Below are 72,089 nucleotides of genomic sequence, written 5' to 3' on the forward strand. Positions count from 1 at the left end.
TCCCTCATACTACACAATTAGGCAGAGTTCAAAGCAGAAATGCCAGAGTTCCAACATAGTAAGTTTTAAACACAGTAGCAAGCCATTTTGACTTAGTAACAGGAAATGCTACCAAATTATTTTATTTTATTTTATGAAGAGAAGAAAGGGACATTGTTTTTGGCATAGATGTGAAGGTTACGAGGAGGAGTCTAGTCGTTGAGTGGCAAATGACCAGTCATTGGCTGGCAATTCTCCAGGTTCAACTATTTGCCAGAAAGGATAAGTACTGATTGATTTGTGGTGTTATGCAAACTATATACTTGTAAATGTATCTACATTTATAGTATTCTTTTTTTTGGAAAAAATGTTTTTTATTTTTTAAAATAAACTACATACAATATGTTTTTTGAACAAAATATCAGCCAGGTACATGATCAAATCCAATTCAGTTTTTCCCCACCCTCTTGTATATTTTATTAATATATTTCCCTTCCCCCCCCTTTTTAATTTCACTATTTGCATATCTCTAATATAAAAAAAATTTCTAGTCTAACCCTCTGTCCTGAATTTAACTTTTTGATCAAGTCTATCCCCTCCTTTTTTCCCCCCCTTTCTTATCTCTTCAATCTACTGTATATTAGAACCCTAAATTCCCATTTACTAATTTCTTCCTTTTCAGTCTTTATAACATCAATATTTATAATCTAATTACATTTCAAGAAACATTTTTAAAATCGTTAATCATATAAAAAGAAAAACAAAAACAACAAAGAAGAAAAAATGATACAGGCTAACATTATTTGAAAAAAATCTCTTATGCATTAACTCTCATCTCTTTGATATTTCAATCTTGATCTATATTAATTCCCTTTCTGTTTTTCTTTAAAGTTCCTTGCTTTACAAACAATGTATCTTATGTTTCTATCAATTCTGCCCATTTCCATAACATCAATATCAATCATTTCTTTATCGATGAAAGTTTTAAGTTTATTCTTAGTTTTATAAAAAAAAGTAAAAAGGAGCAAACATTTCTCTTATTTCAAAAAGTTTCATTCTTACACTTGGAAGTTTTAATCTTAATCTATTTCAATTCCATTTTTATTTTCCGTTAAAATTCCATGCTTTCTTAATTTATCCTATTTTTCTATTAATTCTCCTTTTTTCCTCTTCCTCCCTTTTTTCTCTCTCTCTATTAACCTCTGAGTAATCCTTTAAGATTTATTTTTTAACATCATAAATTCTTTATTCACTATCAATTCTAAAACAGCTCTTGTTTTTTCTGAATCTTATTTTCCATCCATTCTTATAATTATTTCTTGTATTCCTTGCTTAAAAATAATTTGTGTGTTTTTCTTGTTTCCAATTGTTCTCTGCTTTGTTTTTTGAAGTTGTAGCTTGTTCTTGTGAAGGTCAAACAGCTTGTTGATAGAGACCTCCCTTAGAATTCTCACAAGTCTTATCACGCCATAAAAGGTTTTCAACAATGACCAAAGTGTTTGTAATTCCTCTTCCGCCTTTAGTTGTTTCTTTGCAGTCCACAAATCCAATCCACAATTAACAAAAGTATCCTTGGTTTGTTTCAATTTTTTTTTTACTTTTTACAATTAGTCCAATTAATCCCATTTAAAATCCATATCTTTAATTTTAAAGTTTGCTTAATTCCAATCCATAGAAGAAAAAGGAAGTCGGAGATATTCTATCAGTCAAATTTTAAATCCTCGTTTTTCCAGCTTTAGTTAAAGGTTCCATTTTTCCCTTTTTATTTGAGGGATCTAGACTTCAATTTCAAAAGTCAGATTTTTGTCAGGTCTTTGGGTATTGCTTCCGTTTCTTTTACTCTATTGTGGTAACAGTCCTTATCAATTTAGCTGCTATTCCAGCGTTTTAAAAAATTGTTGCAGATACCAGTTTTAAGGTACCTAATCGTGAGTTGGTGTTCACTCAACCCGTTTCAATATTTTGTCCAATTCACCGCTTCAACACTCCAGCACAATCTTATTTGGCCGTCTCGACTTCGGCAGCTTGACATGGCTGCAGTCCTCATCGTTGGGTCGAAGGGACATTTACAGTATTCTGTTGTCAAGTAAATTTGAAAATAATTGGAATAACTCAGATCAATTGCTGTCTCTTTAAATTAGATTCAGAGCGGTAGAGACAGAACAGAACAGAGATAGAATGACTAATCAATTAGATTTCTATAATCATTCATTGGGGTATTATAGTCCCATATCAACAGTCTATTTTAATTCATGTTCTTATAGGACTGAGATGGTTTATATTTATCCCATCTCAAAGTGGGAAAATCTCAAGAGTAGGATCAAAAGTTATGTAACTTCAGGGTTTCCAAATTTTATTTTATTTTTAATATTAATATTTAATATTGATGTTTGCATATTTCCAAGTTTGCAATAAATTTGTCTAATCAGAAGATATAAAGATATAAAATATTTGCATTCTAGAAGTGACTCAAACCATGGTCTTCCAAACTCATTGTCAGTTACAGCAATCCTGAAATCTATTTTACAAATGGTAAAATGTTACTTAAATTTCTATACATTGCAGGAGCAGGTCAAAATAAGTAGCTGAGTATTCTGATATATTAAAGGCCAGTTGTCATCATGTTACTGTGAGTTCCTCTTTCAGAAATTAGTATACAGGTTATTTATTCAAAGCCTTTATTGTCATTGCACATCATGTATACAACGAAATTGGTTAAGATAGTTCTCAACTTATAAACGCAACTGGGACCAGAATTTCTATTGTTAACCAAGGTGGTTGTTAAATAAGATGTGCCCAATTTTACCACTTTTTTGCCACAGTTAACTGAATCATGGTATTAGTAAGTGAATCCAACTTCCCTCACTGACTTTGCTTATAGGAAGCTAGCTGGGGAAGTTGCAAATGATAATCCCATGACCCAGGACACCCAAACTTGGGATAAATGCATGCTAGTTGCCAAGCACCCACATTTTGATCATGTGACGGTGAAGTATTGTAAGTATTTTTTCAGTGCCATTGAAACTTTGAACAATTGCTAAACGAATGGTTGTAAGTTGAGGACTATTTGTATGGTTACTAAATCTAGATACTCCATTTCCCATTACTATACATCACTGATTATCCCAGTTTCTTTCTTTGTCTTACATATATCCACCCTCCATGATAAATCTTTAAATATTAATTTAAATCTTTTCTTTCTTTACAAACGACAAAAGCATGGGGCCAGTGCTAGGATAAACTTTTTCTTCATGTAGCTAGGATATACAGTTCGTTCCCTTCTGCATTCAGGAAATCTCAACAGTTTATCTTTGACTACAAGGTTGCTTCTTTAAGGCACAGCTGCAAAGACCAGATAGAACATGATAATTTCAGCCAATATCAATCTTCTATTCCCACAATTTCATTCCCCTTCCTGCCCACTTTTTACTAAGACGCTCATTTGATTATCTTTTCAAGTTCTATCTCTTCAGTTGTGATGATTATTTGCAATAGCTAGAATGTTGCCCCTATGTAATACTATGAGCCTTCCATACCTCTTGACAAAATAATTTCCAGCTTTTTTTCTTCATAAAACTGTATTTACATGTTGGTTAACATCCTGTGGTTAATTCTGTATTCATGGTCAAACGTTTCACTGATACGTTTTTCCAGTTCTGTTTCAATTTTGATTACTTTTTAAGAAGTGGGTTCTTCAGCTGCCAGAATTCCCCATTCAGGCTGGCTAGAGAATTCTGAGAATCAAAGTTTACATATCTTAAAATTGCTGAGATTGAGAAACCTGTTTCAGAGCCTAAGTATCTTATTTTATAGACAAAAAATAATACTGTCTGTACTGCCTCTGCTGGTATTCATGTTTCAGCTGAAACATATCTATAACTGGGATTCCTCAAGGTCATCAAAGGCTCCACAACTATTCATCTGCAGATGAAGTTTGAAGGGATAATTGTAGGTTGCAAAAGAGAGCTAATTTGCTGTAATGATTAAAGCATTAGTCTAATGGTCAGAATGGTCAAAAATGGTCAGAATGGTCAAAAACTTGGCAACTTCAAATCTCAACCAGCAAATGCTCTGTCTTACACATTGGAAAAAAGAATCCAAACACTAAATACAAACTCAGTGGACATTACCTTACAGATGACCCCCACCCTGTCAAAGACCTTGGAGTTTTCATATCCAATGATCTAAGTGCCAAAGCCCACTGCAACTACATCGCAAAAAAGGCTTTAAGAGTTGTAAACCTAATCTTACGTAGCTTCTTCTCCAGAAACACTACACTACTTACCAGAGCTTATAAAACATTTGCTAGACCAATTCTTGAATACAGCTCAACTGTCTGGAACCCATACCACATTTCAGACATCAATACAATTGAATGTGTCCAAAAATATTTTACAAGAAGAGTTCTCCACTCCTCTGAATACAACAAAATGCCACCACTTGAAATCTTGGGTTTAGAAAATTTAGAACTCCGCCGCTTTCAACAGGACCTGTGTTTAACTCATAGAATCATCTATTGCAATGTCCTTCCTATTAAAGACTATTCCAGCTTCAATCATAACAATACAAGAGCAAACAATAGATTTAAACTTAATGTTAACCGCTTCAATCTTGATTCCAGAAAATATGACTTCTGTAACAGAGTTGTTAATGCTTGGAACACACTACCTGACTCTGTGGTCTCTTCTCAAAATCCCCAAAGCTTTAACCAAAAACTGTCTACTATTGACCTCACCCCATTCCTAAGAGGTCCGTAAGGGGCGTGCATAAGAGCACAAATGTGCCTACCGTTCCTGTCCTATTGTTTTCTTTCATTATATCCAATTAATGTAGTTATTGCATACTTATGCTTATATATATATGCTTATATATTATATAATTACTTTCATGCTTATGTATATATATACTGTTGTGACAAAATAAATAACTAAAAATAAAAATAAATAAAAACCAGGACAATTTGAGCTCCAGCCTTGCCTTTGTCACACAGCAGCCAGCTAGGTGACTTTGGGCTAGTTATTCTCTTCTCAGCTTTAGGAATTGACAAATCACTGCTGAAAATATTGCCAAGGATACTATAAGGACTCAGCTAATCAGTCACCAAGAATCAAGCCTGTCTCAAATCCCTGCTCTGCCCTTCACAAAAGGTAAAATAAAGAATCTACACAGGGACACTTGTTACAAAAATCAAAATACTGGCCATGACTGTGTGGTTGAAACGTGGCTCCCTTTAATTTTGCATGCAAGTGTTAAAACAAGTGGGGCTTCAATCACATCTTGCTTCCCCTCCCCCCCATTAGCCCATCTCCAACAATTCCCTTATTTTTTTGCATATCACTGGTGCAAAAGACAAGACTGGACATCCACATTAAACCGCTATTAGTGTGAAAAATTAGTATGTGTTTTTGAGCCTTCTGGACTGAGGAACAAGGGTTTCTTTTCTCACATTACAGGTATTAACTGGAATAGCTGTGCTTTAAAAAGTCAGTCTTCCTTTTGCATACACTGCAGCTTTAATATCCACTAATAATATTTATTTTAGATTTTTACCATCACTTATATGTTTTTTTCTCTTCCTCTCTACCATCAGTTAGAGTGATACACCACAACCAACTAGAACAGTTTCGATCTGGTTTAGCATCATCTATATCAGTGTTTCTCAACCCTAACAATTTTAAGATGTGTGGATTTCAATTGCTAGCATTCCCCAGCCAGAATACTGAAGTCCACATATCTGACAAGGTAGAGAAACTCTTATCTATACAGGTCGTACTCAACTTATGACCACAATTGACCCCAAAATTTAAGTTGCTAAGTGAGACAGTTTTGCTCCATTTTATTACCTTTCTTGCTAGTGAATCACTATTGTTAATTTAGTAACACAGTTGTTAAGTGAATCAGACTTTCCTGTTGACTTTGCTTGTCAGAAGTTGGAAAAGAGGAATCACATGAGCTCAGGACACTGCAATTCTCATAAATATAAGTCAGTTGCAAAGCATTTGATCACGTGACCATGGGGATGCTGCAATGGCTGTTTGAAAAACGAGCACAAGTCACTTTTTTCAGATTGTTAGCTTCGAACAGTCACTAAATGAACTGTTGTTAAATTGAGGATTACCTGTATGGTTATAAACTATAAACTATTCCTTAGGATTAGGTATGAATGCAACCATTTTAATTTCAGTAAACACTTGTTTAATGCAAAGCATGGCCTGGCAGAACATACAAATACAGCTGTCTCTGCTCAGAACAATCCTTTATTACTAGTAGGGATTATAACTGTATTACTTGCATGTGATGTAAAACTATTTAACACTACCAACAATGCTGCTAACTTTCAAAAAGACCTTGACTTTGTGTCGGAATGGTAAAAAAAATTGGCAACTCCAAATCTCAACCAACAAATACTCTGTCTTACACATTGGCAAAAAGAATCAGAACACAAAATACAAACTGAGAGGACATGACTTTGTAGATGACCCTCACTCTGTCAAGGTCCTTGGAGTACTCATATCAAATGATCTAAGTGCCAAAGCCCACTGTAACAACATTGCCAAAAAGGCATTACGGGTTGTAAACCTTTTCCGGTAATATTACACTACTAACCAGAGCATACAAAACATTTGCTAGACCAGTTCTTGAATACATCTCATCTATCTGGAACCTGCACTGCATATTGGACATTAATACCATTGAACGTGTCCAGAAATATTTCACAATATTTCACAATCCTTCATTCCTCCGCTCGCAACAAAATACCTTATGCCACCAGACTTGAAATTTTGGGCTTAGAAAATTTAGAACTATGCCGCCTTTGGTATGACCTAAGCATAGCTTATAAAATCATCTGCTACAATGTCCTACCAGCCAATGAATGCTTCAGCTTCAACCAAAACAATACAAGAGCACACAATAGATACAAACTTAAGGTAAACTGCACCAAACTCGATTGCAGAAAATATGACTTCAGCAAGAGTGGTCAATGCCTGGAATGTACTACCTGACTCTGTAGTTTCATCCCAAAACTCCCAAAACTTTAACCTTAGACTGGCTACTGTTGACCTCACCCCATTCCTAAGAGGTCTGTAAGGGGCGTGCATAAGAGTACCAGCGTGCCTACAGTCCCTGTCCTAATGTTCCCTTTAATTGTATTTTTTTTATTTACATTTATATCCCGCCCTTCTCCGAAGACTCAGAGCGGCTTACATTGTGTAAGGCAATAGTCTCATCCTATTTGTATATTTATATACAAAGTCAACTTATTGCCCCCGCAACAATCTAGGTCCTCATTTTATCTACCTTATAAAGGATGGAAGGCTGAGTCAACCTTGGGCCTGGTGGGACTTGAGCCTGCAGTAATTGCAAGCAGCTGTGTTTAATAACAGGCTGTCTTACAGCCTGAGCCACCCACGGCCCACGGCCCATAGCCCACGGTATTCATTTTATGTATTCAATTCATGCTTATACTTATTATATATTATCTAATACATACTTGACAAATAAAATAAAAATCTATTGTCAGTTTTGGAAGAATTTTTTTCTTCTTCTTAACTGCCACATATTTTAGCTGGGGAAATTGGGAGCGGGTTGTTGTTGGAGTGATAGAAAGTTAGTCATAACAACATTCCATATTCAAGGACATCCTGCGTCTGATGGAGGCTGCCTGAAGATTGTATCCAATGTGATGAACGTATGGGTGTGTGAACTGTCAGCTGGGTGTGGAAAACATGGGAGCTTTCAGTTTCAGGCTTTCCCAGCTGTGTCAACATGACATCTGTAATAAATTGGAACTTTGAGGAACCTCAAGCCTCAGAGCTTTATTTCGTTGGGGGTGTTCCTTGGAACCCTGACATTGATAACATCTATTCCATCAGTTTATAAGAGAAACTGAAGGTGCTCTAAATGCTACCTTCAGCTGTTAACAGAAAAGACTGAGTGTCTAACAGCACCTCAAAAGAAACAATGAAATTACAGCAATTGAAGTCCAGTACAAATACTGTAGGTGTATTAAATACTGCAGGCAGTTAAATAATTAGCAATGCAAGTGCATCGCCTAAGTGTGAAAGAAGTTCTCACTTTTCTAAAGAAAAAGAGTGTGGGGCTATGTTCAATACTCATGGAAATATGGGATTGTAGTTTATACATGTGTTCACATGACATTCCAAGCTACCAATTAGTGTCTATGGTTATCATAAGGCTTTCTGTACTGAGAAGAACACAAAAAATAAATAAACATTTGACATATCAACATAACAGCTTTGTGTTTCCAAAGACAAGTTGAAAATAAGCTAGCTAAGCGTAAAAATAACTCCAAATATATAATAGGACAAAGTAAAAGACAGGATGTACAGCAGGCTAGGAGTAAGAAAGAGGAAATAGTGAGCAAAACATGGCTTAGGAAATCAAATCAGGCCTCTGTGGCTCAGGCTGCTAATGCAGTCCGTTATTAACAGCAGCTGCCTGCAATTACTGCAGGTTCTAGTCCCACCAGGCCCAAGGTTGACTCAGCCTTCCATCCTTTATAAGGTAGGTAAAATGAGGACCAAGATTGTTGGGGGCAATAAGTTGACTTTGTATATAAATATACAAATAGAATGAAGACTATTACCCTGAGTCTTCGGAGAAGGGCGGGATATAAATGCAAATAAAATAAAATAAAAATAAAAAATAAAAAAAACAAATCAACACTGATCTATGAACATGAATATGTATTTCATGCTTTTCGCTGATATATATGAAAAGTTTGAGAAGTGAAACTATAATTATGCTAAGATGGCAAATGAATGTACAAATTTGTGAGGTAAAGTGTTTATGGTTTTTATCTACAAAACCCCTCAATATCTGGGGGATGATATATACAGGCTGTAAGGGAAAGCCCCATCTCCTTTCCCCGCTATGTGATTAAATCTCCACATCAATGTGTTGAATTGTATTAAACACTCCAGGCAGGAACGCAGTCTTGGGCTGAGGCAACAGTGCAAACTCAGAAAATTGGATCAATCAAATATAGGTAATCCTCGATTTACAACTACAACGGAACCTAAAATTTCTCTTACTAAGTGAAGTAGTTATTTGAGGGAATTTTATCCCATTTTACCACCTTTTTTTTGCCACAGTTATTAATCATGATGTTGGTAAATGAAACTAGCTTCCCACCCTGATTTTGCTTAAAAGAAGATAGCTAGGGGAAGGCCGTCAATGGTGATCACATGACTGCAGGACACCACAATCTTTGTATATATTATGCCAAGTGCCAAGCATCCAAATTCTGATCATGTGACCAGGCGGATGGTGCAACAGTCATAAGTGTGAAAAACAGTCCTAAATCACTTTTTTCAGTGTCATTGTAACTTTGGTCATTAAAGAAATGATTGTAAGTTGAGGGCTATCGGTAAACAGGCAAGTTAATCACAGACATATGAAAACTCAAAATTCAGATAATCCTCAATTTACAACCATTTGTTTAATAACCATTTGAATATGCCCAGGCACTGAAAATAAAGTGATTTATCACTTGACAGGAGGAGGAGCCCTGTGATCACATGATCACAATTCAGACTTGGTGACTGGCATACAATTAGGAAGGTTGCAAGATCCGAGACAGCCATTTGCAAATTTCCAGGCAGCTTCTGACAAAGTCAATGGGGGAAACGAGTTGTTTGCTTAATGATTGGCAAAATAGATTGTAAAATTGGGCCCTGTGACATGACTCATTTAGCAGCCACAACACTTAGGGACAGAAATTGGAACTGTGGTTGAAGGGGTGGAGTCAAGGATAGGCGGGCCAAAATGGTGACTGAGAATAGGAATGTAAGTGAAATCTTCTACCGTGTTCCCCAACTTACTTTGAAAATAAGTCCTAGCATGATTTTTTGGGTTGGGCCTAATATATGCCCTACTCACAAAATAAGCCCTAGTGAAGAGGATATGGGTAGCCAGCACAGGAGGCAGCCCTTCCATTTCCCGGTCAAACGCTGTTTGAAAGGGTTTCCTCTCTGCCATTTCTCTTCTCTGCTCCACCCTCTGCACCTGGGCTTGTCGGACATCGTCCGCCCCAAACCAAGTGGCAGGGAGGCTTTGGGACAGCGCCCTTCTAATGCCTGCCGACCTGGCAAAGGCAAAGCTGAAGCAGGCAGGGACTGTATAGGGCTACTCCAATGGCATCCCCAGCCCTGCCCTGCTCAGGAGCGGGCCATAGACAAGGTGTGAGTACAGGTTGAGTTTGGTATTTCACCTTCCTGCCTTTTGTGAACTTTTGGTTGCATGCAACAAAAGCAACAGAAGCAGCAAAAGTCTTTCTTTTCTTTTTTTGGCACATTTTTTTATTTTTATTTTTCATAAACATGTTTAAGTGTACAATCTCTTATCCATCATTAAACATTGATCATTCATTTAACTTTCATTTTTATTTTATTTTTCTCAAGCAGCAGCAGGGTAGAGATGGGGGGCGGAGCCAATGCAGGCCTCATCGTAGCAGCCGCCTAAGCAATACTCGAGCTCCACATCTCGCGGAGCGCAAGCCATGCTCTCTGCCTGCTCTGTAGGCACAAGTGAGCTGCGGAACAGAGGGGCCCCTCAGCTGCAAGGTTGCCTGGCGCTTTGGGCAGGACTGGGGCTAGCAAGAGTGCGCTGGAAATATCTTCTCGCAGCCGGAAAGACAGAACTCCCAGCCCTCATTTGATCAGCTGATCTGCGGGCCACAGTTAAGGGCACAGCAGCCATGAGGGGACCGCGCTTGCTGCCTCCTGCACCTCAAAAAAAAAAATCTCTTCGAAAATAAGCCCAAGTATTTATTTTCAAGCCTAAAAGAAAATAAAACCGGGTCTTATTTTTGGGGAAACACGGTAATAAGTTTTATCTAACTTAATATTTGAAGCCTTTTGCTATAGAACATTTCCAGGTTCTAATTTACTCACACTAAAGCTTGGTTGCTACAGGAAAAATATAAATAATTTCGAAGGCGAGCTCAAAAGTAGTCTAATTTACACTAAAATACAAAACTGGCTTATTGCTGTAACTCCTTCTGCTGCCATCTAGTGGCCAACTGCTAAAGCTGTAAATGTTTCAAATCCCATTTCTACAGCTATAATATATAGTTCTCAATTTATTACTACAATTGAGATCAGAATTTTTGTTGTTAAGCAAGTTGGTTATTAAATGAATCATTCCTAATTTATGATCTTTTTGCCAGTTAAGGAGTCACTGCAGTCATTAAGTGAATAATTCAGTCTTTAAAATTAATCCAGCTTTCCCTATTGACTTTGCTTGCAAGAAGTGGGCTGGGACAGTCATAAATGGCAATCATATTACCCTAGGACACTGCAAATACATGCCAGATGCCAAACAACCAAAGTCTGATTACATGACTGTAGGGATATTGAGGCTGTTGTAAGTGTGAGGTAGTGATGAAATCTGAACCGGTTTATTACCGGTTTAGTGGCTGGGCATGCGCTCAGGTAAAAAAGGTAAAAAAAAGAGAGGCTCAGACGATCGCGTGCCTCAGCTGTGATTATCAGAACCTTTCTTAACCTTTTAAAAGCATTTTTTACTACTTATTCAGATGAATAGGTAGTAAAAATGCTTTTAAAAGGTTAAAAAAAGGTTCCGATGATCGCAAGGCTCAGCTATGATTGTCAGAGGTTTTTTTTTCCTTTTAAAAGCATTTTTTACAACCTATTCCTACCATTTGGAGAGAAAAAGTGAGTGAGCCAGAAAGAAGGGGCAAGAGGGCAAGTGGGCGACTGGGCACTTGGGTGGGCATGGGCAGGGGATGGGGACAGGGATTTTTGCTACCGGTTCTCCAAACCACCTACCATCGCTACCGGATCGGTCGATCTGGTTCGAAATGGGAGCATTTCACCCCTGGCATAAGGTCTGGTTGTACTGCATCTGTTGTAAGTGTGAGGTTTGTCAGATCGCTTTTGCAGCGTTATTATAACTTTAAATCAATGGTTGTAAGTTGAGGACTACCTGTATTGCCTCTCTCTATTACAGCCTACTCTTGTGTTTGCACATTCTTTCATTAACCTAGTCCACTGGATTTGCACAGTGCATGAAACTATAAACTAGCCTTGCTTATCTGGGTTTTCATCATGTTCCTGTCCTATAAAGTACCAATTGCAGAGTCTAGTATGTTCTATAAACTCAGCCAATAGCATTGACGTTACCTAGTTTGAATAATGAAACATCTTTGAAGAAATAACCAAGCTCAGAGACTACTAATGACCCATCAAACTCAGCCAATCCCTGCAGTAAAGGCTGCAGTTTTATTAACAGTGATTATTGGGAAGAACAAATTGAGATTCCCATGATTTTCACGATCATATTTGGGCTACAATTTTTTGAATATCACTAGACAAGACCATTGCAGAGTTCTGTAATAGTTTTCTATAGTCCTTTGTTGCCTCTGCGTTGGTATTCAGCCCAATTATTTTTGTAATCTAGGTTTGGTTACCTAAACTACCTCACATAAAAGGATGGCAAGACCTGTATACTAAGGGGCAAATATGGGTGACTTAACATGTGATTCTGGCCTATAAATATAGCCTTGGAAAGCTTAAGGTATGAATATTCAGAGAGCACCATAAGTTGCCACAAACTTTTAAATAATCAGTGCAAATTTCTTGTGCACTCCTGGTTTGGAGGGAGAGTTCAGAGTATGGTCACTAAAGCAGTACAGCTTTATTTCCTATTGTGTATATTTATATCAGTATTTATAGAGAACACCAATTTGTTCTTACAGCCAATACTAACTGGTCAAGTTTTTTTATCACACTATCCCTGTGCTTTTGAAATCATTCCCCATGCGATTTCAAACGTTTTCACGGGAGATGGGCAACCACATTCACAAACTGAGCAGAAACATGCCTTAATTAAGCAAACTCAAATGGTGCCCAAAGGAATTCAGCCTTAAATCACTGCTTATAACCCACAAAAACTGGTTTCACAAATAAAGCAAAACCGAAAAATTTGTGGGTGACTCAGTTTAACTCAAAATGCGAACCTGGCTAGCAAACTCTCAACTCCTCCTCCAAAAGGGCAATGGGAAATTTCGGGATACAAAACTTCGGACAACTCTCGGATAGCAACGAAGCGATCTTTTTTTGCTGTCAGCCATTCGGATTTTTGTACCACGTGGCGTTGTTTCGAATTCTCCGCGCGTTCCAGGCTTTTGTTTCCCCATCTCAACGTTCTGATTGTGGTTCTAACATTTCCAGGTGACTAAGAACCGCCCATCCCCGCCAAACTCTGTTCAGGGAGGAGGCGGAACCTAGTCACGTGTTCCTGCCTTTGTGATCACATGACGAAGCGAGAGGCTAAGGCTCGGGCGCGTTTTTTTTCTTTTTGCTACGGCTTCTAAAACTCTCTTTTCTTTTCTTTTGTTTTTCTAGCTTCCTCCGACCCCCTTCAGAAGAAAGGGCTTAACTTAGGTAAGGATTGAAAAGTGGTCGTTTCTTTAACTCAGTGTACTCATATTGACTCTGGAATAAATTCACGTGTCTCTCTCTCTTCCTCCCTCCGTCCCCATTTCTCTGCCACTTCTAAGTCTAGTTGGTGGGAAGCCGGCTTAGTAACCAGTAATTAGACAAATTCAGGGGGAGCCTGAGTAGGGAAAAGCGTATGTCTTCGAATGAAGTTTGTTTGTCGGAAAAGGTGCTACCAGGGTGGGGTTTTTTTTTAAACTTGAAAATAAGTATTTTGTGGAGGTCCGTATCTAAAGCCTGATATTATAAGAGTTAGTTGGATGAAATAGTTAAGGCACCAATCTAGAAAGCGGGAGACCGGGAGTTTTGTGCCAGTCACTCACTCTCAGTCCCAAGACGCAGGCAATGGCCATTTTTCTAGTCCAGGCCGTCGCTTGGGGTCAAAAACTGATTTGTATTGGCATCACAGCTCGATTATAAAGACCCCTTCCGTAAAAAGATCCTGCGTGAGGACTATTATCAAGGTTTCTGTTGATTTTTATCAGCTAGCATTAGCTCAAATCCTGAGTTTATTGCTTTTTTGCCGGTTAAGCAATCCACGCATCTCGAGAGGCTTGTATTATGAACGCGGGGGAAACGTGTATGTGCTTGGGTTTTGTTCAGAAGTAAAAAAACCGACTATGGTTTGTTGACTTTTTCCAGAAAGTTTTGAGGGTGCCTGGTTCTCGTTTTCAGCTTTATTTGAGAAGTCTCCATTTGCAATTCTGAAGACTTTTCTTCCCTTCCTCTGACAGTGTAAACTGATAAGAGGAGAGCCTGCAGCGATCCCTTCTGTTTTTACTTCCTACACATTAAAGGAAGAGTTCTTGCAACTCTTAATTTGTATGGCATTATATAATGATACTGCCTTTGTCCAGGATGGCTTGTAGTGAATGTTTTGGGCTGCATTCATATGCTAAACCAACATGTGCTTTATTTAATGCCTCCGTAAACCCACTCAGTGTGGGTTTCAGTACATTGCTTAGGAGTGTTTTCGATAAACCATAATTTAAGACATGGCTTAATATGGACTTTAAGTTCTGTTTTGAAATAAGCGTCAGTTAGGAGCTCTAGTTCTATACTACAAGGATAAACAGTCAATAATTTGTCAATAATTGATATGTTATATTGCTAATGACAGTTTTCCTTCCAAGATGATACAGGGTCATGGAACAGTATATCTGGAACTGTAGCTTACCCATAATTGCTATATAAACTTGACCAGAAATAAATTCTAATGACTTCTAAAATCCAAAGTTTGAATAGGGGAGAACAGGCTGTAGTTTGAACCTTGCCAAAACTGAGTAGTTATGGGTTTTGGGTCCTCCAGATTTGGTATTGGAGGGTTTCTGTCTTTGGTTCTGAATGGGGAGATACTATCTTATTCAGACTTATTGTGCATTCTGGACTCATAGTGGCTGCTCAGTTGCATGGATGAGTTGCACCCATTCCTGGACTATAAAGGCCTGCTCATGGCTACTTGTGCTTTACTATCACTTAATGGGACTACAGGTAGTTCTTAATTAAAACTGTTTAGCAACCATTCAAAATTGCATTGAAAAAAGATTGATTTACACCTTATACTTCTGGTCCTTCTTATTAGAACTATCACAGCATCCTCACAATCACATGAGCAACGTTTGGGTGCTCTATATACAATGGTTCAGAATCTCTGGTGTTATATGATCACTATTTGCAACTGTCCTAGCTGGTTTCCAACAAGGAGAGTTAATGGGGCAAACTGGATTTGCTTACTGACTGTATGATTCTCTTAATAGCTGTAATGACTTGCTGAACAACATGAAAAAAACTTGTAAAATTGGGCACAATTCACTTAATTGTCCTGTTTAGCAAAAGAAATTCTGATCAATGTCTATGGAGATTTTCAGTCATTCAGATTGTAATTATCCCAAAGGTGCTTTTTCAAATGACAGCTGGACTTTTTTTTGTTTTCCTTGAAGACATTTCCCTTTTCATCCAAAAAGCTTCTTCAGTTCTGACCGAATGATGGAAAATAGATTTATATTCCTTTTAGTCACCTATTTGTTGGCACTCTTTCTGAGAGTCATCGAGGACATTTGGACATTTATCTATACCCTTAGGGTCACCTGAATAGTGCAAATGAGTGTGAAAGTTCCTTTTTTACTCAGTACAATTTAAGGGAAGTTCCAAGAAGGTTCCACACCTTTGAATGGCTGCTCTTGAAAACTATATGGAAAATTCAGTTAGTCCAGAATGCAATGGCACAGGTTATTTCGGGTGCATCACACACTGTGTGTAACACTGCTACTGTACAAGCTACACGGGCTTCTCTGATAGGCTTCTAGTTACAATTCAAGGTGCTGGTTATCACCTTCAAAGCCTTAAGTGGCACAGAACTGGGTTAATCGAGGGACCCCTTTCTCTATCTTTCTTAGGGAAGGCTTGCTACATATTAATTTTTTTTAAAATTTTGTCATTTTATGGGACCTACAAAGTGCCATTTCTGTGGTTGCCCTTGTTTTGTGGAATGCTCTACAGGCCCCAACCGAATGTTGTGTTTGTTAAGCAAAGTCATTTTTTGCCAACAACTGGCATTTGCTTCTAATTTTCAGCAAAAATTTTGTAAATTGTAGCTCCAAAACTGTGGAATTATAGAAACAGCGTAAGTGTGACTGGCAGGTGCTGGTGACTATTGGAATTTCAAGACTGAGTCACAAATATATTTTGGGGAGGCCCATTGTAACTTTGAATGGTTACTAAGCGACTAGCCAAGAACTACCTGTATATTTTTTCCCCACTTTTATTATTGTTGATAAATAATTCAAGGCAGCAAACATATTTAATACTTTCTTCTTCCTGTTTTTCCCACAACTCTGAAGTAAGTCGGGCTGAAAACATGGTTGGCTCAAAGGCTTTCATGCCTAAGGTAGCACTAGAATTCATAGTTTCTTGGTTTCTAGCTTGGTGCCTTAACTACTAGACAAAGCTGGCCGTAAATTATTTTCTAAATCATTCTCCACACCCTAGCACCGTGATGACGAACCTATGGCATGCGTGCCGAAAGTGGCATGCAGAGCCATTTCTCTGGGCATGCGGAACTGTGGCCTGTTGTTCTTCTGGGTTCTGTTGCGATGGCCAGCATTTCGAAAACCAGAAGAGCAGCTGCCCATTGCACATGCATGCTCCAGGAAGAGGATCTTCCTGTTTCCACCGTGTACATGAACACTGGCCAATTGGTCTGGTTTCTGGCATGCATGCATGTGCGAAGATTAGCAACAGGCACGCGTGCCAAAACATGCAGAGAGTGGATCCCGGAGTGGATCCTAAGGGAGCAGAGCAAAGTAAGCCAGGGCTGCCCTCCCTCCCTGCCCACATGGGCTTCTTGTGCAGTTCCAGGTGGTCCGGAGCACTGGTGGACCAGCAGCCAGTGAGGGCAGGGTGGTGGTGGTGGGCTGCCTGTGCAGATGACCCATGACCTGGACTCCTCCCCACTGGAAGCCGTTCATTCCCCAGACGGCAGCCTTGCTCTTGGTCCCACCACCTCAGCCAGCACTATGCGCCAGCCAGGGAAGCTCAGAACATGCAGGCTTGCTTGAGCTCCTCCTCGCTGTGAGCCGCAGGCTGAGCAGGTGTGGCTGCCTGTGGCTCCTTCCCTGGTGTATGGCCAGAGAGCCTGGCTTGGATGGCAGCACAGCAGCTGGAGTTGAGTGCGGATTGGGCCCGTCACCAAGCCCTTGCCATGCCCAATGCCATCCAAAAACACTGTTGCCACAATCTCCACTTCCTGGAGATCTCTGCTGCCTCCATGATTACAAAAACGGGGCTGGCAGAAGAAAAACGAGCATCACGGTTTCTGGCAGTGCGCAGGAGGTGTAAGGCAAGGTGGCTAGCCACTCTTGCCTGCCCCTTCTCCAGAGGACCCAGGCGGAGGGCGGTTGGCTTTTTCTCCTGGCCTAGGAGGCGCCAATATGCAGGCTCAGTTATCAGCAAGTAACGAGCAGAGGCTGCTGGTTGAAGCGAGGGGAACTACAATTCTGGCCTGCCGCGGCTGCGAGTGCCAAGGCATAGTTAGAATTGGAAGAAAAGGCTGCATGGCTATGGTGGAGAGAACCGGAGCAACACCTGACAGCTTGGATGAGAAGGTGTGAAAGAGGCGGCAGCTGCTCTCACCCGTAACTGAGCCCACCACACCATTTTGTGGGTTCAATTACCGACGAGTAGCCGCCGCTTCACGTGGTTGCAAGGTGATGCACCACTTCAAGGCCAGTTTGGACAGGGACCTGAGAGCTGTGTGAGGACGGCTCGCCCGAAAGAACTATGGCAGAGCCTTGCAGTTTTATCTGCTGCCTTGCCTCTGGGTAAGGCCCCTCCTTCTCCTTCCCACTTCCCCTTCCAGCAGTGTACTGTTTTTCCAAACACCCAGACCAGGCTGGGCAGCAATTCCCAGGGAGGCACTTGATCGAGGAGGCTCAGGCTGTATCCTGCGGCTTGCATAAACTGCTCTCTCCCCTTTCAAAATAGCCACCCAGCACTTCCCTCGGGCACCCAGGGCCAGCTCTTCTTCTGAAAAGTGTGTGTTGTGGGGGGGGGGTAGAGGCAAGTGCCCCAGCGGAGACGGGCTTTGGTTGTTCGTTCTGCTGCAACCCCAAACCCTTGCCTGGACTTCTCCCTGCTGGGTGCTGGGCTTCCCTGGAGAAGGCAGAGAAGGCAGTAGAAAGCTAGGACTTGATGGGGGTGGGGAAAGTGTAGAGATCAGAGACGGCAGGAAAAAGCTAGGACTTGATGGGAGGGAAGTGTGGAGATCTTAGAAAGCACAGAAAGCAGGAGAAAACTTTCCTCCCTGGAAATACAAATTGCAGAGCCAGGTCTCCTCCTCCTCCTCCGCAGACTCACTTTCTCTTTCCTCCTGACTAGATCTGCCACGTGAAATTTGGGGAGAGGATTGCAGCCCTGCTACCCGAAAACGCTTGCTGAGATCGTGGCAAAGTGTTTTTGGGTGGCAGCGCCTTGCCTTAAACCCCCTGCACAGTGCCCGCTTCACCAACTGAGTCCTGACCTCTGCGCTTCCCTGGGCCGCTTCTGGAATCAGCTCCGACCGAGGCAGCAAAGGCGCAGGGCGCTTGCCGGAAAGCCTGGCACCCAGCGGGGAGGAGTCCAGGCAAGAATTTGGGGTTGCAGCAGAACGAACAACTAAAGCCCGTGACTGCCAGTTCACCTGCCTCTATCCCCCAACACACGCTTCTCAGAAGAGGAGCTGCTTGCTGGCCCTGGGCGCCTGAGGGAAGTGCTGGATGGCTATTTTGAAAGGGAAGAGAGTGGTTTATGCAAGCCGCAGGATACAGCCTGAGCCTCCTCGATCGAGTGCCTCCCTGGGAATTGCTGCCCAGCCTGGCCTGGGTGTTTGGAAAAACAGAACACTGTTGGAAGGGGAAGTGGAGAGGAGGAGGGGCCTTACCCAGTGGCAAGGCAGCAGATAAAAGCTGCAAGGCTCTGCCATAGTTCTTTCGGGCGAGCCGTCCTCACGTGGCTTTCAGGTCCCTGTCCAAACTGGCCTCGAAGCGGCGCGTCACCTTGCACCCACGAGCGAGGCAGTGGCTGCTCTTGTCAGTAAGTACCCGCAAGTTGGCGTAGTGGGCTCAGTTACCGGTGAGAGCAGCTACCGCCTCTCTCACACCTTCTCATCCAAGCTGTTGCTCCAGTTCTTTCCGCCATAGCCACCCAGCCTTTTCTTCCAAATCTAGCCATGCCTTGGCACTCGCAGTCATGGCAGGCCAGAATTGTAGTTCCCTTCGCTCCAACCAGCAGCCTCTACTCGCATCAGAAACCAGAAGCCGGGCAGGAGAAGGACAAGGATGGGCGCAAGGTGACACGCTGCTTTTAACCCAGTCCGGCTGGCGTGTGGATGAGCAGGCAGCCCTCAGGGCCGAGAGTGCTGCCGCTGGCTGGGAACAGCTGTCATGCCAGGGAACAGGCTGGTTGTCTTCCATTATGAGGCATACCGGCCCTCTTGGAAAAAGTGGGGTGCGCACATGTGCAGTGCAGGGCGCATGTGCACGGGGAGTGTGATGGGTGATCATGCACACATGCGCAAATAGGGACACCCATTGCATTATGGGTGCTGGCACGCGAGAGCGCTCACGCACTCGGACTTTTGGCATGCAACACCCAAAAGATTCGCCATCACTGCCCTAGCATGTTTCCATTTCAGAATAATAGATTGTGGTTATATATTGTGTTTTGCCCAAATTTGTTGGAATAAAACAACTCAGGTCACATGTTCCACTAAGCCAGGGGTGTCCAAACTTGGCCCCTTGAAGGGTGGTGGACTTCAACTCCCAGAATTCCCCAACCAGCATGAGCTATAAATAAGAACAAGTTGCTAGCTGGGGAATTCTGGGACTTGAAGTCCACCACTCTTCAAGGGGCCAAGTTTGGACATCCCTGCACTAAGCCATAATTAAACAAGTTACATCTTGTTATGATCACTAAACAGTGAGAAACCTGGCTGATGGCATCTAATCTACTACTATTTTTACTCTTTCTAGATTTTTTTCTAGCCCTTCAGAGGTAGCTGAGTTTTATTGGTTTGTTTCTTTATTCCTCTGTTGGTTGGGAACGCCCAACCAATTTACCCTGCTATGATATTCTTAGAGGAGGTTTGGTTGGTGAGAGTGCATTCATTTGTTTTTAGGATCAGGTCTGATAAGTCTCCAGATGATATAAAATGTTGTTGTTGTTGACATGTTTATTTGGATTTAGGTACTGATGGACATGGAGCGGAAGGATCCCGACATCTTAAAATACAATATATTGCAAGTGCTGGTCCGCTACCCAAATGGTGTCAAATTTGGGGACTTTATTGGTGCTTTTTATAAAACTCATAGTTTTCATCCTCAATTCTCTCGTTACGGGTATAGTTCACTCAGAGATTTGTTGGGTAATATGAAGGAAACCGTAGTTGTAGACTGCAGCCAATCATTTGAACCAGTAATGAAGCTAATAGATGGTTTAAATCTTGATGGCCTGCTGGAGGAAATCGAACTAAATGGACCAGACATTTTTGAAGGGGAAGCTTCAAGATTGAAGGAGAAAGAAGGAAGACCAAGAAGAGAAGATAAAGCAGCAGCAGGTAGATGCATTACCTAATGTGGAAAATGGCAGCCCAGTACAGCCAGAACTGTAGCAGTTACCTCATGTATTTGACATTATATCTGGCTATCTAAAACTTCCTTTTTTTATTTGCTTTATTTGTGTTCTGCCCATTCTTAAAGAGTCTTCTTCCACCGTAGGTATAGGTGCCCCCTCACCCCTCAATGACTGGTTCAAATTACAACAGACTCTAAAAGCTATTTATAACCCAGTTTCAAAATTATGAAAGGCTGCAGTAGCCCTGCATTTATTCACCCTTGCAAGTAACTACAAAGATGTTGCAGTGGCCCTTTACCTATCAGCTCCACTCATCCCTATGCATGATCCTACAGCTGAACCCTGCTTCTCACCCAGCCGCCTAAGGGATTCTAAAGCCGGTAGAAAAAAACTACTGACACACAGAGGACTGTTATAGGTTGTCCCACACAGGAACTTACAGGACTTAGTCTACTCTTCGATTAGCTCCAGGGCCCAGCAGCATCTAAATTGCCTTTCTGCTTTTTGGCATCCTGGCCAATGCGATCATAGTTTTCCTACAGAGGCCATCTCATGTGAACCACATTCTAGGCTCTGTTTGTTTGTGGAACCTCCTTAAAAAGCAGAGTCCTCTAGAGAATCATGAGAATAATACTGCCAACATAGGGGTGAAATGCTCTCGGTTCACACCGGATCGCCTGATTAGATAGCGATGGCAGCTGCTGGTTCGGAGGACCGGTAGCAAAAATCTCTGGTCCCGCCCCCCTGCTTCTGCTGAGCCACACCATCAGCAGAGGTGTTTTTTTTTTTTTACTTTTAAAAGTTTTTCTTCAGCCGAAACATGCCTTTAAAAGTAAAAAAAAACCCTCTGATGATTGCGGGGCTGAGCAGAGATCATCAAAACCCTTTAAAGGTTTTTTTAAAAAAACTCTTTTCAGCCGAAGGGGGGGGAACCCCCCCCTCCCCGAGATTTTAAAAGCCTCCTCTGGCAATTCCAGAGGAATTTCCTGATCCTCACAGGCTTTTAAATTCACTTTTTAACAGCCCCACTTACAAGAGCCCCCACCCATGCCCAGCCAATTCCCCCTCCTCACTTACCTATAATTACTGCTCTTTCCAGCTGGCAACGCCATGCTTTCTTCAGCTACTGAAGAAAAAAAAAAAGCTTGCTTTGACTTCCTGCTTTGCTGGCTGAGGAACTCTGGGATTTGAAGTCCAAAATAAATAAAATAAAATAAAATAAATAAATTAAATTAAATTAAATTAAATTAAATTATAAATAAATAAATAAATAAATAAATAAAATAAAATATTTGTGCAGCTTTCTGAGATTTGGTGTGTTTCTGTAGTGTTTCACTCTACACAAACATACAAAATCTCAGAAAGCTGTATGTGGCATTTTGTGTGTGTGTGTGTGAGAGAGAGAGAGAGAGTTGTGTGCGTATAAAGTGCGAAAGTTGGTTTTTGAGTTTTTTGTGGCTGTGAGAAGTGCAGCTGCTTTTACATTGTGTGTGAGTCAGTTGTGTTGTGTGTGTATAAAGTGTGAAAGTTGGTTTTTGATATCTCTTGTTTTTTATACTTTGTTTATTATTTTTATTATTGTTATTGGCCACGCCCTCCCAGTCATCTGACCAAGCCATGCCCACAGAACCGGTAGGGAAAATTTTTAGATTTCACCCCTGTGCCAACAGAATAGTAAGTGGTTGCCATGAGGCAGCCTCTGTAGGAAAGCTTAATCTCACATTGACCTGGTGACTCTGCAAAAAAAGGAAAGTTATGTTTTATTTTATTTGGAAAATTTATATTGCCTCCTCGCACAGAGCAACTCAAGGCGGCTTACAGGAAATATAAGCAATATAAAGGAAATAATAAAATAATAAAATTTTCTCCCAACATAATAAAATAACTGGCTGGTAAAATAACTGGCTCCCACCGTGGTGACAACACAACACACACATTTAATGTGCTCTATCCCACTCTGGGTTTCCCAGGCCTGCTGGCAGAACTACTTATTCAGGGCCTTCCAAATGAATGTTAGAGTGGGAGCCAGTCTAATTTCCAGAGGGAGGAACCCACCATGGAGAAGGCCCTTCTGGGTCCCACTAGATGTATCTCCTTAGGGGATGGGATCCGCAGCATTCTTTGTCTCCCCATTCTAGTGGTCAGGTAGATGTGACCGTCAAGATATGGTCCCTCATAACTGGTCCCAATCCATGAAGAGTTTTAAAGGTGACAACTAGCACCTTCGATTAGTGCTGCTGGCCCTGAGCTGGCTAAGGAATAGGCTGAACCCTGCAAGTCTCTGGGTCACTTTAAATTCTTTTGCATGACTGAGTGGCTGGGTAGGAGACCTTGGCCTGTATGCTGTAACAACCCTGTACATGCTGATAGCTTCTGTTGCCCTTTATCCCTGAGGCACCCAGTGCTCTGCTTAATAACTCAAGTGGTCATTTAACATCCTCATCAAGAAGAGGAGGAGAGATGTTTGTTAAGCGAGGTAATTGTAGTGTCACTTAACAACCATAATTTGCAACTATAATGGGTAAGCTCTATTATGGTTGTAACTCAAGGCCTAGCTTATTGCAAGTTGGATAGGATTTAAATTTTTTTGGTCTTATGACTTAATAGCACTGGAATTTAATTGAAGCAATCACAAGTAGCCCAGTGCTCCATTCATTTATCATATTTTCTGGACTATAAAATGCTCCGAAGTATATGACGCACCTAGCATTTAGGGAGGAAAACAAGGGGGAAAAAATCTGCCTTTGCCTCCCAGCAATTTACCTCCTTGTAGCAAATAGCAAACAGCCTGGTCAGCTTCAGCACAGCCTGATTTAGCACAAGTAGCTGATTGGCGGTTGGATCTACCTCCTGAAATACCACCTATCAGCTGTTCCAGGCTGTGGGGATTGCTGTTGCTGCCATCACCGCCCATCACTGCTGCCACCTATCGCCATCTCCGCATGCCCATTTTGACCTCCACACACCCCGTTTTCAGCCTCTGCGTGCCCCGTTTTTGGCCCATTCCAGGCGGTGGGGATTGCTGCCACTGCCGCCTATCCCCACCCTCTGGAATGGGCCAAAAATGGGATGTGCGGAGGCCAAAAATCGGGCACGTGGAGGTGGTGATAGGCAGCAGCAGTGATGGGCGGCGACGGTGGCGATCCCTGCAATGTGGAACATCTGATAAGGGGTGGTGGGTGGGCAGGGCTTCAGCAACATTCGCTGCATAAGATGCACAGACATTTCCACCCACTTTTTTGGGGGTGAGGAAGTGCTGCATAAATAACTAAAAATACAGTATTCACTGGGCATATTGATTGCCTGATCTTTGCATGTCAGATAACACATTGAAATGAATGACTGGATGCGAAGTTTCATAAGAGTGTATCTTCACCTTTTATCTAGTCTTTTGCAATTCCCTTACATCTAATCATCTAAATGAAATACTTGTCCATCCAAAGGTAATTCAGGTTACAAAATTACATTTATTTGAACCCATGTAACTGATGGAAATTATGGAATGCAGAATGCTAGCATACGTTTCAGCTCTTTTAGATGATAAGAGCTACTTTTTCAAATTACAAATATAATAGATCACCAAGAAATATTTTTAGGTTTTCACCTCAGTACATTATTCCAGTTTACATTCTAATTAATATATATTTGATAATGATTTTTGTGATTTAAATTTAAGTTAGTTGCAGATCGACATAGAACCACAGGGAGGAGACAGGTTTAGACTAAGATAATTTATAATATGATTCTAAAATGCTACATTGAGATGTGGATTGTTTTTTGATCACTGATTTGCATTATTTGGTAGATCTGGCTGAAGTCTTAGCAGCAGTTACCAATCTCCTACTAGATTATGGGTCGGGTTTGCGGTTTGAGAAAATGCAGGCACTCTTGCTTTCTACAATTGGAATTGATCTACAGACTTTCAGCATCACCAAAGGATATAAAGATGTCCTAACTTTTTTGGGTGACCATATACCTAATCTAATCATCAGACGTCGAGGGATCAGATATGTTGTCCAGCTTGCTAAAGGTATAGCCATAAAAATCACAATTTTATTTTAATAAATAATATAAATATAAAGTTTGATTCCATATGTAATGTAATAATAATTAGAAATGGCTCTGTACATTGTATAGAAAGGTTAAACTCTACTGGATCAGATAAAAACTCTTTATTAAATTTGCCATCATTTTCCACACATCATCCAAACAGATGCTTCCCAAAAAAACTGCATGGTTTCTTTAAAACTTGTCTCTGTTTCCTTGAAATTAGAAACAAATTCCCAGAACTTTTTCTTAAAAGGATTTTAGCCCAGTTGTGATCTTGTGGAATTGGCTAATTTAAATCAGATCGTTTATTTATCTCAGGTCATCCCAACATGAGCAACTTAAAAAAGAATGCATGATATCCATTATATCTCAGAGTTTCTGCCATATAGTAGTTGTTGTTGTTATTATTATTATTATTATTTATCAAATTTTTATACTGCCCTTCTCCCGAAGTTCAAGTAGGTTCGGACTCAGCAAAACTGAAACCAGAACATTTTAGTTTTCCAGATTATGGGAGAAGAAAAAGTCTAGAGGGTTTTCATGGGGTGAGTAGGGCAAGGCTAGGATGCATTATCTTTCTTCCTTTCCATGACTTGTGCGCTATTTATCTGCTAATCTTCTCAGTGTATTTCTTTCCCTACAACACTTTTAACAATTGCCTGTATTCTTGGTTCAGGCGTGGTACATACCAAACCAGTCAGCTTACCTCTCTAATCATCCCAGCACCTTTTTTTGTCTGCATCTTCATAAGCCATCACTGATATCCTCAATTACAGAACAGTCTACCTTCCTATTGCTTTCTTTTCCTTCTTTCTCTTTAATTACTGCCTGCCCTTACTGTCACTCTCTTTGGTATTTTGCCACTTCTTTGCCCCCACTCCTGGGCCCCCACCCCTGGGCAACAACAAACTCTTTCTAGAACTCAAATGTTTGGATTGGATACAGACCACCTGAAAGTTCTATGCTCAGAACTATTTGTGCATGGAGCGGGTTGTATGTCCTTGGGGAACATTCTGGTAGTGGTGGTGGGGAATTTGGAATTAATATATTTGGAAACGCCATATTGGAAAACACCGATCTTACTATTGCTTTAGTTATCTACCATGACTGATGGAGTTGCCATAGCAGGGAATACTTACCAGAAGCCATGAAAGTTCTAATACAGGAGAGCATTGATGATACCTAATTCAGTTGTTTTCTTGCAGATCTTCCATTACCCAAGGTCAAAAAGCATTAAGAACCCCTCATGTCAGTTCTCAATGGCCAACTGAGATTACCTTCCAGGAAACATAAGACCAGCATGGCCTTGGTGTAGTTGATTTTTCTCTAATCTTATAAACGTATCACAAATAGATGGGAATGGAATACTTTCACAATTTCAGGTTGATTGTGAATTTCTTCTTTCTCTTATACAAATTTCTGCAGGAGAGACAAGGATAAAAATCACCCTTGCCCTTAAAACAAGGAGAGGTTTTGAGGAATTTACGAATATACTCTATCTGTGTATGTTGATGAAATTAGTTCCTACCCAACAGTTGATTCTCTAGGCATTCCTTCAAAACCTTTTCTAATCCACTTTCAAGAAAAATAGCACCTCTTTTGACATCAGAAGCTGCCTTTGGCCTTTTGATTATTGAGCAAAATGCCATCTCCTTAAAAATGTACTGAATAAAGCCAGGAACAAAATTTCATTTGACTTCATGAATTGTCATCAATTTTAAGTATAGCTAATGTGGCTGTTTTCAAGTTTCCACACTGAATTATTTCATTATTCTGTCACTTGAAATTACAATTAGCAACGTTTGGAGATTTCTAGGAGCTGCTAGGTTTACTCCTGAAGTATTGATTCATTTATAGCAAGACTATTACTAATTACATAACATGGGGATTGAAGTCATTATCTTCATTTGCAGATTTAACAGTTGTATCAGTGCCAATTTGTAACATCTTGAAATTATATCCTGATGGCTTGAAGTTGTCGAAGTTAAAAGAGGCAGTGAAGGAGAAATGTGGATATGACCTGGAAGTATTTTGCCATCAGGTTGGCTTTAGCAACATAATTTCCTGCCTCCAGGAGATTCCTGAGCTGGTGGTAGATAGGAATAAAATCAGGAATTGTAAGATTCTACTTAAGTCAGGTAAGAAATGTAATGGATGGACAAACAAATGTTTGGATAAATGAATATGGAGTGGCTTTGTGGCATTTAAAAGAGCATGCTTATGCTGAGCAAGATAGCACTAAAATAAAGAAGGGATGTGAACTACCAATAAAGTGAAATTTAGCTCATATATATGTATTTCAACAGTCCTGCATGCCTAATATCACTTTCTGAAGTATAGAAGCAAGGGAGCCAAGAGGTTCTTCTGAAGATATGGTCCCTGCACTGTAGAAGTTCTTGATCCAGTAATGTTTGTAAGGCATAGCATTCAACTGATCATGACAAAATCAAATTTACTTGGACCTCTTGTAATTTATTATAGGGAAGCTATAATATTAGAATGATGTGTGGAGGAATATGAGCGAATTCATTGTGGTGGATAAAGATGCTAGGCTAGGAATGGGTAAGCCAAATTCTGGCCCTCATGTAGAAATCCAGCTGGGTGACTGATCAGTCAGTCATTCACTCTTGGCTCAAGGGAGAAGGCAAAGGGAAACCACTTTTGAAATCTTCCTTCATATCATGGTGAGCATGAAGTATAGCTAAGGATAAAAATCACCCTTGCCCTTAAAACAAGGAGAGGTTTTGAGGAATTTACGAATATACTCTATCTGTGTATGTTGATGAAATTAGTTCCTACCCAACAGTTGATTCTCTAGGCATTCCTTCAAAACCTTTTCTAATCCACTTTCAAGAAAAATAGCACCTCTTTTGACATCAGAAGCTGCCTTTGGCCTTTTGATTATTGAGCAAAATGCCATCTCCTTAAAAATGTACTGAATAAAGCCAGGAACAAAATTTCATTTGACTTCATGAATTGTCATCAATTTTAAGTATAGCTAATGTGGCTGTTTTCAAGTTTCCACACTGAATTATTTCATTATTCTGTCACTTGAAATTACAATTAGCAACGTTTGGAGATTTCTAGGAGCTGCTAGGTTTACTCCTGAAGTATTGATTCATTTATAGCAAGACTATTACTAATTACATAACATGGGGATTGAAGTCATTATCTTCATTTGCAGATTTAACAGTTGTATCAGTGCCAATTTGTAACATCTTGAAATTATATCCTGATGGCTTGAAGTTGTCGAAGTTAAAAGAGGCAGTGAAGGAGAAATGTGGATATGACCTGGAAGTATTTTGCCATCAGGTTGGCTTTAGCAACATAATTTCCTGCCTCCAGGAGATTCCTGAGCTGGTGGTAGATAGGAATAAAATCAGGAATTGTAAGATTCTACTTAAGTCAGGTAAGAAATGTAATGGATGGACAAACAAATGTTTGGATAAATGAATATGGAGTGGCTTTGTGGCATTTAAAAGAGCATGCTTATGCTGAGCAAGATAGCACTAAAATAAAGAAGGGATGTGAACTACCAATAAAGTGAAATTTAGCTCATATATATGTATTTCAACAGTCCTGCATGCCTAATATCACTTTCTGAAGTTCAGACTAAGATTGGTGGTGATAATATGCTTCCAGGATTTGGGTCTTCAAATGGGTGGAATGATCATGGAAGATGACACCTATTTCTAGGTAGTCCTCAGTTAATGGACTGCTCATTCAATAATAACATTGAAAGAATAGTATTTACAAATAATCTGTGAATTTATGAAATTATTGCAATCTTCTCAGAAATATGCCCAAATTTCCAACTGTTGCAGAATCCGTGATCATTTGATCTTAATTTGTGATTTTCCTATAGGATTCCCACAAGCCAGTCAATGGGAAGCCTGCAGGGAGTGGGATGTCTTGGTAACATGAGGTCTGTCAGTTTTGGAAGGCAATTTTGTTTTTTGCTTCTGAACTGCCACATATTTTAGCTGGGGAAGTTGGGAGGGGGTTGTTGTTGGAGCGGTAGAAAGTTAGTTATAACAACATTCCATATTCAAGGACGGCCTGATGGAGGTTGCCTGGAGATTGTATCCAATGTGATGAACATGTGGGTGTGGGGCAGGTCTGTAAACTGTCAACTGGGTATGGAAAACCTGGAAGTTTCAGTTTCGGGTTTTCCCAGCTGTGTCAACATGACATCTCTAATAAATTGGAACTTTGAGGAATCTCAAGCCTCAGAGCTTTATTTCGTTGGGGGTGTTCCTTGGAACCCTGACAAGGTCCTTGCTTAACAAATCTTCGTGGACCTTGCTTAGTGATGGTAACTGGGGGCTGATGGAACTGCCATGTCATAAAATGGGCAAAACTCACTTATCAGCTGACTTGTTTAGCAATAAAAATTTATAGAGAAATCAAAACATAAGCCCAGTATATAATTGGGTGTAATGAGCAAATTGAAGGGTTTTTTTCTTCTTTTCGAGTTTGAGGAAACTCAACAATTTACAAACAATAAGAGTCATAATTTTATACAGAAAGTCTTTACTGAGGCCATGAGAACAACTGGGAAATGCAACTTCAGAGAACTAACCAAGCACCTTTAAGTTCACCTGGACACACTATGATGTCACAATGGAAAATACAGTAGTGGCAAGAGACATATTAAGCAAATCCAGCCAGTGTGAGAGGAGACATAAGTAAAGCTTATAACTTCATTACTATCAGTTTCTAAAATATAGAAGCAAGGGAGCCAAGAGGTTCTTCTGAAGATATGGTCCCTGCACTGTAGAAGTTCTTGATCCAGTAATGTTTGTAAGGCATAGCATTCAACTGATCATGACAAAATCAAATTTGCTCGGACCTCTTGTAATTTATTATAGGGAAGCTATAATATTAGAATGATGTGTGGAGGAATATGAGCGAATTCATTGTGGTGGATAAAGATGCTAGGCTAGGAATGGGTAAGCCAAATTCTGGCCCTCATGTAGAAATCCAGCTGGGTGACTGATCAGTCAGTCATTCACTCTTGGCTCAAGGGAGAAGGCAAAGGGAAACCACTTTTGAAATCTTCCTTCATATCATGGTGAGCATGAAGTATAGCTAAATCTCCCTGAAAAAAATAAACTGATGATCCACATTCTGTGACTGTGTCCCTGTTATGGTGCATAAGTCGATCAGTTTTCCAGTGTAGTTGAGAATCTGCACTTGGAGGACTTTTTTTTTTTTGCTAGATTTGTTATTTTGACTTCTGAGTGTTCTCACGTTTTCCATTTATGTTTCTAATATTCCAGCTTCCTTCAACTGCTCTTCATCCCAAACCAGCCATTCTCCCTCTTTCGATTCAAAAAAGTCTGCCTGCAAATCAAAAAATGTAAACCAAGATGTATCTGAAAATAAGCCTGGTAGGTTTGATCTGATTCACTTAACAACTGCCATTTTTGTGAATATGGCCCTTGGGTATTGCTTTGGTTTGATGTATTAGTTTGTTCTCCATGGCTTTTCTGAACTTTTATTTCGGTCTATATATTTTTAGCAATACTGAACAAAATTATGGTATCACTCACTACCCTTTTAAGAAAGTATAAGATGGGCCTGAGAGTTAAGAAATTGAAATACTTCTTGCTGGCAAAAGAACTTTAGAAGTTTAGCATTGCCCAGGGCAACAAAGACACATTGGAATTTTTGGAGCAAAAGATGCCTAAATTAAAGTTGAACTACCAAACTAACAGGCTTAATTAGTTATCCCCTGGATAGATCCATCACTCCTGGTGCTGGTTACTGGCATCCATAATATGGGGAGTGAATCTTGCATGTACAACTCATGAAGAATATTTGGATTTGGATTGGGCTACAAAAAGAAAAACGTTTGGTCTAGAAAATATGCTGGGCTACAGCCTAAGATGTAATCCTCTTTTTACGTATCACTTTTTCTGAGTCACATGGAGCAAATAGGTAAAGTTATATGTGTTAATTTGAGTTGTTACAAGATAAAAGCCAGTATAAATCTGCGCGATCCGGTAGCGGTCATGGCTGGTAGTTTGGTGATCCAGTAGCGATGGTGAAGCAAAACTCCACCCACCCGCCCAGGTATCGTTACTTCCTGCTTTTAAAAGACTAAAAAAAAAAGACTTTGATGATCACACACCACAGCTATGATCATCAGAGTCTCTTTTTTTAACCATTTAAAAGCATTTTTTACAACCTATTGCCGGAATAGAATAAGCTGAAGATCACAGCTGTGGTGCGCAATTGTCGGAGCCTTTTTTTAATGAGGGTGGGGAAGTCCGTTTTTGACAGAGAGAGAGAGAGAAAGAGAGAAAGAGAGAGAGAGGATGGATGGAGGGAGGCAGGGAAGGAAGAAAGGAGGAGAGGAAGGAATACAAACCTGGCACTAGACGCAGCTTCAGAGGATAATCCAGGGAAGGGACCTGGAGGTCATCTAATCTAACCCTACTCCAGGACATTGTTAATGAGTTTTTGTCTTTTGATCCCCCAGTCACATGGCTACATAGCCACACCCACCCAGTCACATGACCCCCACCACCACCAAGCCATGCTCACCAAGCCACATTCACGGAACAGGTAGCAAAAAAATTTATATTTCACCGCCGCATCATACCACTCAGTTATGTCATCACAGTTTGGCTTCTGTCAACTGTCTCACATTTGTGATGGTTGCAGCATCCTGGAGTCACATAATCATGATTCCTGGCTGGCTTCTGACAAGCAAAGCCAATAAAAAAAGCTGGATGGGCTTAACGACTGTCTGATTCACTTAACAACTGCTCAACGACCATAGTAAAAACTATCGTAAATTGCATCTGGTCACATAATGTCTCGCTTAACAAATCACATTGGTTCGTGAATTCTGGTCCTATTTGTCATAAATTGAGGATTATCTGTAAAACCCAATGAATAATCTTTTCCCTGCTTCCCGCATTCTTTCTTCTCTATTTGTTATATAAGAAAACTAGACTAGAATTTCATAGATGCAAAAAAGAGTATGTGGGGTACAGTACTTTCTTACTGTGTTTCCCCGAAAATAAGACCCTGTCTTATATTTTTTTGAACCCTGAAATAAGTGCTTGGCCTTATTTTCAGGGATGACGTATTATTTTGGGGCAGGTGGAACAAGATAGGGTTCCTCTTGACATCTTACCTGATTTCCAGCTCTGTCTCCCTAACCCTAACCAGAGGAAATGACGGGGACCAGCTGCACATGCATCTAAATATTTTCGGGGGGAAGTTATTTTAGTGCATGCACTCAAAAGTCTGATTGAACTTATTATCCCAATGTCTTATTTTAGGGGAAACAGGGTAGAAAATGGGAGAGTTTCCTGAACGTTGAAAATAAAGAGTTGGGGAAAATGTGTATAAAATTGTGGTCATATTGTCAATATTCCAGAAAACCCCCTCCTGCAGAAAAGACTCCGAAGCAAACATCTTTCAAAGTTCTTTTACTCACATAGATAAACTGGCACAACTAGATGAACTCTGAATCTGGGAATCCAGGTTTATCCTCAGTAAGACAAACTCCAAAATCACACACACCCCTTGACCTCTCTGCCGATCACATGCTCCAATCGCCAACCGTCCCATCTTGAGACATCACTCTGGCCACTCCTCCAGATGCAGTCTTGGCCTGACCTTGACTGGCCAGAAGAATGTTATTATGTGTAATGGCCCCTTCTACCAAATCCCCCCTCTTTTTTTCCCCACACATGGGAAAGTGGCAGCATGGAAGCCTTTGGCCTAGTATGGCTTCCAAAGCTGACACATATGACACCACAATATGGATTTTATGGGTTTAGAATTCACTGAAAAATTAGTAGGAATGTTATTAAATTTCCATAATGATTGGAAAATGGGGCACGATGGTGCTGAACTTGTCAGCTGGAAACCTTGACTGCCTGGGTTCGAGACCTATGCATAATGTGACAGGACGAGTTCCCGTTATTTGCTGCCGCTCCTGCCAACCTAGCAGTTTGAAACCATGCAAATGTGAGAGGATAAATAGATTCAATGGGAAGGCAACAGTGTTCTGTGCCCAACTATGAAAGTGTCTTCATACAACTACTGGCTCCCTTGGCTAAGAAATAGAAATTAGCACTTCCCCCTAGAGTCAGACATGACTGGATGGGAAAACCTTTACCTTTTTTAATGATTGGAAATTTTTGCCATTGGTGGTTTACAGATATCTAGAGAGAAGAATAATTGAAAAGGGTGGAGAAAGCGGTCTTCCATATTATCCAAACTGTGAAGATGGAGTAAGATTTCAGTTGTTGAACTGAGTAAATAGTCCAACACCTTATTCATCTCATCCTATCTACCAACTACTGTGGTTGAGAACCTGTAATTGGAAGGGGGGTGGGTTTGTGCCACATTTGTTACTCTGACTTCTGAATGTTCTCACATTTCCCCCTTGCATTTCTATTGTTCCAGCTTCCCTTAGCTGCTCTTCATACCAATCCAACGATTCTTTGTCTTCTGATTCAGATCAACCTATCTGCACATCAAAGAGTTCAAACCAACTTGAAACTGAAAAGAGGCAAAAGCTTGGTAAGTTTGTTTGATTCTGAAATTTTGGGAACAATGGGAACCAGGTTTAGAGGGTCAGGAAATGTTAAGCCAAGTGGTATATTTCTATGAAAACAGATTGTTAAAACCGTTAGGTATCAAGCCCTCTTACAATCAAATAGATCCTTCATCTTTTTCTGCACCTGCTATAGTTGTTACTGCATATGATAACTCTCAGTTCAGTACGTGCATGTTCTTTCTTAAAACGAGTATGATTTACTTAAAAGTTTGTGTAGAACTCCAGGTTTACAGGGCAGAATAGGCTTATGTAACATCTGTTTTTCTCCAGGTATCCTAAGGTGTGTTGGAATTAGAATTTCAGAATTCTTTGCTAGCATATTTCAGAGAGGTTTCTAAAGTTGGAATCCCAAAACATATATAGAAGGCACCAATTTGAATTTTACTGGATTATACCACCCCTTACTATCCTTTTCCAAATCACCATCTTTAGCCAAATCAAAAGCTGTTACCACCATCAGCCATGGTTTAATTTCTTTACTACAGTAGAACCCATGGATATGAGTATTCCATACCATAGACATCTCCTGTTGCTGGTCTATGGCAGTTCTGTCCCATTCTAGAGCCTACATATTGCCATTTTGGTTTGCAGCAATGGTGAGTTGCTCCCGGTTCGTTCCAATTCTTGCAAACTGGTAATAAAAGCGGCGGTAGGCTCCGCCACCTGCCCAAATGTCATCCCAGACAATCTGCACATGCGCTTGTTGCAAACCGGTAGTAAAGGTGACTGAAACCCACCCCTGGTGTGCAGTTCTTGATGCACGACCCTTCAGGAACGTTCCATTCAGAAAAAAATTATAGTGACATTTTGAAGTTCTTCTCAGCCCAGGGTTTTTTTCCCCCCTGTACCTACATCAATGATGCAATGTTGCTGATCACATTTTTTCTATATTGTTTGGATGTGAACATTCCATGATAATTCAGTTTATGATGAAATCATGAAGGTAGGATACCTCTGCAACTCTTCTTGAAAATGGAAAGATCGAATTTGATTCCAACATCCTTCATCAATCTACTATCCAATTATTTATTAATCTAAAATTATAATATTAATATTGATAATCCAAGATAGAATCCACAATAGGAATGAAACCCTACTTGAAGGTACCAGCATGGGAATAAATAGATTAAAAGTGTTCTTAAGAAAGCTTAGAAATTAGACTATAAGTGCTTTGTATCCTTTTCTGGAAACTTGTAAAATTAAAGGATTGATATATTTAAAAAATAACTTTTGAACATCTTAGATGTTCAAAGACAAATTAGAAAATTTATAAATCATGAAATCTTTGTAAAAGAATTTGCCTTTTTCTTACTGCTTATTCCTCCGAAATGTACAACATTCTACCCAGGTACAAACAGTGTTAAAACAAATCACGATAAACCATAGAATAAATAAGCCGTTCTGAATAAATAAGTGATGTTGCTTTTCTTTAGTTCTCTCTTTGTAGAAGTAGAGATAGAAAAACAGTATTCATTCCCTTTCAAGCACTGAGGCATTGGCTAGGGTTAATTTGTGTTTATATGGGCTGTTTTAACTATTGTCTTCAAAGATGCCTGATTAAACTAGCTCACATATCATATTATGCCTTATTATGCTGAAGCTAAAACCAAGCAAATCACACTGTGGCTTAATATATAGTATGTACATCTAATCAGAAGCCTGGTAAGTTGGCTTCAACTTAAGAGTTGTTGATTTGAATCTAATTTGCTTTGATATTCTTGGCCATGATACCTTCCTTTGCACTTTTCAGAAAAGTATTTTGTGGCCTTTAGTTGAATCAGTGTTAAAATTCAGCACAAGCAAACACATGCATATAATTATTAAGATGGGATTCATAGTTATTTTTGTTATGTGTAAATAGCCATTGTAGTAGTCTTGAATTGTTGGATTTCTTAACTTGTTTTCATGGTTTTCTGTGTATACATTTTCTCTCTTTTTCAACAGTATTAAGCAATGTCATGGCATCAGTCACTGCCCTCTTAAGCAGGTATATGTCAGGCCTGAGAGTTCAGAAATTGCAAGAGTTGTTGCTGACAGAAGAAGGGATTGATCTTGACAAGTTCAGCTTTGCCTTGGGACACAAAGACTCATTGGAATTTTTGGAGCAAAAGATGCCTCAATTGATTTTGAGCTACAGAGCGAACAGGCTTAAAAGTGTTGTCATTGAACCTCACTCAGGTAATGTCTAGCCTAAATAGATCCATCACTCCTAGGAGATGGTTATTGGTATCTAGAATGTGTGTTTGGGGTGTGCGTGAGTCTTACATGTACAACACACTTATGAGTATTTGGATTTGGAATGGGCTACAAAAAGAAAAAAAATTGATCTAGTAAAGATGCTTGGCTGCAATCTAACCTGTAATCTTCCTTTAAGTATGGAAATTGGCCAGTCACTTCTCTGACTCCAAACTACCTCTAAGTTATAGAGCAAATAAGTAACGTGTCAACATGAGTTATAAAAAATAAAACAAGGTATAAAGCTGTAAATGGTCCTCAATTTACAACCGTTCTTTTAATCACAATTTAACGTTCAACTCTTGCTGAAAACTTACAACTAATCCTTGAAGTTACAACCATCATGCCACCTCCTCGGTTGTGTGATCGTAATTTAGGCACAACTGCCTTGCATTTGTGATTGTTGCAGCATCCTGCAGTCACATAATGATGATTTACAACCTTCCCAGCTGGCTTCTGTCAAACTAAGCCAATGAAGGAAGCTGTGGATGTGCTTAACCGTCATCTGATTACCATAATTTGTTTAACACCTGCCATGATTCGCTTAAGAATTACGGAAAAAATTATTGCAAATTTGGGTCTGGTCACATAATGTCTCATTTAACAAGCATATCGCTTCGGGACTGAATTCTGGTTCTGATTGTGGTTGTAAATTGAAATTGTAAAATCCAAGAAATAATCTCTTCCCTGCTTCCCACTTTTCCCCTTCTCCATCCATTGGTAAAAGAAAGCTATTAGTTTTCTAACACATCAAAATGTTATAGCTACAGTGACCGGACAAGTCATCTGCGAAGGGAATTGCCTGCATTTTATCAATCTTGTTAGCAACTGTGCATTGGAGAAAGTTGCACAAATTTGGAAAAGGCCCATAATTTAGGGCTGACTTTTTGTTACAGAGAATTTTATATGGAAAAAGTAGGGTCATAGTGTCTCCTTAGAAAATGGAAGACTTTCATGAACATTGTATAGAAAAATAAATCCTTGGGAAATATGCAATTGGACACCAGAGCGTGGATCTTCTGAGCACTGGGATTCACTGAATTATTTAGAATGTGTTATTACATTCCCATAACGATTGGAAAATGGGGCTTGATGGCTCAGCCATTAAACATGCTGAGGTTATAGCTGGAAAGCTGATAACCCGGGTTTAAGACCTGATTGTCATGTGACTGCATGAGCTCCAGTTATTTGCTCCTAGCAGTTTGAAACCATGTAAATGCCAGTGAGATAGATACCACATAGGTGGGAAGGTAACTTTGTATTGTGTGCCTCGGTGTATTGCCATGCTGGCCACATGACTACGGAAGTATCTTTGTATAAATGAGGGCTCCCTCGCCTAAGAAACAGTGATGAGCATCGCCCCTAAAGTCAGACATGACTAGACTGGGAAAACCTTTACCTGTTTAATGATTGGAAATTCTGCCATTGATGGTACACATTATCTGGAGGAAATAATGATTGAGAAAGATGGAGGAAGTGGTTTCTGTCTTACTCAGATTGTGAAGATTGAGAAGGATGGAGGAAGTGGTTTCCGTCTTACTCAGATTGTGAAGATGGAGTGAGGTTTCTGTTGTTAAAATGAGTAAATGGCCCAACATATTATCCTTCTCATCATATCTGCCAACCATCCCCTGTATTTCCATCCCCTTGTATTGTTACATCTCTGCACTGGATGTAAATAAGTTTTGGAAAATATTGCCACTGGTGTGTGCTTGTACTTTAACAGCTATCTACAACCTTTCTGTGTGAAAGTGCATACTTGGATTCTATTCTGCTAATGAGAGTTAGCCTGTAATTGTTAGCATGTTTATTTTTCATATTGCTCTTTAAAAAAAGACAAGCTTTTAGATCTATACAACAATAAAGGTCAGTATTTGATTGCTTCAATTTCTCCTCCAATACATTCCGATGTTAACTTTACTTGTTCATTAAATGCTCCAGTTCCTCTTCTGGAACCCACAGGAACAGCTGACCCATTAAACTCTGGGTTCCAGATAAACTTTTAAATTGCTTCCTCTGTATTATAAGTAAGGTAGAGATAGTTTTCAGCAAGACCTGTGCTAGCCTCTAATTGTTAGCATGTTTATTTTTTATATTGTTTTTTTAATTAAACTTTGAGATCTTTACAATAATAAAGATCATTACCTGATTGGTTCAATTTCTCCTCTCCCAATGTGTTATGATGTTATCTTTGTCCTTTCTTTGTTAGATCTGCCAGTTCCTTTTCTGAAATCCATAGAACCAGCTGACCCACTAAACTCTGCATCAGGTAAACCTTTAATCTGATTCTCCATATGATATAAGGAAGGTAGAAATGGTTTTCAGCAAGGAAGCCAGGTGGAAAGAACCTTTTTTGAACCAGCTTGGAATTTTGAGAATCTGCCATGAAAACTGTCCTAGCAGTTGTTGTTTTTATTGAAAAAGTTCTACAAAAACAAATGAATTTCCCCTCCCTCCAAAACCATCCTCCCCCCCCCCCAGACTTCCCGGAGCAAACACAAGTATAGTTCAATAAACAAATATTCATACATTAAATTTTTGAAGTATAACACCATTATAATCCTTCTCTTTCGCATATCCTGACTTCCTCCATTACAATCAAGAATTACATCCTTCATTCAAAGGCAATCTGATATCTCTTAATCTGGTATCTGTTTTGAATATAGTCAATCCAGTTCTTCCATTCATTTAAATATTTTTCTTGAGTACTGTCTTTCAAGAAGGCTGAGATTTTGGCCATCTCAGCCAAATTGGAGACTTTTAATATCCATTCTTCTATTGTAGGTAATTCTTTTTTTCTCCCAGTACTGTCCAATCAGTAGTCTTGCTGCTGTTATTAAGTTCAAAATCAATTTAGTATCAGTTACTGTACAATCCTTCATAATCCCTAACAAAAAAAATTGTGTTTGGAACTTAATCTTCTTCTTCAAAACATTCTGCATAATCCACCAAATTCTTATCCAGAAAGACTTAATTTTTTTACAAGTCCACCATACATGAAAATATGTAGCATCATCACAGTTACATCTCCAACATTTCGCTTGCATATCTGGATACATACATGATAATTTCTTAGGATCTAAATGCCATCTATAAAACATCTTATAAAAATTTTCCCTTAAGTTCTGGGCTTGCATAAATTTAACATTTCTAACCTAAATTTTTCCCATGTTTCCAACATTATTGGTTCCTGAATATTCTGTGCCCATTTTATCATACAATCCTTTATTAAATCTCTTTCAGAATCTATTTCTACCAACACATTATACAATCTCTTTATATGCCCCTGAGTTTGATTTCTAATTTGTTTTACCAAATTTTCTTCATTTTGAAAAATACCAATTTTCTGATCTTTCCATCTAGCCTTTAACTGTCCATATTGAAACCAAGTATAGTTCCTCCCTTCTTTTAATGTATTCAAAGATTTAAGTTGTAAATTTCCCCTCTCATTATATAAAAGATCGTTGTAGGTAATCATTTCTTGTTTCTGTTCTATATTTATATTCTCTACTGCGTGTCGAGGACTCGCCCATATAGGAATTTTATAATTTAACTTATAATAATATTTTTTCCAGACACGCAAAAGAGCAATTCTCAACACATGATTCTTAAAAGCTTTATCTACTTTCTTATCATACAATAAATATGCATGCCAACCATATAATAAATCATAACCTTCTATATTCAAAATCCTTTCCTCCGTTAAATTAAACCAATCACTTATTACAGAGAGAACAACTGCTTCATAATACAGTTTTAAATTAGGCATTTTTTACCATGTATCTTGCATTATTTTCATTTTAACTCTCGCTTTTTTCCCTTCCCATATAAATTTATTAATTCCAATCTGCCATTCTTCCAAATTTTTATCTTTCTTAATTATTGGTATCATCTGAAACAAAAACAAGAATTTAGGCAAAATATTCATTTTTATAGCTGCTATTCTAACTGCCCTAGCAGTTTTGTCCATTGAAAAGTGATCCATGGAGAAGGGCAAACTGGTGAGATGGTTCTCTATTCTCTTCCCACTTAGCACGGTCTTGATAATTCCCAGTCTAATTTATTGGTTTTGTTGCTTCTGCAGCTTACAAAGTACTGAGTGCAGCTGCGCCCAATTTTTTATTTCCTAAGAAAGTTTGTGAATGATTTTTAATAATGAAATGTTTTGAAATAATTACTTTCATTAAGAAAGACAACATTGCATTTGGCGATTTGCAGCATATAAGGTTCCAGAGTATTTTTCCTCCTAATATTTATTTATTTATTTATTTATTTATTATATTTGTATACCGCCCTTCTCCCGAAGGACTCAGGGCGGTTCACAGACAAAAAACAACAGAAAACATATAATAGATTAAAAACAGCTAAAGAATAGATAGTTGAATTCAATTGATGCTCTAACTTTTGAATACAAATTTAAAACCTCATTTAAACCCCTTTTTTAAAAATCCCAATTTAAAAAACTACATTCAGGCTAGTCCTGCTCTTCGAAACAGCAACGTCTTCAGCTCGCGGCGGAAGGACTTGAGATCGGGGAGTTGACGAAGCCCCAGAGGGAGCTCGTTCCAGAGGGTAGGGGCCCCCACAGAGAAGGCCCTCCCCCTAGAGGTCGCCAGCCGACATTGTTTAGCTGACGGTATCCGGAGGAGTCCCTCTCTGTGAGAGCGCACTGGTCGGTGAGAGGCTAATGGTGGCAGTAGGCGGTCCCGTAAATATCCTGGCCCTAGGCCATGGAGCGTTTTAAAGGTGATGACAAGTACCTTAAAGTGATATAGCCAAATAAAGAGAAGATAGGGCTCTGCATACTTATCCCTAATTAATCTCTTTGGAATTAGTATTGATAGCCAAATTCAACCAATTTTTCAAGGCAATTTACAAAATCATATTACCGTAGCTTGAGAATCTGCCTAAAGTCTGCAGGGTTTTCTGGGGGCTGCGAGATAATGTTACTTTTTCTGAGTCTTTGGAGGTAACTCATAATGGAATATTAATTCTAGTAGAAGGGAGCCATTTAGTGTAGCAGTTAAAGGCAAAAGAGTAGGATTATGGTTCTTTTTACCACCTTTAGGCATGAAAGCCAGCTATGTGGCCCGGTCACTTTCTCTCAATCCTAGAAACCGAGTTTTGAACCAAACGACAGTGTGGGCTTTTCCATATAGTCAACCAGGAATCAGGAGTGCTCAAAGAATCATAACAACAGACCTAGAGGGCATTCGGTATCCTGCCCCTGGAATGTTAAAACACTTGTGGCCTTTTGAGATATTGTTGGAGTATAGTCTCCATCACTCGCTGTTGCTTTAAATACAATAATGTATTTACTGCATAACTCACTGATCTATGTTATATCAATTGTAAAATTTAATAGTTTGATATTTTGAGAAAACATACACTAGTTATAGCATTATTCAGGTTTGTACAAGAATGTTTTTTTAGCTTACTTATTAATAAGATCACTGGTCAAAGTGTAAAAGTGATTGTTTGCTCATTAACAATAAGAGGGCATACTGTCATTGTGTAATATTTGTATTTGTTCAGCAAGAAAAACAGTTTTTTCTTATGGACATTGGAAGGGTGAGGGATCAATCTGACTTTTGCACAGCTGACTTTTTTAGGGCAAAAATTTACAAAGAAGCAAGCAGTGAAGAAATAGAATATATATACTCTGATACACGCATGCACACTATATATATAGTGTGTGTGTGTACACACACACACACACACACACACACACACACACACACACATACTGAATATATATACACTCTCAGACATTCTGAGGTCCCCAGATTTGTTCATAGAACCATATATGTAGTTGGGTATCATGAGCATACTGAAGATATTTTCTTCTTTTTGTGTGAGTAAAGTCAACAAATTACAAACAATAAGAGTCATAATTTTGTACATAAAGTCTTTACTGAAGTGAGCTGTGAAGTACAACTTCAGAGAGCTAATCCAAGCACTTAAATTCACCTGGACTCACTATGATGTCACAGTAGAAAAGACAGTAATGGCAAGTGACATATTAAGCAAATTCAGCCAGTTTGAGAGGAGGCATAATTAAAGCTTATAACTTCATTACTACCAGTTTCTGACATATAGAAGCAAGGGAGCCAAGAAGTTCTGAAGATATGGTCCCTACACTGTAGAAGCTCTTGATCCAGTAATGTTTGTAAGGCATAGCATTCAACTGATCATGAGAAAATCAAATTTACTCGAACCTCTTGTAATTTATTATAGGGAAGCTATAATATTAGAATGATGTGTGGAGGAATATGAGCGAATTCATTGTGGTGGATAAAGATGCTAGGCTAGGAATAGGTAAGCCAAATTCTGGCCCTCATGTAGAAATCCAGCTGGGTGACTGATCAGTCAATCATTCACTCTTGGCTCAAGGGAGAAGGCAAAGGGAAACCACTTTTGAAATCTTCCTTCATATCATGGTGAGCATGAAGTATAGCTAAATCTCCCTGAAAAAAATAAACTGATGATCCACATTCTGTGACTGTGTCCCTGTTATTGTCGTGTCCCAACAGTTATAGTGCATAAGTCGATCAGTTTTCCAGTGTAGTTGAGAATCTGCACTTGGAGGGTTGTTGTTTTTTTTGCCAGATTTGTTACTTTGACTTTTAAGTGTTCTCACATTTTCCATTTATGTTTCTAATATTCCAGCTCCTTCCAGCTGTTCTTCACACCATTCCGGCTATACATCCTCTCCTGACTCATGTCAGTCTAGCAGCACAACAAAGCATTCAAACCAACATGAATCTGAAAAGGAGCCTGGTAAGTTTCTATCTGGTTCTGAAATTTTAGGAACAATGGGAACCAGGCTTAGAAAAATCAGGAATTCTGTCAAAACAGACCCTTAATACCATTATGAGAAGTCCTCTTACAATCAAATAGATCATCTTTTTCTGCAGCTGCTATAATTGTTACTGCATATGGTAACTCAGTTCAGTCATGTGCATATTCCTTCTTATAATACGATTTTCCTTAAAAGAAAGTTTGTGTAGAACTTCATGCTTATACGGTAGAATAGGCTCATATAAATAATCTTCTGTTTTTTCTCCACGTAGAATAGAACAGCTTATTTTATTCTGGTATCTTAAAATGAGTTGGAAGTAAAAATTTCAGAATTCTTTGCTAGCATATTTCAGAGAGCTTTCTGGGAATTGTAGTCCCAAAACATACTGTATCTAGAAGCCACGAATTTGAATTTTGCTGAATCATACAAGCAGCTATCACCATCTTCAACTGTATCACCCTTTTAAGCCAAATCAGCAACCATTACCACCATCAGCCATAGTTCACCATTTTCTTTATTACATTAAAATCAATGGACCTAATTATTCCATATATAGAATACAATGTCTAATAGATTTCTCTTGCTGCTGTTCCACAGCATTTACTAGTTCTGTCCCATTACAGAACCTACAAATTGCCATTTTGATATGCAGCTCTTGATAGGTGGCCCTTCATGAATCTGCTTAATCTTTTAAAATTGATCTTAACTACTTCATTCAGAATAATCTATAGTAATATCATGAAGCTGCTGCTTAGCCCAGTGGTTTGGTTATTTTTTTGCTATACTTACATCTAAGTGATGCAGTTTTGCTGAGCACACTTTTTCTGTATAGTTTGGATGTGGTTATTGGTATATGAATATTCCAAGATAATTCAGTTCATGAGAAAATCATGAAGCTTGATATCTGTGCAGCTCTGCTTGAAAATAGGAAGATCAACTTTGATTCAAACAGTCTTCCACAATCTACTATCCATCAGTTTATTAATCTAAAATTCTAGTATTACTATTGATAATGTATGATAGGATCCATGATAGGGATCAAACCCTATTGGAGGATACCAGAATGGAAATAAGTAGATTAAAAGTGATCTAAAGATTAGAAATTAGATTATAATTCCTTGGTATCCTTTTCTAGAAGCTGGCAACCTTGTAAAATTAAAAGATTGATATATTTTAAAAATAACTTTTGAATGTCTTAGAAAAAAAGACAAATTAGAAAATTTATACATCATGAATTCTTTGTAAAAGAAATTGTCTTTTTCCTTACTGCTTATTCCCCCAAGATGTAGAACAATCTGCCCGGGTACAAACAGTGCTAAACAAGAAACCAGGCATGATAAACCACAGAATAAATAAGCTGTTCTGAACAAATAAGTGATGCTATACTTTTTTAGTTCTCTATAGAGATGGATATAGAAATGGGATTCATTCACTTTCAAGCATCAAGCTATTGGTTATGGTTTATGTGTGTTTATATAGGTTGTTTTAACCACTGTCTTCAAACATGCTTGATGTACTTGTTCACATATCATATTGTGTCTTATTATGCTGAGCTAAAACCAAGCAAATCGCACTATCACTTAATATAGTATGTACATCTAATGACAGGCCTAATAAGTTGGTTTTAACAGGTTGTTGATTTGAATCTAATTTGCTATGGTATTCTTGGCCATAATACCTTGTTTTGCACTTTTCAGAAAAGTATTTCATGGCCTGTTTAGTTGAATCAAGTTCAGCACAACCAATATTACCAAGTTCAGCACAAGCAAATAGATGCATATAATTATTGATTAAGACGGGATTCATAAGTATTTTTTTATGTGTGAATATATGATAATTGTATTCATGGATTGGTTTGATGTATTACCGTATTTTTCGGAGTATAAGATGCACCTTAGTTTTGGGGGAGGAAAACAAGGGGGGAAAATTCTGACTCAGCCTACCAGCATCCATCCCTATTCATCTGGCTAGCGTCCTTGCAGCAAAGAGCCTTGTCAGCTTCAGCACGTTATTGCAGCCTGATTCAGCATGAGCAGCTGATTGGCAGGTGGTTCAGCCTCCCGGAATAGCCCCAATCAGCTGTTCCAGGCTGCAGGGATTGCCACAGACCATTGCCGCCTCGTGTTTTCGGGCAGTTCCAGGTGGCGGGGATCAGTGGCCTTCTCTTGGATTTTGATAAGGGACAGCACAGATCTTTTAATCTATTTAAAATAAGTCCTATCACCCTATGCACATTTAACGGTGGGGTGGGGTGGAGGATGATTTTCATGGGGGCAGAAGAGGGATTTGGCACCGAAGGCTCCACTCCTAAGACACCCCCGTCTTCCTACCTATAGGAATTGAAAGCTTGGCTTTCTCGCAGCAAGGCCCAATAGAAACGCAGCACTTCAGTCCTATTGGATGCTGCCATCTCGTAAACTGGAAACGTGATACTCAATACAATACAATACTATTTATTATTACAGTCTTGGACCAGAACAAATAAAAGCGCTTAAGTATATACACTTAAGAATTCTAGTATAAAATAATAACAACTAAAATCTATAATAAAATCCAGTGTCAATTATACATAGTCTGACTGTACGATAGTTGCAATCCCTAAACTCTGTGGCCCGTTGTAGGTTCATCGCTAAAAGTGAAATGACTAAGCAATGCAAAGGGTTAGCCACAATTGTTATACAGCATCGCTGTGGTGGAGAAGACACATATTTGATGCATCAAGAATGATGCTCGTTTTTGGGAGTCGCTGTTTGGAACCACCCGAAAACTGCCATTCCAGGCGATGGGAATTATCAAAAATGAGCATTGCATTTTTGGTCTGCGCACTCTGAGAGATCGGCAGTAGCAGTTAGGGTGCTGCTTGGAACCGGCTGAAAACCACTGCCGCTGCGTTTTCATGAGGGCGCACAGCTCTGTGAATCAGGCTCCAACCAAGGCAGCAAAGGTGCAGGGGCTTGCTGGGAAGCCCGGCACTGTGTTTATATGATGGCAGCATCTAGGAGGACTGAAGTGCTACGTCTCTATCAGGCCTTGCTGCAAGAAAGCCAGGTTTTAAACGCCTACGGTTATAGGTAGGAAGACAGGCGTCTTGGGAGTGGAGCCTTCAGTGTCAAGTCCCTCTTTTGCCCCCATGAAAATCACATCCCACCCCACCCCACACACTCAAGTGAAATGTGTGTAGGATGATAGGATTTGTTTTAAATGGATAAGAAGATCTGTGCTGCTTTTTTTCAAAATCTGTGTGGCAGTGAGGATGCCAACGATCCCCGCCTCCTGGACCGCCCCAAAACACGACGCATGGAGGCCAAAAATGTCCAAAGGGTGGGGGGCGGTGGGTGGGCGGGGCTACTTTCAGAACATACACACCTAAATTTTGAGCCTCTTTTAGGTGGGGGGGAGTGCATCTTATACTCCAAAAAATACAGTAGTTTGTTCTCAATGGGTTTTCTGAACTTTATGCCTGCCTATATATTTTCCTCCTTTTCAACAGTACTAAGCGATGTCATAGCTTTGGTCACTGCCCTCTTAAGCCATTATAAGAAGGGCCTGAGAATTTGGAAATTGCAAGATTTCTTGCTGACAGACGAAGAAATTGATATTGAGAAGTTCAGCGTTTCCCAGGGCTACAAAGATACGATTGAATTTCTGGAGCAAAAGATGCCTCAACTGAAGTTGAGGTACCAAGCTGTCAGGCTTGATACTGTTGCCATTAAACCTCAGTCAGGTAATGCCTCGCTTGGATAGATCTATCACTTCTGGTGATGGTTATTGTCATCCATAATGTGAGGGTTGAGTCTTACATGTACATATAGAGTATTTGGATTCGGACTAAAATAACTAAAATAAGAAAAAAGTTTGGCCTATTAAATGTGCTGGGCTAAATCTAAACTGTAATCCTCCTCCAAGTATGGAAACTGGCCAGTCACTTTCTCTGAGTCCAAGCTAGCTCACAGTGTTGTTATAGAATAAGTAGGTAACCTTATGTGTGCCAAAGTGAGTTTTAAAAACAAAAAAGCAAGGAGTAAATTGCAAGTGGTCCTTAATTTATGACCATTATTTTAATCACAATTTAAAGTTCGTGCTGAAAAAAAGTGACTTAAAACTCATCCCTGAAGTTTCAATCGTCATACTACCTTGTCAGTTATGTGATCGAAATTTGGGCACATGTCAACAACGGGTCTCATAATGACTGATTTAATGACCACATTGTTTAGTAGCTGAATTGTGATTGTAAATTGAGGACAATCTGTAAAGTCCAGTAAATAATCTCTTTCCTGCTTCTCACTTTTTTTCCCTCTCCATCCAGTGGTAAAAGAAAGTTATTACAGGTTTTTATCACATCAAAATGTTATAGCTATAGTGACTGACAAGTCATCCCTGAATGGAATCACCTGCCATTTATCAATCTTGTTAGCAAGGGTGCATTGGGGAAAGTGGCACAGATTTGAAAAAGACCTGATAAATTAGGGCAATCTTTTGTTAAGGAGAATTTTATAGCGGAAGTACAGTACTTGCCTAAAAAATGGAAGACTTTCATGAAAGTTGTATAGAAAAATACAGGTGGTGTTGGGAAAAATGTGTTCAAAATTCATGTGACTCCATGGCATGGATTTTCTGAGCTTTAGGATTCACTGAGAAGTTGAAATGGGTTACTAAATCCCATTGGTGATACACATTTATCCTGCTCCTGGAATGGTAAACACCCTTGAGATGTTGTTGAAATCTAGTGTTCATCCCTTGCTGGACTTGAAATCCACTAATGGGCTTCAAGTTACTCACTGGTTTGTGTTATATCAAATGTAAACAATAGTTTGGTATTTGGAGTGGACATACACTCGAAATTTAATTGCTTGGCAATTAAAGCAATTAAATTAAGCGCTTGGCAATATTCTATTTATAGAATTTTTTTGTAATGAGAAAGATTTTCAACTTAACCATTATTAATAAGTCTCTGGTCAAAGTGTGAGAGTTGTTCACTCATTAACAATAAGAGCACACTGCCACGTAGTCTTCGTATTTGCTGAGGGAGAAAAACAGCTTTTTCTTGTGGATATTGGAATGGAGAGGGATTAGTTAGACTTTTGCACAATTTCAGTTGACCTTTATAGAAAGAGGGCAAAAAATAAAAATAGAAAGAGGCCAAACAATGAAAAAATAGAACATACATTTTTCAAATGCAAACATTTTAATGGCTTATATGTGTTTCCTTGTTTGAATTTAAATTTATTGTGGAGAAGTTAAAATCCAAAGTTGCTTCATCTCACTATGTGTTACTATGTGACACTATGGCCAAATTGTCCAGAGCAGGATTGTTTTTTTAAAAAAGTTTACGCAGAGTTGTTTTCATATCCTACATTATGAAGGTGGGTCTTGATTTTAAGATCTTCTGCAGGCTGATTTTATGCATTAGAGCTAGAGGAAGGTAGTGTAGGTTACAGGCAATCCTCGTTTTACAGTTATTTCTTTAATGACTGAAGTTACAGCGGCCTAGGAAATTCTGGTTTATGAGCTGTACTCATACTTGTGACCATAGTACCAGTCACATAATTGCAGTTCAAGCGCTTGGCAATTGGCTCGCATTTACTACTGATTGCAGTATCTTGCAGGAACATGATCACCATTTGCATTTTTTTTTCCAGTTTCAAACCAAAAAAACACCATTTGGAAGCTAGATTTGCTAAGTGACCATGTGGTTCATTTTACAACTGCAGTGATTTGCTTAACAACTGCTATGAGAGTTATTAGGCCTGACTCTGCAGTGAGTTATGATGGCTCCAGCTGTGGTTATATGTTGTGGACTACTTGCATAGCCCCAAATAAACATGAAATGCCAGGTCACCTTCCCTTAATCTAAATAATGGTGAACTATGTTCTCTTGAGGTGTTATTGCATTGTAGCCTCCATTAACAACAACTATAACCATCATGGTTAGAGATGTTGGGAAATTAAATTGAATAAAGAGAGGGGATTCATAACTCCCTCATCCTTTCCTTTTGGTTCAAATTATTTCCACTTAACAGCTTATTTCTTATCTGTTTAATTTTCTTAGGAAAATTTCTTTTTTAATTTGATTTTTCAGTAATTTGGCTTAAGTGGATCCTACATATTTTGCAATCACTCACTACAATTTTGAGACCCAATGTAAAAGTTTAGATTGATCATTAAAAGCACATTCAACCTGCCTGTGTAATGAACTTTACCTTGGTTCTATTTCATATAGAATAGAATAGAATAGAATAGAATAGAATAGAATAGAATAGAATAGAATAGAATAGAATAGAATAGAATAGAATAGAATAGAATTTTTATTGGCCAAGTGTGATTGGACACACAAGGAATTTGTCTTGGTGCATATGCTCTCAGTGTACATAAAAGAAAAGATACATTCATAAAGGTACAACATTTACAACACAAATGATGGTCAATATATCAATATAAATCATAAGGATTGCCAGCAACAAAGTTACAGTCATACAGTCATAAGTGGAAAGAGATTGGTGATGGGAATGATGAGAAGATTAATAGTAGTGCAGATTTAGTAAATAATTTGACAGTGTTGAGGGAATTATTTGTCTAGCAGAGTGATGGCCTTTGGGAAAAAAACTGTTCTTGTGTCTAGTTGTTCTGGTGTGCAGTGCTCTATAGCGTCGTTTTGAGGGTAGGAGTTGAAACAGTTTATGTCCTGGATGTGAGGGATCTGTAAATATTTTCACGGCCCGCTTCTTGATTCGCGCAGTATACAGGTCCTCAATGGAAGGCAGGTTGGTAGCAATTATTTTTTCTGCAGTTCTATTATCCTCTGAAGTCTGTGTCTTGTTGGGTTGCAGAACCGAACCAGACAGTTATAGAGGTGCAAATGACAGACTCAATAATTCCTCTGTAGAACTGAATCAGCAGCTCCTTGGGCAGTTTGAGCTTTCTGAGTTGGCGCAGAAAGAACATTCTTTGTTGTCCTTTTTTGATGATGTTTTTGATGTTAGCGGTCCATTTTAGATCTTGCAATATGATAGAACCTAGAAATTTAAAAACTGTTATCACCATTTATTTTATTTTATTTATGTTATCACTATGAGAAGTAAAGTAGTGATCTCCATTTCTACAGGTATCCATCCTTTAGTAACTGTTTGAAATTACAACAGACCTACTCAGAGCTACTTACAATCTGGTTTCAAAGTTATGGTCATTTGCCCTTAATGACCAGTGGGGGGGATACTGCATTGCTCTTCATCTATTTCCTACATCCATTCTGCCCCTCAAAGTCCTTGGGATCTTGGGTCTGGTTTCCCTCCCCACATGGGTCCCTGCAAGCTCCGGTCTTGTCCTCAGGGACTTGCAGGCCTTGGTCTGCTCCTCAATCACTTCCAAAACCCAGCAGCACACAACTTACTTTTCTCTTTTTTACAGCTTCTGAGGGAGGTGCCAAGCAGATGCAAGGCTCAATTTTCTTACAGACTACCTGCCATTCTGCAAGCAGGTGCTATTCTCGCGATTCTCTGGAAACCTCCATTTTTAAGGAGGTTCTGTTTCAAAGATGGCTCCATCCTTAAAACAGACCTTCTTAAAAATGGAGCCTCTTTAAAAAACAGAGATTTTCAAAGGATTGTGAAAATAGCACCTGCTTGCATATTGGCACAAGGAAGCCTCTGTATGAAAGTTGACCCTTGCATTGGTTGAGTCCTACAAGCACCTTGTGGGTATGTCAGGCCCAAGGTCTGCAAGCCGCAGCAAATTCCTACGTACCAGTAGCATCTGCAGCCACCTGACTGTCTCCTGAGTGGCTGGGTGGGAAGCAGGCCCAAGGTCTGCAGGGACCCTGAGAGTCAGGAAACCGAGCATGTGGTACTTCGAAATGCAGGAGGCCTTGGAAGACCCAGCACAGGCAAGCCAGAGCCTGCACCATGCCTCCCCTAGCCCTGAGGCACCCTATATGCCGTTTAACAATCACATTTGGGAGAGCAGAATGTGAATCATTAAGCAAGGATATTATGTGGGAACCTTGCTTAACTACCATCATGACTTGCACTGCAGTCATGGTAATGACTCCATTACTGGCATAATTCGAGGACCACCTGCACTGTAATGCTGAAGCTTACAATTTAATCCCTTAAGAAGAAGATGCACAAACATTTCTGTTTGGGTTGTCTTGATCTCAAGTTGCTGCTAACTAACTTGTTACAGCTTTTTTGGAACAGTAGTTCTTTGTCTCTTGTTCTCCCTCTTAGAGAATTAAAATAACAGATATACTAATATGCTACATGTCCTCCTTCAGTTGTCTCTGCAATAATGGTGCACTATTTCTTTCCTAGATTTAGGAGACATTTCTGTACCTGCTTCCGCCGTCAGTGATCTGTCTGCAAATGGTTCTCAGGATCAAAATATATCTGCTTCAATTGCTGTTGTCCCTCCTGAAGTAAACAGCTTGTTTCACACCAACCAGACTGGTCCATCTAACATGTCCTCAAACTTACCTTCATTACATGAGCCCCACGATAGTTCATCAGTCAAAGCCAAGAGTTCTTCTCTTCCTGTTGTTCGGTCACGGCAGCCAAACCCATGCTTGCTCAATGCAAAATCAGTCACCAAACAGATAGCCGGCAATTCACGCGTGACCACATTCCAACCCTCAATCCATCAGGATGAACTGAAGCAACAAGTGGCCCGGATTCTGGCCAGGCATCCAAATGGGTTGTCTCTATTCCAGTTTCGAATTTCCTACAGTGCTACCTTTAAACAACATTTCCCAGTGGGACATGCGGCTTCGACCAAGCAACGTCTCCTCGAGATGCCAGATGTGGTTTATATGAAGGGTCATGGAGTTCAGGCATTACTGATGCCTGTATCCTCTGATGTGCCACCTGCAAAACCAGGTATGGTTATTACGGAATTTCCTTAGTTTCCAAATTTGACATTTCTTTTGCATTGTGTTTTTGAAACAGAAAAATAGCTTGACTGCCCTAAATCTTCCTTCCACACTTTTCCACAACCCACATGACCAAATTAAAACAAAATTAGAGCTTTTATTCCAACTGCAAATGTATTAAATGCTTCACAAGCAAGAACATTTCATGTTCATCAGGCACAAGGAGTACATGTCTTAAACGAGTAGCATAAGAAGAATTAAATAAGGTGGTTGCTTTTCCCTGTGTTGTCTATTTTTAGACTGAACCTGGTACCACCACTATTTCAGGGAAAGAAGTATCCCTGCTCTTTTGTAAAGAAAAGACAAAGCTAAGGACAACAAATTTGGGAGAATAGGGAATGGTTGGTTGGGGGGCGGAATACAAGAACATAGATAAGTTCTATGATTTGGTGTTTGAATTTAGGAAGATGTGGCAAAAAGGAAAATGGAAGACTGTGTATAACTTTTACCCTCATTCAAATGCTTATTTAACTGATTTTAAGGCAAAATCAGAATATGGTAATTGAGCCCTCAGAACTCCTATGGACGATCATACCTGAAAACCGCTAGCAGTTTCCTGACATCTTGCAATGGAAACATGCGAGTTTATTTTGCAAACCCTAAAATCAGGCACATGTCAATTTTTTAAAAAGAAAAAGTTTAGGAACTTTTCCTCTACCCAGCCCATACATCTGTATATGTGATGCAATCTATGTTACCTTAATATGTTGGGTTTGTTATAGACAAATTTTAAGGCCAATAAAGAGCCAACAAAAGCAATGCAAAGATGAGCATAATTATTAAATGCTCAGAGATCTGACAAAATTCTCTCAATACAGTTTTATCACAAGTTACACTTTTTTTTACAGCCTCTTTCCCAGGTGAGTATGAAGCCTGAAGTTATTGGCCAAGATCCTGTAGCGTCCGCTGCTGTCTGGCCTTCATTGGTATCCACTACTTTTATCTACGCACCGTTCAGATAAATTTATGTTTCGTTTCTCCCCAGGTCAGCCTGTGTCTTCCAAAGTTGAGAATGTTGCAGTGGTATCTGCTGTAAAAACCCATGATTCACATTCTGTTCGGACATCACCTTTAGACTCCCCTGAAAAGCCAGAAAGCAAGGACGGCTGCATCTCTAAGGACCTATCCCCAAGCATGCTTCTGGCCCCATGCCAAGAAGAAGCAAAGAGCTTGCCAGGCTTTTCAGATCAACTGTCAAAAGTAGAAGACATTCCAGTGATTGGTCCTATGGATGAATCACTGATAGTTCCACAGTCTTTCCTGGTGCCTGCTGCTCCCGGGGCTGCCATGATGCCTATACCTAAACTCTATCATTCCTTCATCAGAGCACTAGAAAATATGGGGGACAAGCCAATCACTGAACCTCACACCCAGAGTATCCCAGGTTCCATTAAAATTATGCAAACGAGCACATCTCATTTGAGTGGTCCTGGTCCCGAACTGAGAGAGATCCCCTTCATTCCATATTGCTTTGCAACTTTATCTACGCATTCTCAAGACACAATATGCAATGAGAATTTGCAGCCAGGTATTCTTCAATCCAGTTCTATACCTTCCACTAACTCAACGATATCTGTTCCATCAGTTGACTCGACACCAGTTCCCCCAGTTTTAGTAAAACCTGAAAATTACTCTCCAAGGAGTACATCTCGGAGGTTAGGTAGCATTCCGCCTGTGCTTCCAAAACAACCACCACCTCCCATCCTAAGGATAGAACAAAGGAATTATAACCATGCTACTGCAGAATTTGATTCCTTTTCTGAAGAGCAGATACAATCCAGAGCTTCCCAGCATTTCTCGAGTCCTGACTCTTTTTCATTGCCTAGAAATTCCACAAGCTGCTTTCCATCCGGAACCCAACTAGACCACCAATTACAACAGCCTGCTCATGGAAGATTAGATGATCTGCAATCCATTTCGGTTTCTTTAGCAGATAAGAGCCTCGGAAAAGCCTCTTTGGATACAGTGCCTCCTGCAGCCGTGTATCAGAGAAAACCCACTTATGTGAATTCTCTTGAAACCAGCTCAACCACAGAATCGTTCATTGCCTTTCACGCTTCATCTGTGATCGCCAATAATTCCAGGGATTCATCATCTGTATCCTCAAGGACAAGGGGAGTAAGTCCAGCTTCTCCAATAGACTTATCTACCAACTCATATGATCAAATTGCCTATGCCTCTGCTGAGATCACCAGTAATTCCAGTCCTTTGTTTTCTGAGACTCAGGTTTCCGCTCAGCAAAGAGAGTATGCCAGGGCAACTGCTACTGTAATCTCAAACACACAAACAACAGGCCCCATTTCTTTGTCGCCAGAATCCACCACCAATTCACACCACCAGTTTGCATATGCTTCCAGCAGAGTCACCAATAATTCCAGTGCCCTATCTTCTGAGACTTACGGTTTCACACATCAGAGCCAGAACACACAGGGAAGTGAGACTAGAATTGCCTCGAGTACAGAAACAGCGGGCGCCATTTCTCCTCTAGATTCGACCACCGGTTTACCTCATCAGCACGCCTATGTTTCTGCTGAGGCCACCAGTACTTCTAGTGTTTTGTCAAAGTCCACCGCCTGTCATACTCCAAATGCTGATTTCAAAACTAATTTAAATCATGATGATCCTAGTCAGAATACTCTCACATCCTCATTGTCTGAACAGGAGGATCAGTCTGCCTCTCTGGAAAAAAAGCAGGTGCCTGTTAAACCTTTGTCCAAACTCTCTAATCATGGATGTCTCATCCTATAATAGGCTAGCCTTCAAATGGTCTATTTGCATATGGACACTTTTTTTTTTTTTCAGGGAGAGATGAAGGATAGCCTATTCAATATGTTGCCTAAGGGCATTCAGAGACCATCCTTGTCTAAACCAATCAGTGACCCTTTACCTATCAACTATCAAATTCAGAGAATTTTATGAATGTTGAGAATATTGTAATTACATTTTTTCAGCCATAAAAAGAACTGTCACTAGATGACACACAGTGAAATAGCTACCTCAAATGGTACATAGCATGGAGCTGCAGTACAGCAATAGAGGAAAGAATGATGGGTATTCTGATAGCCATTCCAGTGCCCTCTAGCTGATTTGCTGGCTTTTTATGTGATGGAAGACACCATCAACAGGATTGGGCCAAGGTCAGCTGATTAATTCATTTTCTGAATAGGGAGCAGAAACTGATCCCCCCCCCCTCGGTATACCCTGGGTTGTCTTGCCCAAAATATCACTGTGAGCTCTTCCTTTTCTTCTAACCAGAGCTCTTTTTAAAAAAAGACAGGGTAGAATTTTAATTGTCCAGGGTGGTCAGATTCTATGCTTGGAAGCAGCTTGGTTTGCTGTTGTGCAAGCATATAATTGCATATAATTACTTTAGACTGCTGTTCTGTTCCAAAATCATGGGCACAAACTGATTCTTGAACCTTCAGCCTTCTCTCAATCTTCTGAAATGTTTGTATACAACACATTTGAAATGTTAATTCTGAACAGATTGATTCAAAAACTTAAAAAAAAAATCAGATTTGCAGGTTGTTAAATGTGTTGCCTTCTGTATCTCGTAATGTCTGAGCAGAATGGTTGAAGATTGATCTTTCTGTGTTTTCCTCTGGAAGTTCTGCTGAATTGTCTCATATGTTGTGTTTTGATAGAAGTGCAAACTTGGACTGAGTTATGACCAAAGCAAAGTCTGAAGATATGCTAGAGTTTCTTTAAGAACAAATGCAGTTAGATTGGAATGTGTTTCTGCTCTCCTGCTTCTCCACATAGGCTGGGTGTCTGCTTGCTCACTTCCCGTTTTCCCAGCACTCTTCCCTTTTATCCCTTCAGCTGTCATTAATGTCCCAGTGCTGCATATGTCGCTGGCTGACTTGTCCTTCAATCTTCCCAGTACCCTTCCCTTAGCCTCCTACCCTTTTTTGCATAACCTTCTCTCTCTTTTCAGTGAGAGCAGATTTACTTTAAATCCTTTCTCTAAACCTGCTTCCTGCTTACTATCAACCTTCTCTAGTTTGCAACTGCCCTTTTTCCACATACCTATAGGGAAAGAAGTTAATCTCTTTAAGGGTAGTTTTTACTGAAGAATAAGAATTCAAGAGAATCTATCCAATCAACACTAATTCAAGGCACGTGTGAATTTTTTGTAGACAAATATTCCATCTCCAGTTTAATTGCTGTTTAGGAAATTAATGTATTTTATGTACTTTTTTTGTTCATTGTGTGGATCTTTTGGCTTATATTTTTGTGTAAAATAAAATAAAATATTTAGCAGAGAATAAGTTACATTTGATATGTTTTAATTTCACATGTTAATTTTATGTAAATGGATGTGGGCAAAAGTCTATAGGAATTGCTCAAAGAATTAAGAATTTTATCAGTATCGTCCTCCCCTCCCCAAAATAGGTGCGTATCATCTACATTATAAAGAGAGCCAGTTTAGTGTAGTGGTTGAAGTGCTGGCTAGAAACCAAGAGACTTGAGTTCTAGGCCTCACTTAGACATGAAAGCTGGATGATTTTTAGCCAGTCACTTTTCAGTCCAACTCATCTCTCAGGGCTATTACGGAGAAAGCTGAAGGCTGGAGTATTCAGAACGCTTACTATCTTGAGTTATGGGATAAAAATGACATATATTACTTGTAAATTTAATAATCAAATACTGTACAATTTGAAGAAAAATTAAAGCATTTAAGACTGGATTACACATCTGAACCCTGAAAGGATTGGGAACTAATTTGGTTGATATACCTTTCAGAATGATGCAACTAGCTGACTTATTGCTGATTTTTGAGAAGCCTAGCTGATCATCTACTTAATTTCTAGAATGAAGAGTTGCTCTGAGAGGAAGTTTAGTTTAATGATTAAAGGCACCAAACTAGAAACTGGAAGACCAAATTTTCATTCTGCCTTAGACACAAAGCCAGCTTGGTAACTTTGAGCCAGTCACCTACTCTCAACCAGGCAATCTTCCCAAGAAAAAATGTGACAACTGGTCGGGGTAGTCACCAGGAGTCCGCATTGATTCAAAAAACTAACTCCTCCCCCCCATAGCTCAGTACAATAATATGATTGTTAACTTTGGTATCTTATTAGATACTTAGTGCTACTACTTGGGAGAAAAAAATTATTTCATATTTCTCAGTAAAATAAATTTTCTAAACTATATTACAAATGTTATTGCTCATTGTTGGAGTCATCTAGATCAAATAGGAAAACAGTGCAATTTCTTGTTGCACTTGGACAAATTATTCAATATTCTTACAAAGTTACAATGAATGAGTGGATAGTGCCTGTTATAGGAGAGAGGAAAAATTCATCTTCATATAAAACATTCTAGATAATCAATACAAGTCATAATTAGAATATAGAATAATAGAATTGGAAGGGACCTTGGAGATCTTCTAGTCCAACCTACTGCTCAAGCAAGGACCCTATACTATTTCAGAAAAATGCTTGTCCGGTCTCTTTGAAAATCTCAAGTAACGGAACTCCAACAACTTCTGAAAGCAAGCTGTTCCATTGGTTGATTGCTCTCAGCATTAGGAATTTTTTTTTTTGTTCATTGTGTGGATCTTTTGGCTTATATTTTGTGTAAAATAAAATAAAATAAAATAAAATATTTAGCAGAGAATAAGTTACATTTGATATGTTTTAATTTCACATGTTAATTTTATGTAAATGGATGTGGGCAAAAGTCTATAGGAATTGCTCAAAGAATTAAGAATTTTATCAGTATCGTCCTCCCCTCCCCAAAATAGGTGCGTATCATCTACATTATAAAGAGAGCCAGTTTAGTGTAGTGGTTGAAGTGCTGGCTAGAAACCAAGAGACTTGAGTTCTAGGCCTCACTTAGACATGAAAGCTGGATGATTTTTAGCCAGTCACTTTTCAGTCCAACTCATCTCTCAGGGCTATTACGGAGAAAGCTGAAGGCTGGAGTATTCAGAACGCTTACTATCTTGAGTTATGGGATAAAAATGACATATATTACTTGTAAATTTAATAATCAAATACTGTACAATTTGAAGAAAAATTAAAGCATTTAAGACTGGATTACACATCTGAACCCTGAAAGGATTGGGAACTAATTTGGTTGATATACCTTTCAGAATGATGCAACTAGCTGACTTATTGCTGATTTTTGAGAAGCCTAGCTGATCATCTACTTAATTTCTAGAATGAAGAGTTGCTCTGAGAGGAAGTTTAGTTTAATGATTAAAGGCACCAAACTAGAAACTGGAAGACCAAATTTTCATTCTGCCTTAGACACAAAGCCAGCTTGGTAACTTTGAGCCAGTCACCCACTCTCAACCAGGCAATCTTCCCAAGAAAAAATGTGACAACTGGTCGGGGTAGTCACCAGGAGTCCGCATTGATTCAAAAAACCAACTCCTCCCCCCCATAGCTCAGTACAATAATATGATTGTTAACTTTGGTATCTTATTAGATACTTAGTGCTACTACTTGGGAGAAAAAAATTATTTCATATTTCTCAGTAAAATAATTTTTCTAAACTATATTACAAATGCTATTGCTCATTGTTGGAGTCATCTAGATCAAATAGGAAAACAGTGCAATTTCTTGTTGCACTTGGACAAATTATTCAATATTCTTACAAAGTTACAATGAATGAGTGGATAGTGCCTGTTATAGGAGAGAGGAAAAATTCATCTTCATATAAAACATTCTAGATAATCAATACAAGTCATAATTAGAATATAGAATAATAGAATTGGAAGGGACCTTGGAGATCTTCTAGTCCAACCTACTGCTCAAGCAAGGACCCTATACTATTTCAGAAAAATGCTTGTCCGGTCTCTTTTTGAAAATCTCAAGTAACGGAACTCCAACAACTTCTGAAAGCAAGCTGTTCCATTGGTTGATTGCTCTCAGCATTAGGAATTTTTTTTTTAAGGCCGTGATGGCGCAGTGATTAGAATACAAAACTGCAGGCTAGCTCACTGCTCACTTGGAGTTCGATTCTGAATGGCTCAAGATTAACTTAGGCTTTCATCTTTCGAGGTTGGTAAAATGAGGACTCAGATTGTTGGGGGCAATATGCTGAGTCTGCCAACTGCTTAGAGAGAGCTGTAAAGAACTATGAAGCGGTATATAAGTCTTAAGTGCTATTGCTAGTTCTAGTTAGTTTCCATCCATTGTTTCCCATCTTGCCATTTGGTGCTTTGGAAAATAGTTGATCCTCTTGTCTTTGTAGGAGCCTCTCAAATATTGGAACACTGCTATAATGTCTCCCCTGGTCCTTCTTTTCATTAGACTAGACATAACTAATCCCTGTAACCGTTCTTTGCATGTTTTAGCCTCCACCCCCCTAATCATCCTTGTTGCTCTTGTCTGCACTCTTTCAGACTTTCAATATCTTTTTTATATCGTAGTGCCCAGAACTGGATGCAATATTCCAAGTCTGGTTTTATTGGCTTTGTAAAGCAGTAGTAGAACTTCACGTGATCTTGATTCTATCCCTCTGCATGGAAGTATATAAGCAGTGGGGTACCCCAAAGTTCCATTGAACAATGTATTGTTTCCTTACTTTGGTGTTCTCCTTTAATCTCAGCTTAATGGCTAGACCAGGGATGTCAAATTCGATTTCATTGAGGGATGCATCAGGGTTGTGTTGGACCTCGGCCGGCCGGTGTGGACCTGGCCAGTGTGGGCTTGGTCAGCTGGACATCACTCGTGTTGGGGGAACCATGGTGGCTCAAACTCTCTGCCAGCAAAAACGGGCTCCTATTTTTGGCTGCGACGGTCTCCTGCAACCCTTCGCCAGTGAAAACAGAGCTAAGGGGAGGGGGGATTCTGCAGCCCTCCCAAACTCTGTTTTTGCTAGCAGAGCACCACAGGCTGGTCCTTTGCTGTTTCCAAGGTGACCCCTTGGACCAGATCTGAGCAATCCATGGGCAGCTTCCAGCCCCTGGGCCTTGACACCCCTGGGCTAGACTGATTGGGGCTGCTGAAAGAACAAAGGGAGATGGCTCTCAAATTGGCCAATGTCTATTATTCTTTTCTTACTCTGTTTCCCCACCTTTCAAGCTCCTCCTATGATGTTTTCTTTTCTCCCTATAGCAAAACTATGCTTCCAATTATCTTGGGTTCTAGTCTCCTATTTGGCCTCCATTTGAAGCATAGATCTAAAGCCATTCCATCTTTTTGGATCAGCGTTAAGAGTAGTAAAGATATCAGAAGCAGTAAACTATTAATTTGTGGTTAGTGTTTTAATTTTTCAGTGACACAATAGTTATTATTCATTAACTATGATAACTGTTATTATCACCAAGATAGATCATCAGCTTATGGTCAAAATAAATGGTTTCTCATTGATTTCATTTGCATTGTTTTTTAGGGGAGAAATGTTCAGTCTTCACCCAGTAAATTTGTTACTCAGGAATTAAATCCTTGTTAAAACTGAGCTTAATTCTGCTTTAATGAATAACACTGAGATTCTGTACTATGTCCTCAAAGCACTTTTTCTGAATCATTCTTAAAACATGAACAGCTGTCACACACACCTGCCTGCAAGAATTATATTACATAATAGCATTCCCAATGAAATTAGCATGACTACAATCCTATGCTTAATTTATTAGGGACAGGTTTCATTTTTTTGTTATATTCTATAAATCATATGAACATTTAGTCAATTGAACATTTAAAAATGTGTCACAAATATGATTGACTGGTGCTAATGATAGATTCAGGTTGCTGCCAGTGTCCTAGGTATCAACCAAGTATCTTCTTAAAATATATGATGTTCCAAGTAGCACAGTTTTTTTGCAGTTTTGCTGGTGTTATTGCAGGTAGCTGCAATTTCTTGATCTGTTTTGTAAAATTCTTGGACATGGTACCAAGTGCCCAATAACAATGGGTATCACTGTTACATGTTTCATCCATAGCTGTATAGTTTCGATGGCCAGGTTATGATATTTTGTGATTTTCCCCCAGTTCTTTTTCTTTGACTCTGGCATCACCTGGTACAGCGATATCAATAAACTTTACGATTCAGCCTTCAACAACCATGATATCTGGCATGTTATGTTCCAAATGTCTATCTGTCTGTATTCAAACGTCCCACAAGATTTTCACTGTCCCATTTTCGGTAACTTTTTCCACTTTGTGCTCCCATGACTTTTTGGATACAGGTATGTCATATTTTTTGTACTGTCCATGGGGTTTTCATGGCAAAGATAGATAGATATTTTTACATAATGACCAGTGGACTAATTTAGCAACTTGATTATATTGATGATGATGATGATTTAGATATTGCTTCTGTTTTTAATCTGAAAGCTAGAATCAGTACTGAGTTGGACAGTCTTATATATTTGATTTATAAATACATAATAACATGTATCATCATCAACAATGGTAGGGTTTAAAATTCCTCATTTATTGGACACACTTCTAATCTCAGTATTGCTGCTCTTATACATGCAGGTAAGGCTAAGACTGATTTCACAAATTTATTCTGGAAAATTTCTAATTCTTCGAGCTGATCAAAACTCCAAATTGGGGCTGGCATATATCAATTGTGAGACTGTTTTTCCCTGGAAGATTTTAAGCATATGCTGTACTAACCATTGTCCTTTTGAGTAGAAGAAGAAACAAATGACTCATTGATCTCATGGCTGTTGTTCTTGTTGATGCGATATATATACTGTATATCAGGAACCTGTTGTTAGATTCATCATGTCTTTGTTAATTCAATTGAATCAGTCTAGTTTAGAAGAAAAACAACAATTTATTTTTGGCTGATTGATATAGAACAACATGGAACAAAACAAAAAGCATTTTTTGCAAGGGCTATAAATAAATTATGAAAGCACATGTTGACAAATAGTGCCATTAATATTAAAAGGAATGCATTGAACTGGTACGGATTGTTGCAATTTTATATGAATTTTTCAAAAACCAGTTTTTAAAATAAATGTATACTCTACTACTATATCCCATTTGTGAAAGCAGGAAAAAGCAAGCAATGATTCTGGCTGTCCAGCAGGTGTCACAGCTGTATATCCCTTCATTCACTAAATTACATTCACTTCATTTCTTAATCTGAATTTCAAAATGTCAGCACACAATTCTGTGATGAGAAGTATTTTGTTATTGTGGGTTTTCTTCCTTCCTGAGTCAGTTCTAATCAATACGGGGGAGGGGGGAGAGGAGACATTTCTATGGTATTTCTCCAAGCTTGACACCCTCCCCACTCTTGTTTTATATCCATAGGAAGTTTCTGGATGAGGGGAGTTTGGGATCAGATATCAGCTATGAAGATATCTAAGATATATGCCTGAGTGAGTGTCTGAGAAAGCTGGAGGGTATTCAAATAATATCGCTACAATTCCTGAGTAGTGTTTGTAATCACCTATTGTGATCTCATACTGGCTATCTAGAGGCATAGGGATGGTTAATGATCTTTTTTGGGTGCTAGTTGCATAGAGATAATACACTGGCCATTGACCTCAGCTTTTGTGATATGTGGGCAAGTTTGAAACTTATATTGTTACATCATGAAACGTGCTTCTTACATACCTGAATCTGCAGTTTGCACTGTGATATCACAATGCATATGACTTCTTTATGACTGTGCCTTGTTGCAGACTGCTATAGTTGGAAATCTCAGAAAGTTCAATAATCATAGTTCTTTACATTTCAGGATTATTAATCAGTTCCATTTAAATAGTCCAGGCAGCTTTCCACAAATCAAAAGTCATTTTACTTTACGTAAGAGTCTTCTTTATTTTCACATAAGAGGCTCCAGTATTCATAAAGTAAATAGTTATAGAACAGCAAGTAACACAACAATCCTCCAGATGAATGTTGTTTATTTTTCTTATCGGGAATTTTCCCAGGCTTGTAGGGTGGTATTTTTTCCATTCACCAGTAGATGGCGCCTTCAGCTTAGGTTTCAGTGCTGTTTCAGTGCTTTATCAAGTCATAAATCGATAAATTCAATTTTAGTTCAATTTATGGAAGCAAAGTCAGCTATTCAAGTAGATAGTTCCAGCATTTTATAATGCCTTTCCAAAACAATGCCTACCCAGTTTAAAAATCCAATTTTCTATGTTTTAAAATGTCTTTAGCTGTTCTCCCCTTAATTTCTTTCTTTCGGATCTAGGATTTTTCTCTCTATGGTTGTTTGCCACTTTAAGAAATAGTTCTTTTCCTGGATTTTCTTTTTTTTTTTCTTTTAAAGTTAGGGTTTAAATAAAATAAGAATCTTCTCACCCAGCTCCAGTCCCTGTTCATCTACATTGCTTCTGCACATTGCTTTGTTGTCTCAGCTGTCCCAATTTCATGGTAGCAATGATGGCTGCCGCTTCTCTTCGTCAAGGGTGAGAGGGAGGAAGCCCTGGGTCAAGCAGGAGAGTTGCGGCTCTCCGTGACCTGCAGGGCACCCCTCTTTTCTTCACCACCCATATAGGGGTGGCTTTCGCTCCTTTTGGAGCCCTCCAATAGGGAGAACTCAGTGCAGGAGCACAGAGATCCGCTCTTCGCATCTGATCTCGCCGTGTCATTAACTAGAAGTCCGGAAATCTTGATGTCCGTTGGAGAAAGAAATTGATCATTGTGCTGTTTCATAAGATCAACTTGCCTTTATCATGACTTTATGGGGAACAAAAGCAAATATTTTTTAAAAAATCTTCTAAAAGCAAATTTCAGCTATCAACAGTCAATGAAGACATTAGATGACTAGGCTCCAGATATAGCTAAATTTTAAAATCTTTTAAATAAACACATAATTTTCCTTAAATTATAACAAAGTGATTGATTTAAAGATACTATTCTGACAGTATCATTTCAAATACTTTACAAAAGAATGCTTCAGCACTTACTTTTAAACTAAAATTCTTTTATAAAGATAGATATATTTATGATGCTTAGCATCAAAATCCAATCTATGCCTAAGAAGGGTCTGCATATGTCTTGCTCTCAATTCAAGGTTTTTCTTTATGATATATTGAATAATTGCCAAGTTCTTATGGGGAAAATAAGTAATAACCTTCCTCTAATGTCCATAAAAGTTGATATTCAATTAAATTCCATTCCACATAAATTTACTGTAGTTGATAAAATAAATACATAGTAACATGTTTGAAATTAAAATCTTTTTCATCAAAAGATAACTTCATTTTAGCAATGACATGCTTGAAGGCCTATCTTCCATATACTGTATATATTTTAATAGTCTGCCTACCTGAATAAATATGTTTGCTGTTAACAGCAGAATGCCTCTTAAAATATAAATCAATCCAGAGGGACAATCCTACTGCAAATAAAATTTTAATTTATCTGTTAATATCCATTGCTATTACTTTTGCTGTTGGTGCAAATGATAAATCACAAACCATTTAATAAAATAAGATTTTGCTTTGTTTCCCTTTTAGAAATATTCATTAGGAAGCCGCTGCTGGCTGCATTATTAAATCTCTTTATGACAAATGGATGTTGTGATGTAGTGTTAATTCTAAGGGAAATTTGGGATAATGTGGTCCATACATAACAATTATTTTAGCTCATGACTTAATAATTTGGGAACATTAGAGAGAACTACAGGCAATTGTTAACTCACAACCACAATTAGGACCAGGATTTCCATTGCTAAGAGAGGCAGTTGTTAAGTGAGTTATTCCCAATTTTCAACCTTTTTTTTGTCATGGATATGAAGTGAATCATGCAATTGTTAAGCGAATCCAGCTTCCCACACTGACTTCAGTTTTCAAAGCTGCCTGAGAAGGTTGCAAATAGTGATCACATGATCCCAGGATGGTTCAACCATAGTTATTTCCTACTGGTTGCCAGGTGCTTATCTATTGATAAAATTGTGGGGATCCTGTGATGGTTATAAATATGAGGACTAGTCATAAATCAGTGTTGTTGTCACTTTTAATGGATACTAAAGAAATAGTTGTAAGTTGAAGACTATCTGTATGGGCAGTAATAAAAAAACTCAATATTCAATTAGATAACGAAGCATCTACTTTTTTGAATATATTAGTTTGCATGATTGAAGCCTTTGAATGTCTCTAAAAGTGAATGTGTGAACCATATAAGTATAGAGATCCACACAACTCTCAAAATTGTTTTCCAGACTGCAATCAATGATATTTTGTTGCTGTATTTTACCTTCCTCATTTTCAAGGGAAACATAAAAGTTCTTGACAATACAACTGGATAATTATATTAGCTTCTACTGTGTAATTCCCTTGTTCATAAAGGCCTTTAATATTGGGTCTGTATTCCATATGGGACATTAATATTTACTAGGAGGTTTCTTTCAGCAAAATTTGCAACATAATAAATAGAACTGGATTATATGAAGAGTAGCCATAAATGCAAGTTTTTGGAGGTGATTAATTAGTAAGGAAAATCAATTTTTTTCCTTTTGTTTTTACAAAAGGGATTATTTGGCAATTTTGGAAGCCTAGCCAGAAATTGCTTTCCTTTATAAAAATATTTACTAGTGTGTTCAAAGCTAGCTTTTCCTCCATCACTCTTTATCATACAATTACAGTTTAATCAGAGCTGTTCAGTAACCTAGAATGTGAAGAACAATTTTCAACTTAAAAGGATCCATGTGGGAAAAGTCAGCTCCAATTTTTTTTATCAAGCATGTATCTTTGTGATGGCTTCTTGTATTTTTCTTCTTGTTTGTTTTTTATTTTTAGCCCTGTTTTTTAGGAATTGAGCTCATTTTTCAATTCCAATATAATCTATTTATATGTTTCTTTAGTTAAATATGCAACCTGTTTTTCCTTCAAGAACTCATGCGAGCATATATAGCATTCTTTCCTGTACTGTTTGCCTCAGAACATGGTCAGGCATGTGGACTGGCATAATGACATTTTTCTGAAATCATCTGGAATTTGTTGGGCTGCTTACCTTTGCTAGAACCATAGTAAACCCTGCTTAGCTTTATTTGGATGTTGGTGATAGCTTCAAGTGACACCTGAGTAAAAAGAATATATACTGACGTGATGAAAATTGGCTAGTTATGACATTCTAATATTCACCAAATTGCTGATTACTCTGTTACCTTTGACTAGACATAACTATAAATAAATTAATAATTAAATCAAGCAGATTAGCACCAGGAGAAAGACCAAAGCTGAAACTATAATTTAGTATCTCAATCAGTAATTTAATTAAGAATAAAATTAAAAGCTAACCCAATAAAATATGAGCATCTCATGGAATCTCATTTATTTTATATCTCATGTGTATTATACTACATTATATCATTTCATATCATTCTGATATTAAACATAGATGATGAAAACTAACAGACCCACCTTTGAGTGTAAAATATTTATTCCCAGCTTTCTGAAAATCAGCGATTGAGATCAGGAAAAGTGATAATTGATTGTGAGAACATTTGATTTTACTCAGTTTTTTTCTACTCTCACATTCAGTTAGCCCTGTTTCTATATAACACTCATTTGCCAATAGCTGCATGAAAACCTTTCTTTTATTCATGTCACCAAATACAGTATTTCTATATATACAGTAGTAATTTCCATTAGTATGTTCCTATTTTTCTTTATTTCTATCTCCATTCATCTATCCATGGAAAGCTACATTGTGAAGCTTGAAAAAAATCTAAGAAAAGATCACCTACAAACCTGATATCTTTCATCATCTGTTTTGAGCTTTTAATTTTTAAGATTTTAGCAAAAGTAAGCTAAATTCTTGAAATAGAAATATTTTTTCATGATACAGCTGCAGTGCCTACATTATGCTAATCAGCAATCTTATCTAACCTGGAGCTTCAAATATTATTTCTACTTCTGTCTCTTTTTTGACCAATTTGAAATTATGTGTAGATAAATTGAGACTGGCTATTTATTGAGACCAGGGTAACATACAGTAACAAATTTCTGCCGCTGTGAAACTGTGGGTGAGACAATGGGATTTTCTTAATTCTGCATTTATCACACTGGTTGACTTTAGTTTACCTGGTTAATAACTGCTTCATCCCACAGGCAAGTGGAGGTCTCCAACTACAAACAGGGAACATATCAAGATTAGATATAAGAATAAACATTGTCAATGCATTGCAGGTAGCATAACAATTTAACTATTGTTTATTGCTGTTCTCCGCCAACCATTTATTGTGCCTATTCTCAAGAAGAATCCTAAAAGAATACACACATTAGAAGAAGCCATTACTTGTTGATGCTGAAGTAACATATCCCTCTGTAGAATCAATCTGCACTGAAACAGATAGACATCTGTATCAGTAGATATCTCTCAGCATGAGCATGACATCACAATGGGTAATGTTTTGTTTCCATATAGACTCAACCACCACAAAATGTACAGAGAAGTCAAGTTTAGGTAACTCAAACAAATAAGCCAAGTCTAAGACTGAATGTGATGTGATTGAATAATATGTGCTTATACTGGACACACAGCTAACGATAATCAGAATGTTGGTAAAATTCTGATTATTTTAAGTTTCCATTTTCTGAACTTTTGCATTTTTATTTAGTTCCGATATTTTAGAAAGCAAATTTCTGAATGGTGATATTGATTTAATAGTTTTCTCATTTTTCCTTACATTCTTTTGGTATAACAATTATTTCCACAAATGACTTTAATTTAGCTTTTATACATGGGAATTATGGGTAGTGATCACATCATGTCTTGTCAGGACAATCTCCTTTGTTCAGTCAATGAAGAACCACAGTTTTACAATGGTTAGAATGCAGCATTGCGGATTAATTCTCCTGACTGCCAACTGCCAACAGATTGGCAGTTTGAGTCTCACTGTCTCAAGGTTGACTCAACCTTCCATCTCCCTGAGTTGGTAAAATGAGGACTCAGATTGTTTGGGGGCAATATGCTGATTCTGTAAACTGTTTAGAGAGGCCTCTAAAGCATTGTAAAGTAGTTTAAAGTCTAAGTACTATTGCTATTGCTATCAGTTCAAATGCTTACATCAGTTAGCCATCTGATCCAAATTAGGTTTTCTCACTGGCTGTTTCAAGAATTATCTGACCAACATTCTGATGAGTTATCACTAACAAAGAAAGGATTCATGTTATTATGGCAATTGTGGAATGATGGTAGAAATCATTATTAGTGGAAGTTCTCCATTAAGTCTCAGAACTAAAACTGAAATTCAGAGATAATTCAGAGATCACTATAGCATTATAACTTATAGCATAACGATAAATCAGAAAGAACAATCTTTGTCTCACATATAGTTAATCCAAAATCAGGAGGAGTCTGGTAGGAAGTTTTCTGATCATAGTTAGCCTTGAGCCATAAAACCAAACTAAATGGAAATAATCAATTGATGAAATTCATTTTCTTTTTCTTCCTAAAATTAACAAGAAATACTGTTTTATCCCATATTTACCTCATCAATTTTTCTTTACTACTCTTTGAAACATATATAACTAAACTGTGGTGTCAAAATGGCTGTCTGAGGGCCAGATGTGTCATGTGTAGGTTATACCCACCTTAGCTCTGCAAAGGTAAAACAACAACAACAACCCCGTGATACATTATGATATGTCATGTGATGTGATCAGGTTTGACACCCATGAATTAAACCTTCCCACTTTCTGTCCCCCATGCCTTTCTTAAATATATTCATCTTGAAATCAGGCTCAGAATACTCTGAGAAATGTCCATTACCGGTGTCAGTTTTTGTACAGAAGTGCACTGTTTTATCCCATGTAAAATTTATTGAGGCCAGAGTAACAGATGATAACTCAGAATCATTTAAACCCTTGCTTCTAAATTATATTAAATGAATTATTTTCTCTTTTATGTTTCTCTGAAAGAACACAACTGGAGTATTCTCTTATATTCTCTTATATTCATAGCTATTATCAGAAAAAAAAGATGGAGGCCATAGGCAAAGAATTATTCCAGCTTTGGCCACATGCAACCTAATTCGGAGTAGGAAGACCTGACAATTCATGTTCTTATCAGGATAGACTACTGAAATGTGCTCCACATTGGCATAGCATTGAATGGTACTTGAAAACTGTAGTTGCAGAAGAAAGCAGCTGCTCAAATGCTGCATTTACCCTTTATATTTCATTCATTTATTTAGTCAATTTATATTCAGTAGTTGTGTTCTTAACATATGGCTTCTGGTAACGTACAATTCATAAATATAAAAAATATGGCAATAAATAAACAATTATACCACAAGTCAATCAACAACAAATTCAAACTATTTGGACACGTTTGGAAGACCATCTTACAGGCTATTGAATGTCTAGGGGTAGGACCAAGTCTTCAAGGGTTTTCAAAAGATAGCAAATCTAGATTTAACTCTGAAAATTACTCAGAAAGTACAATTGATAAAGAATGTAGATGAGAGTGGTTATAGCCATATGATATCTATAGTGTGAGGAACTGATTTTGGATAGGTTTCTGGATAAAAATCAAAATAGTGGTTTTAAATATATGGCTGGCTTTTAAGTATCTAGGTATGTAAACAACAATATCTCTATATAGGCATTCAATCATTTGTTTAGTACACGTGTCCTGATTGGTACTATTGAGAATCTCTCTATGTGAAAGGTGGAGGGTTGTAATTGTGCAGTGGTTAGAATGCAGTACTGTAGGGATAAGTCACTGTTCACTCTAGCAGTTCAATTCTAACCCGCTCAGCGTTCAAGAATATGATTTCTGAGACACACACTAAAAAACCACAGATTATTTTTATCCAAAATATTGGGGTTATGTAAACAGTTAGTCTATTTAAGAGGCATATCTATTGATCCTGATTTTAAGGCAGGCCTATTAGTCAATTTCCTTCTTTTGTTTCATCAATCAATCATTATAAAGCTGCAGTTTAATCATAAGCAATATGTTACTGAACATTTATGAAGCATAAACCTGAGGATACCATGTCTATATTTTACACCCAGGCAATTGATATTTGTATCAGTAGATATCTCTAATTTACAGGCAGATAGCATGAGCGTGACATCACAATGGATAATGTTTTGTTTCCATTTCACAAGAAGAGTCCTCCACTCCTCTGCTCGCAATGAAATACCTTATGCTACCAGACTTGAAATTCTGGGCTTAGAAAACTTAGAACTACACCGCTTTCAGTATGACCTAAGCATAGCTCATAAAATTATCTGCTACAATATCCTACCTGTCAATGACTACTTCAGCTTCAACCACAACAATACACGAGCACACAATAGATACAAACTTAAAGTAAACTGCTCCAAACTTGACTGCAGAAATTATGACTTCAGCAACAGAGTGGTCAATGCCTGGAATGCACTACCTGACTCTGTGGTTTCAAACCCCCGAAATTATAAACTAAGACTGTCTACTGTTGACTTCACCCCATCCTTAAGCGGTCTATAAGAGGCGTGCATAAGAGCACCAGCATATCTACCATCCATGTCCTAATGTTTCCTCTATTTGTATCTATTTTATGTATCCAATCCATGTTTATACTTATTACCTAATACATTCTTGACAAAATATTTAAAATAAAAAATATATAAAGACAGGTCAAGTTTAGATAGCACTTCAGGGATTCAAATGAATAAGTCAGTTTTAAGACGGAATGTGATGTGATTGAATAATGTTGTGGTTCTACTGAAAAACACATCTAAGGATAATCAAAATGTTGGTAAGATTCTGATTATTTTAAGTTTCCATTTTCTGAAGTTTTGCATTTCCATTTAGTGCCTATATAGTAGAAAGCAAATTTCTGAATGGTGATATTGATTTAATAGTTTTCTCATTTTCCTTGCATTCTTGTAGTATAACAATTATTTCCAAAAATGACTTTAATTTAGCTTTTATACTGAAGAGCTATGGATAGTGATCATATTATGTCCCCACAGGACAATTTTCTTTGATCAATCAATTAAGAGCCATGGTTTTACAAGGGTTAGAATGCAGCACTGCAGGCTAATTCTGCTGACTGCCGACTGCCAGCAATTTGGCAGTTGAATCTCATTGTCTCAAGGTTGATTCAGCCTTCCATCCTCCTGAGTTGGTGAAATAAGGACCCAGGTTGTTTGGGGGGCAATATGCTCTGTAAATCACTTAGAGAGTGTTGTAAATCACTGTGAAGTGGTATAATAGTCTAAATACTATTGCTATTGCTATCAGTTCAAATGCTTACTTGAATTGGCCATCTGATCCAAAGGAGGTTTTCTCACTGTCTGTTTCAAAGATTATCTGGACATCATTCTGATGAGTTATCATTAACAAAGAAAGGATTCATGTTATTATGGCAATTGTGGAATGATGGTAGAAATCACTATTTATGGAAGTTCTCCATTAAGTCTCAGAGATAAAGCTGAAATTTAGAGGTATAACCTAGAAATGATTATAACTTTTAGATTACTGTTACAATTAATCAGGAAAGAACATGCTTTGTCTCTCTTAAAGTTAATCCATAATCAGAAGGAGTCTGGGAACAAGTTTTCTGACCATAGTTAGACTTGAGCCATAAAACCGAAACTAATGGAAATAACTGATTGATTTAATTCATTTTCTTTTTCTTCCTAAAATTAACAAGAAAAACTGTTTTATCCCATAGATACTTCATTAATTTTTCTTTGATGCTCTTTGAGACATATATAACATTCCCACTTTCTGTCCCCCATGCCTTGTAAATGGCTAGGAATTGGCATCTTTAGATCGCTTGTGATATAGCCTTGGTCCATGGTTGGAAGTTTATGCAGCGAAAACCATAATACATCATTTAATGGTATATTAACCTCTGAAGGGTGAAGTAGTGTGAATAACCTACACTAATGACAAGAGAATAACAAATATTTTTTTTTAATCCTCTAACAAATAGCACAACATAACTAAGATTTCTTTTAAGGATTTTCATGTTCACATTTTTCATTCTCATACACTCTTATGAAATCCTATCAGGAAAATTCCTATTAAGCATTAGGACAAAGAAACTAAGTTGTATCATGATAAAACCATTCTTTGTCCTCCTTTCTGCCACTGTTGTGCCTCAATAATTTTTCCAATAATTGTTTTTTTCTTAAATAGTTTTTATTAAAACTTTTAAGCAGGTAGATAAAAACATAACACAGACTAATAAGGAGTAAGCAGGAAAAATAGAAAAGAAAGAAAGCAAAGAAAAAGCAAAATGTGTAAGATTTTTTTAAAGAAAAATGAAAAGGAAAAAAGTGATTTTCAATATTCTACAGAATGTGGTAATTGCAAATATATATTTAACCTTTATCTCTATAGTTAGTTTGTATAATCCATAGTGTCTACGTTGCTGGAATAGGTAAATGTTTCCTAATGTTCAACCTTCAGTTTATGATGCAAAAATAACAAAACATATTTTGAGATGTGTTGATGGAAGCTCTTTCTTTTCCTAGTTGTGTTTCAAAGTTACACATAAGAATATGAAGGATGGTATCTGACACATATTTTGTCACATGTGCCATTTATACTCCTTTGGATACCTATAGGATATTAGATTTGTGTTCCCAGTTTCATTGATGGACTCTTCCTATAACTAAACCTATTTCTACAACCATAGATTTTTATTCAAATTGACTTTAATAAAGCAAATCAATGTTGTGATGTGGTTTTCATTGTAAGGAATAGTTGGGATAGATACAGTGGTCTTTAAGGGACAGTTATTTTAATTCATGACATAATATTTTGGAAAACTAAAGGCAATAATCAAAAAGATATTGTATCTACCCTTAATTACAGAAATAAACTTTCACTATTCATTATTTGCTAAATAAATATTTTTCTTAGTAATATTGTGTACCTCTACTATACTTTCCTCTTGTTGAAAGTAAACATTATGTTCTTGCAATGCTCTGGAAAATGGCATTTTCCACCACTCAAGTTGTGATTGTACAACCATTCCTTTGAGTATAGAAGTCCTCACTGTTGTGTCCATATTCCCTATGGGTGTAGTTAGCAAATGTTG

The 72,089-nt window shown here is 38.5% G+C and overlaps 1 protein-coding gene across 3 annotated transcripts; it reads left to right on the forward strand.

The window, feature by feature from the left end:
- Positions 1–13,283: 13,283 nt before the first annotated feature.
- Positions 13,284–55,461, forward strand: LOC131198394 (mucin-2-like). Of its 3 annotated transcripts, none has more exons than XM_058182985.1 (11): positions 13,284–13,409; positions 20,184–20,553; positions 24,376–24,600; positions 29,903–30,013; positions 33,108–33,170; positions 35,152–35,385; positions 37,652–37,711; positions 42,112–42,222; positions 45,735–45,968; positions 50,551–51,111; positions 52,150–55,461. In XM_058182985.1, the coding sequence occupies exons 2-11, from the start codon at positions 20,190–20,192 to the stop codon at positions 53,910–53,912; spliced, it is 3,726 nt and encodes a 1,241-aa protein (XP_058038968.1). In that variant the 5' UTR covers positions 13,284–13,409; positions 20,184–20,189; the 3' UTR covers positions 53,913–55,461. The 3 variants fall into 3 exon arrangements, with proteins under 3 accessions (XP_058038968.1, XP_058038967.1, XP_058038969.1); XM_058182984.1 differs by having other exon boundaries at positions 33,054–33,170; positions 52,150–55,458; XM_058182986.1 differs by lacking the exon at positions 45,735–45,968 and having other exon boundaries at positions 33,054–33,170; positions 52,150–55,457.
- Positions 55,462–72,089: the final 16,628 nt, after the last annotated feature.

This window comes from Ahaetulla prasina, chromosome 4 (genome assembly GCF_028640845.1).
Source record: "Ahaetulla prasina isolate Xishuangbanna chromosome 4, ASM2864084v1, whole genome shotgun sequence".
NCBI classification, from domain to species: Eukaryota; Metazoa; Chordata; class Lepidosauria; order Squamata; family Colubridae; genus Ahaetulla; species Ahaetulla prasina.

What these genes read in the sequence shown, in the direction of transcription:
- LOC131198394 (XM_058182984.1), top strand. Translation starts at nt 20,190, where the DNA reads ATGGACATGGAGCGGAAGGATCCCGACATCTTAAAATACAATATATTG. An exon ending in TGTTGTCCAGCTTGCTAAAG is followed by an intron (nt 24,601 to 29,902) that starts GTATAGCCATAA and finishes CTAATATTCCAG; the next exon opens with CTTCCTTCAACTGCTCTTCA. An exon ending in TGTCATTGAACCTCACTCAG is followed by an intron (nt 35,386 to 37,651) that starts GTAATGTCTAGC and finishes TTTCTTTGTTAG; the next exon opens with ATCTGCCAGTTCCTTTTCTG.